Source organism: Salvia splendens, chromosome 12 (assembly GCF_004379255.2).
Source record: "Salvia splendens isolate huo1 chromosome 12, SspV2, whole genome shotgun sequence".
Taxonomy (NCBI): Eukaryota; Viridiplantae; Streptophyta; class Magnoliopsida; order Lamiales; family Lamiaceae; genus Salvia; species Salvia splendens.
Window position 1 is genome coordinate 29,402,830 of NC_056043.1, and position 71,855 is coordinate 29,474,684.

At 37.8% G+C, this 71,855-nt stretch overlaps 8 protein-coding genes and 1 long non-coding RNA gene across 9 annotated transcripts in view; 7 read left to right on the forward strand and 2 right to left on the reverse strand.

Annotated features, from left to right (window-relative positions):
• Window positions 1-18,742: 18,742 nt before the first annotated feature.
• LOC121759204 lies at window positions 18,743-19,783 on the reverse strand. The gene is made up of 2 exons (XR_006041608.1): window positions 19,388-19,783; window positions 18,743-19,022 (listed from the first exon to the last, which is right to left on the reverse strand). It is a non-coding gene; the product is annotated as an uncharacterized LOC121759204 (long non-coding RNA).
• A 2,741-nt stretch (window positions 19,784-22,524) lies between these two features.
• Window positions 22,525-23,140, forward strand: LOC121759203 (putative receptor like protein 25). Its single transcript, XM_042154704.1, has one exon. The coding sequence runs from the start codon at window positions 22,567-22,569 to the stop codon at window positions 23,086-23,088; it is 522 nt and encodes a 173-aa protein (XP_042010638.1). The 5' UTR covers window positions 22,525-22,566; the 3' UTR covers window positions 23,089-23,140.
• Window positions 23,141-25,355: 2,215 nt separating this feature from the next.
• Window positions 25,356-26,400, forward strand: LOC121757848 (cytosolic sulfotransferase 5-like). The gene is made up of 2 exons (XM_042153319.1): window positions 25,356-25,380; window positions 25,652-26,400. Exons 1-2 carry the CDS (start codon window positions 25,356-25,358, stop codon window positions 26,398-26,400), a joined length of 774 nt encoding a protein of 257 aa, XP_042009253.1.
• An 8,394-nt stretch (window positions 26,401-34,794) lies between these two features.
• Window positions 34,795-36,084, forward strand: LOC121757849 (zinc finger MYM-type protein 1-like). Its single transcript, XM_042153320.1, has one exon. The coding sequence runs from the start codon at window positions 34,795-34,797 to the stop codon at window positions 36,082-36,084; it is 1,290 nt and encodes a 429-aa protein (XP_042009254.1).
• A 129-nt stretch (window positions 36,085-36,213) lies between these two features.
• On the forward strand, window positions 36,214-37,167 carry LOC121757850. The gene has a single exon (XM_042153321.1). The coding sequence runs from the start codon at window positions 36,214-36,216 to the stop codon at window positions 37,165-37,167; it is 954 nt and encodes a 317-aa protein (XP_042009255.1).
• An 8,854-nt stretch (window positions 37,168-46,021) lies between these two features.
• On the forward strand, window positions 46,022-47,065 carry LOC121758063 (cytosolic sulfotransferase 5-like). The gene has a single exon (XM_042153502.1). It carries the CDS (start codon window positions 46,067-46,069, stop codon window positions 46,994-46,996), a length of 930 nt encoding a protein of 309 aa, XP_042009436.1. The 5' UTR covers window positions 46,022-46,066; the 3' UTR covers window positions 46,997-47,065.
• An 819-nt stretch (window positions 47,066-47,884) lies between these two features.
• LOC121757812 (cytochrome P450 71A8-like) lies at window positions 47,885-49,586 on the reverse strand. The gene is made up of 2 exons (XM_042153291.1): window positions 48,690-49,586; window positions 47,885-48,593 (listed from the first exon to the last, which is right to left on the reverse strand). The coding sequence occupies exons 1-2, from the start codon at window positions 49,584-49,586 to the stop codon at window positions 47,991-47,993; spliced, it is 1,500 nt and encodes a 499-aa protein (XP_042009225.1). The 3' UTR covers window positions 47,885-47,990.
• Window positions 49,587-65,313: 15,727 nt separating this feature from the next.
• On the forward strand, window positions 65,314-68,849 carry LOC121758732 (serine/threonine-protein kinase AFC2-like). The gene is made up of 11 exons (XM_042154120.1): window positions 65,314-65,506; window positions 66,169-66,358; window positions 66,677-66,703; window positions 66,783-66,936; window positions 67,029-67,077; window positions 67,171-67,285; window positions 67,451-67,542; window positions 67,660-67,819; window positions 67,925-67,989; window positions 68,078-68,175; window positions 68,259-68,849. Exons 1-11 carry the CDS (start codon window positions 65,414-65,416, stop codon window positions 68,509-68,511), a joined length of 1,296 nt encoding a protein of 431 aa, XP_042010054.1. The 5' UTR covers window positions 65,314-65,413; the 3' UTR covers window positions 68,512-68,849.
• Window positions 68,850-70,764: 1,915 nt separating this feature from the next.
• Window positions 70,765-71,855, forward strand: part of LOC121758132 (manganese-dependent ADP-ribose/CDP-alcohol diphosphatase-like) — a 2,204-nt gene continuing 1,113 nt past the window's right edge. The window contains exons 1-2 of the mRNA XM_042153561.1: window positions 70,765-70,987; window positions 71,749-71,855. The exon at window positions 71,749-71,855 is cut by the window's right edge and continues 1,113 nt beyond it. Coding sequence (XP_042009495.1) covers window positions 71,769-71,855 — 87 coding nt within the window. The 5' untranslated portion in view covers window positions 70,765-70,987; window positions 71,749-71,768. The remainder of the gene's footprint in view (window positions 70,988-71,748) is intronic.

The window sequence follows — 71,855 nt, forward strand, 5'->3', positions numbered from 1 at the left end:
TTGATGGCAGGCCTGGGCTAACCAATAACCCAGATGAACTCGTACTCCTGTAGCCATGCACCACGTAAAATATAGGTCGGCGGTCGTCAGGGCGTTGTTGGCAGTGCCCATCAAGTTGTAGCTGACAAAAGTTTGGGCGAATCGCAGGACCCGATTCTCTATATGGTGTGCCTTCGAAAAACTTGTTTTAAATTGACCCACTCTTGAGTGAGTCAAGAACTCCCACGCGCCTTGTGCCTGAAATCCTGGCGTCAACTACGGCGGACCAACCATTCTGTCGTTCCACAGGCCCTCATCATCTTCTGTTCTCGTTAGCAAGCCCATCCGCAAGGTCCACTCCCGGATACTCATCCTATGTTTTTCATTAAAAAGCCTGAAAGTTATGGATTCCGTATCCAAGTCGGCAGTGGATTTGAACCGGAATGTGGAAAAGAATTCACGGGCCGCGTCGACTGGAACTTCGAAAGTGCTGTGCTTTAGTAACCAATCAAAACCGATTGCATCTATAAACCCCCTGAACTCATCGTTAGAGCTAATATGTTTGAGCTCCGCCGGGTGGTACATCTTACTGGACTTCGCAACCTTTCCCTCACTCTTTTCCTTGTATACGGCCACACGTTTTGGATCGTCAAATTTTCTCATATCGTCTAGCAGCTCCCTTGTAACCCAAATTTCCGTCGGCTCAAAGTTCAGAACATCTTCTTCTTGCTCCTCCTCTGAATCACTGGACCTGGCAGGACTCTCGGGCTCTGTGGCGTATGGTACCTTGGCGGGTGGAGGAAGTGGAGATTCAGTAGATTTCCCCCTCGCCTTCTTGGTCGAGGAGAAAGCAATTTGTTTCCCTTTCCTCTTCTTAGCCGTCGCGCGGCGCCCTTCCTCTTCACTCTCCCTACCACTCGGTCTGGGAGAGTCTTCCTGCTCAGACACGGCTGTCGCTAGGTCCAGCGTTTCCTTATCCTTTTGTTGTGCGGATTCGTCAATGTCATCAAGTATACTTCGACGTGTCCGTCTCCTTGTTCCCCTTAGATTTAGCTGCGAATCGGCCTCCTCAGGGACCTCAGTTAGATCCACTATCATGTTGAGTCCTGCATCAACAGTTTCTTGAGCATCCTCAGAATCGAGTGCTCCACCTTCCTCTGCTAATAATGGGGTTGCCCCCGCGATATAAACAGGGGTTTCCAACCCCTTAAGATTTCCTTCAGGTTGGGCATCAGTGCCCACAGACTTGTCGGGAGTCCTTCCCGCAACAACATCTTCCTCAGCAATTTGGGCTTCATCGCCCTCAACTACTTCTAGGGTTTCCCCTTCCACATCCTTCTCAGAAATTAGGGCGGCTTCGCCCACTTGAACATCATCACCATCAACAACGGCATCTTTCTCAACAGACGCCTCCAGAACAGGGGTTCCCCCCTCAACATCCTTACTAACAGTGATAGCGGTGTCCTCAACTACCGCCACAAGAACATTTACCCCCTCAACAACACTCTCCACTAAGCCCACAGCAGAAATATCATCACCTCCATCCTTTAAAAAGGGGATTTCCCTCTGAGAAGCAGAAACTAACCTGGGTTCACTTACGGCCAATAAATTCAGTCCCGCGGCCAGATCTGTCTCTACTTCGCGAATTTCCGCAATGGAAGGTTCTGGAACGGCGGGTACTGTAATGTCCTCCGGCCTGGTGGTGGTTTCTGGGACTGTGTCCTGTGCAGAGGTGGTTTCTTCTGGAATAATGGTAGCAGCCTCCGGTGCGGTTTCTTGTACAGCAGTGGGCGGTGTCTCGACAGCTTCCGGTTGTGTCACGGTGGTTGTTGGACCGGCTGGCATGGTTTGTCCCATTGCGAACATCGCGAACGCCTGCATCGCTTTATCGGCCCCTCCGAACTTCTGAAATAGTTCATTCATAAACTCCGCCGCACTCTTCTCGGCGGATCCAGAGGCGCTGCTAGCTTCTTGTTTGTTATCCATGGTATTCTGCAGAAATTTTTGAAAAGAAATTTGTGCGAAAATTGCAGATTAGGGTTAGAAAGAGAGAGAGCGAAATTTGGGGTTTTTTGATTTGAGAGAGAGAATATTTGGAGAGAGAATGAGTAAAGAGAAGATAAGAATGCCAAAACCGATTATAGTGTAGGCATGGGAGAGGACATCTTTCTTTTGCAGGCGGTGGCAGGTGGTGACGCTAGCGACCGTACGCCTCCCCATAAAGTGCCATGTGAAATCCGAACCGGTGCCAATTCCCTCCAAAACTCCTTTACCCCACAATTCCTTGCTCAAGTAAATCCCTACTGCCAAAACACACTAAAAGAAAACATCAAACTAAAAAGAATGAAACGCCAAACTCCCCGGGCCTAGGATATGACAGCATCAAAATCATTCCCGATGGGTCTGGTGTTTCGAAAATATTTTTGAAAATTTTTTTTTTTTTAAAAGAAAGCAATTAAATATTTACAAAATTTGTTTTTAAGTGTTCTCAAAATTTTCTGGATCAGGGTATGGTCAAACTTTTAAGTGCTAGACCCAGGAGATATTCTAAGAACACTTCCTTCCTAGACTGGTTAGGTGATATCAAAGAGTGCGCGTAGTGGCACTTCGTCCACTACACACAACTCCGAGCTATCCCTAAAGACCTTTATCCTATGTCCATTGACAAGAAAGGGTATGGAATTTGGTGCACTTCCCTGGATTTCAACTGCTCCGTTTGCTCGAAGTCCCACGATGATGTAAGGCCCAATCCATTTAGACTTTAACTTTCCAGGCATCAACTTGAGCTTGGATTGAAACAAAAGGACTTTCTGTCCTACCCTGAGTTCCTTGCCCCGGAGATTTTTATCATGCCAAAGCTTAGTTTTTTCCTTATACCACATGGCAGATTCATAAGACTCAAGCCGTAACTCTTCCAGTTCCTGGAGCTGCATCTTTCTCTCTTCTTCACAAGCCTGCGGGTTCATGTTGATCTCTTTGACCGCCCAGTATGCTCTGTGTTCGATTCCCACGGGCAAGTGGCACATTTTTCCGAATACCAACCTATATGGTGACATACCAATAGGTGTCTTATAAGCTGTCCTATAAGCCCATAATGCATCATCCAGTCTCTTACTCCAATCCTTCCTAGACGGGTTCACCGTTTTTTCGAGAATGGCCTTTATCTCCCTATTTGATATTTCTGCCTGGCCGTTGGACTGAGGATGATAAGGTGTAGACAACCTATGGTGGACTCCGTATTTCTTCATGAGAGCCTCTATTGTACGGTTCTTAAAATGGGTTCCTTGGTCTGAGATGACAGCCCTAGGGATTCCGTACCTGTTGAAAATGTTAGATCGCAGAAATTTGGCTACTTCTACAGCTTCGCAGGAGGTCGTAGCTTTTGCCTCTATCCATTTCGAAACGTAGTCCACCGCCACAAGTATGTATGTATTCCCATATGAAGATGGAAATGGACCCATAAAGTCCATACCCCAAACATCGAAAATCTCACAAACAATCACCGGGACTTGTGGCATTTCGTCCCTTCTAGAAATTCCTCCGGTCTGCTGACACCTTTCGCAATTCTGGCAGAATTCGAATGCATCCTTGTGTAATGTCGGCCAGTAGAAACCACTGTCTAAAACCTTCCTTGCAGTCTTCCTAGGTCCAAAGTGACCCCCACAAGCTAGAGCATGGCAATGATTCAGCACATCCCTTTGCTCCCACTCCGGAATGCATCTCCTAATTACCTGGTCAGCTCCCATTTTCCACAAATACGGATCGTCCCAAAAGTAGTATTTGGCTTCACTTTTTAATTTCATCTTCTGGGCCCGGGAAATTTCGTCGGAGCTGGGCACTTCTTTAGTGACCAAGTAATTTGCTAGGTCAGCGAACCATGGTTCTGCATTCGTCTGGCATTTCCCTTTTTCAGCACCTCCTGGACCTGTCGCTGCCATTACTTCTTCAAAATCGATAGGTCTAGGAGAATCGTTAAGATAATAAAGATGTTCTTCCGGGAACGCATCAGGTATTGCTTCATCCGTCTCACCTTGGTGAATGCGACTCAAGTGATCAGCCACCTTGTTCTCCGTTCCCTTCTTGTCTCTGACTTTCCCGTTAAACTCCTGTAACAGTAACACCCAACGGATCAACCTTGGCTTAGACTCCTTCTTTGCCAGTAAGTACTTTATCGCAGCGTGATCTGTGAAGACTATCACCCTTGACCCGAGCAGATATGGTCGGAATTTTTCAAAAGAGTACACGACTGCCAACATTTCCTTCTACGTGGTGTCATAATTTTTCTGGGCTTAATTTAGCGTTTTTGACGCATAGAAAATCACGTAACTTTTTCCGTCAACTCTTTGACCTAGCACCGCCCCTACTGCATAGTCACTCGCATCGCACATGATTTCAAACGGCAAACCCCAATCAGGTGCTCTGATGATGGGGGCAGATACTAATCTGTCCTTCAGCAGCTGAAAAGCCTTAATGCACTCCTCATTAAAAACAAACTCAACATCGTTGTGCAACAGATGAGTGAGTGGCTGAGCAATTTTGGCAAAATCCTTTATGAATCTCCTGTAGAATCCTGCGTGACCTAGGAATCCTCTTACCTCCTTTTGATTTGTCGGGTGGGGCAGTTTTGATATCACGTCCACTTTTGCTTGGTCCACCTGTATGCCCTTTTCCGATACTACATGCCCTAGGACAATTCCTTCAGGGACCATGAAGTGGCATTTCTCGAAATTCAAGACCAAGTGCTTCTCTTGACATCTTTTCAGTACTACATCCAAGCTCGCCAGACATGAATCAAATGAATCCCCGTATACAGTGAAGTCATCCATAAAGATTTCAATGCAATCTTCCAGCAGGTCTGAGAAAATACTCATCATACACCGTTGAAAAGTGCCTGGTGCATTGCAAAGGCCAAACGGCATTCTCCGATATGCATACGTTCCGAACGGACACGTGAAAGTTGTCTTCTCCTGGTCCTCGGGGTCCACGTAAATTTGGAAATACCCACTGTATCCGTCCAAGAAACAGAAATATTACTTGCCTGCTAATCTCTCCAGCATCTGGTCGATGAACGGAAGGGGAAAATGGTCTTTCTTGGTTGCCTCGTTCAATTTTCTGTAGTCAATGCACATCCTCCAACCGGTGACTAGCCTGGTCGGTACCAACTCATTCTTGTCATTCCTAACAACCTGGATTCCCGACTTTTTGGGTACCATATGTACTGGCTAACCCATTCACTGTCTGGTATGGAATAAATGATTCCTAGGGATAGCAGCTTCAATACTTCCTTCAATACCTCTTCCCTCATATTGGGATTCAATTTGCGTTGAGGGTCTCTGCAGGGTTTCGCTCCTTCATTTAGTCGAATGTGATGCATGCACAGATCAGGGCTAATCCCCACCAAGTCAGAAAGTGTCCAACCAATAGCGTTCTTGTTCCTTCGGATGACTTTCAGCAGCTCCTCTTCCTGTTCCTTGATCAAGTTGCTGTTGATAATCACCGGAAAAGTCTCATTCGCCTCAAGGTAAGCATACTTTAGGCCTGGCGGAAGTGTTTTCAACTCCTTCTTGGGAACATCTTTTTCCTGAGGCAAGGGGTTCTTTTCTGCTGCTCCAGTCGTCGTCCCCTTAGTCGATCCAGGAAGATCTTCCTTGCTTGCCCCATAAAGTGTCTCCCTCGATCTGGTTAGCTCGGGCTTGGTGCAAAACTCCAGAATTGCTTCTGCTAGCTCTTCATCCGACAACTTGCTCGTATTCATTGCTTGGCACCAACTGGCCACTTCCCTATCAACAGCATGACTCATCTCTGAGTTCTCAATCTGTCCCTGCATTAATTCAGTCTCGAGGTATTCCTGGACCAAGGGGTTAATGACATCTACGGAATGCAAATTTTCAACATCAAGTGGCTTCTTCATTGCCTCATCTATGCTGAATGTATATTTATCCCCATTGTAATCGAGACAGATAGTACCATCAAAGACATCAATGATAGTCTTAGCGGTTCGCAAGAAAGGTCTCCCCAATAATACTCCGCCAGACTCTTCAGACTCATTATCGCTCATCTTAATCACATGGAAGTCAGCCGGGTACAGGAAGTCGTGTACCTTGACTATTACGTTCTCGAGCACTCATTCAGGGCAGATGCATGACCTGTCCGCCAATTGGATCACAACCTTCGTATCCACCATACCTACTCCCACTAACCTCTTGTATATGGACAGGGGTAACACATTTATGGATGCTCCCAAGTCACACATAGCATGCTCAATTTTTACATCGCCGATAGAAATGGGCAAAGTGAACATACCCGGGTCATTGCACTTCGAGGGCATCCTCCGCTTCTGAATCACCGCGGACACATTCTCGCATATCAAGATTTTTCCACTAGGTCGAGCCTTCCCAGCTATAAACTCCTTGATGAATTTGCTGAAAATTGGCATTTTCAAAGCATGTAAGAAGGGTAGATTTATCTCCAGTTTCCCGAAAATATCCATAAGATCCACTGGCTCATCCCTCTTTTTCTTTGCCTCTCCTCGGTTCGGGAAAGGTTTTGGTCGTTTCCCGGTTCCGGAACATTCACCTGCTGAAGATTTATCAACTCCTCTGTTCTCTACCAATTCCGGCTCTGGATCTAGGAAAAAGGGTTCGATTGTCCTGGGCAACTGTTTCTCTAAATCTCCTGCCCGAAGTTCATCTCTAACCGCAGGGTTGCTCTCAACCGAGTCCCTTGATTCAGTGGTTGTATCCTCTATTCCCTTATCCTTAATGGGGGTCGTGACCTCTCTGTACCTCATGACCGGCCCTTCGTACTCCTTCCCAGATCTTAGTGTGATCTGGCTAATATTGGCTCTGTCAGGTGGTCTTACTGATGCAGGAATCTTGCCCTCGTTTCTCCGCATATCACTCAAGGAAGTAGCTATTTGAGACAACTGTTTGGCCAACATATCCATTGCTGCCTTCTGTTCTTGCTGCGCATCCTGAAGCTTGTGGACCACATCATTGTTCGACTGTAAATTGTTCTGAATGTGCTGCTGGGAACTGACGAGGTCGTGAACCATCTCATCAAGGTTCCTTGGTCTAGAGCTTGGCTGACTGGGACCTGGCCCTATATTCTGGATTGTTCCACTTCCTTGGCCTGGGCGAATGTGCCCTTGACCTCCTGGATTGTTGTTGAAATTACTTCCTTGACCTGGATAAGGTGCTTTGGCATTCCTTTGATGTGGTGGTACATAAGAGTTCCCTTGATAATTCTGATTCTTGTCTCCCCAGGTCGAGTGATCTCCTTGGTTACGGTTATTCCAATTTCCTTGCCCCTCATGATTTCTCCAGTTACCCTGCCTCTCGGGCTGCGGTGCGGACTGTATACTCAATTGGGGTGCTGGCTGGCTTTGCTCATTTTCAGACCATCTAAAGTTCGGGTGATTTCTCCAGGGTGCATCTCTTTGTCTTCCTTGGTTCCAACTTCCATCAGGATTCCAACTTCCCATCGCGTTCGCCTGGGCCTGGTAACCACCTTCCTGAGGTCCGTAATATTGCTGGAGTTGATTATCTCCTGGACCTAACATCTTAGCCGTTTCCTTTAGTGCGGCTGTATTAGTCCTTTCGATAGCATTCAGCAAGGCTTTCTCCAGCCTATCAATCCTTGCTTCAACTTTGTCATCCTCCAGCTCCCTCAATGCATTCGCAGAGCCTCTTCTCACAGCATTCCTCGTGCTGTCATACGCCTTCTTGGCGTCGATTAATCTTCCCAAAATCTCTCTTGCCTCGCTTCCTCTCTTCCTTGTAAAATTCCCCCCGCTCGAGGAGTTCATCAAATCCTTAGACTCGGGAGTTGCCCCTTCATAAAACAGAGAGTATGTCTCCGCCTCTATCATCCGATGATTCGGGCACGCGTCCAGCAATCCCTTGAACCTTGACCAGTATTGGCTCAATGACTCATCGTAATCCTGCTTGCATTCCACTATCTCCTTCTTCAGAGCGTTCGTCTTGTTGGATGGAAAGAAGTAATCTAGGAATTCCAATTTAAAGTCCCTCCAGGTGCGGATAGAATCAGGGGGTAATCTCAACAACCATGTATTTGCCTCCCCCTTTAGAGTGAAAGGAATCGCGCGCAAGCGATAGTCCTCCTCTGTCGCATCATTAGGCCTCTTTTGAATGCCACACAACTTGCTAAACTCGTTCAAAAACTCGTACGGGCATTCACTCCTTCGCCCAGAAAATGTTGGCAAGACGCCTAACACATTCGTTTTGATCTCAATAGATTTCTGACGTGGGTTCATCACTATTGCATGCGCTGGCTCTCCATCGAGATGAGCCGTTAGTGACCCTATTTCTGGATCTGGGTCTGCTACGTGCGCCATCTCAACTTCCTCTTCCTCCCCTGTTTCCGACTCTGTTTCTGATTCTGGTGGGGACTCCGGATCCTTTCGTCCTGAAGATTCCCAGGATTCGTCACTCAAAAACTCAGTCGGGAACGGATCTCCCGTCGTGAACCCTGATCTGGTAGTTACGGTGGAGGCTGTATCCTTGATCTTCCAAACGGACTGACCGTGTTTCCAACCAGACGAGTTACTCCGGTAGAAGCTCCTGCTCATGCACTACAAAGAAAACGAAAAAAAAAACAGTAAATTAAAATTATTCGTACCAACTACTCTAAGCACTAACACAAAGTACGCCATCCATCCCCGGCAACGGCGCCATTTGAAAGCGTATGAAAGTAACAGAGATGCTCTTTCGTACGTATGCACAGAAATTGATCAATGCAAGCGCTCGGTCAAGACACCATGCTTCTTAAGTCCACTGGAGCACAGGGTCCAGGAACTCAAGAGAACATACAGTGCTTCAGTCGTTGGGCACTCTCAACTCCCCTTTCAAAAAATAATATAAATCCCTCAACCCGAATACTATGAATTAGTATAGGGAAGTGGGGTCGATCCCACAGAGATGGACTCGCAAAGTAGTGCTCAGAGGCTTTGGACAAACAAATGGCTGCTGCCACGCAAAAGGGTTGAGAATTTTAAACTAACTCTAGACCTAAGCAGGAAATGTAAATGCTAGACCTAGGACATATTAAACTTGTAAATTCAGACTTCAACAGCAAGAAACATAACCACTTCCTAGACAGTGTAAACAACTACCTAATCTAGCTAAACAGAAGATAACTGAAAGTGGGGACCATAATTCCAAAAGTGGCAAGTACGGAAAAAAAACTGCAGATAACAAACTCTGACGCTAGCTCGCAGCGAAATGTATCCTCTCAACCGAATTAAACTTGCAGATGAACAAAACAGAGCACAAAGCGAGATTCGAACAGAATATAGAAATTTGGTCGTCGGAAACTTGCCACAAAACGGAAACACATCAGATCTGCGTACACTAGACGGAATGAAAGAAAAACTCGTAAACTAAGCATGAAAATCAGATCGAAACTACTCAGATTCACGTCAGAATACTTGATCCACTCCGGATCCAAGACATCCGAACCCAACAACCAACAAATCCAGCAAATCCAACCAAAGTTCTTCCACAATCCAACTCCAACTTCCCAGATCTGACCATTAACCTATAATAACTCAGAAAACAGCTGCGAAACGCATCCAACTCAGACAATTTTAAACACCAAAATCTCAATAAACGAAGCAATCAAACTAGAAATCAACACAATCACCATAACGGAAAATCAAACTTGCATTTAAACCAGAAACTATTTGGTGAAAACAGAGAACCGAGCTTCGAACAACGAAGCTCGGCAGAGTAAGTAAAATACGGAAAGCGGAAAATAAATTGTTTCTTCGCTCCTAACAAGAGCGGTGTTACACCATATCGGAAGCTAAGATGAAACCCGAACGTGTGAACTGAGATCTCCTCAAACTAGTATCAAGTGTGTGTGTGGGAAAGTGAACTAGGCAACAAGCTGTGGTGAGGTTTCCACCGAGAAGATCCCTCCAGCTTGCATGCTTCTGCCTTTTATAGATGCGGACATAGCCCTTGAGTCTTCGTAGAAATCCCTATTCTACCCTTCAACTCTAGAGCTTCCTCCGTCGAGCAATTCTCTTCATAATCGTTCACTAAATCGCCAGTTCCTCGACCTTGTGATTTTTTGGTCTTCTTTCTTGGACCTGGCGAATTCCTTTACACACCTGGCTTAAAACGTGGGTTAGCCCCAGTAAAATCACGAATTAAATCCCTAGACCCATGCATGAAATTAGCCTTATCAAACTGCTCACACTTAAACCATGCTTGTCCTCAAGTATGAAAGACAAGAAAAAGAAATAAGGCGAATTTCAATGCACGGTCCCCCCAAGTACTATTCCACAAACAAAACAGGCTCCTAGACCTAGACAACTACAACACGAAACACATAAAAATCACAAAAGAAAAGAAAACACATAAGCGCATAAACTGGTATTTTCCTAGCAGCCATCCCCACAAGTTTAAGGTCAATCCAAGCGTTTACAGCCTCAGATTCCTCCCCCTCCCTTCTTCTGTCTAGTCAAGTTGTCAGTTCGTCAAGATAGCCTTTTGACTTCCCAATTGTTAGAATCACTCGATCACTCATTCCTCACCAGGGATGTTAAAAAATATGAAATTTAATCAAACTCAAACATATTCAATAAAAAACTGCAACAATTAAACTCCATGCAAGCACATAACGTTCAACGATATTTGTTTGGAACTAATTTAACTAAAATCTTATATTTGTTTGAAACTAATTTATTCAACGATATCAAGTTTTCCTAATTGAGTTTATTTGATTTTATATTTACATGATTACCCGACAACTATAATGAGGCAAGCTTTGATTTCTACATGTAAATATTTATTTGTTTGGTAAAAGTATGAATTTACTTGATATAATTTGGCATATATTGATATCGGTATATACCGAAAATTATGGTATATATCATATTTTCGGTATATACCTAAAATTACGGTATATACCGTATTTTCGGTATACCCCGGTATACCTCGGTATATGAAAATTCATACCGTTACCGTACCGAAATAAATCGGTAAGGTATGATACCTTATCGAAAATTGCGGTATACCGAAAATCCGGTATTTTCGGTATTTTTTCGATACGATAAGTGCGGTATTTTGGTATTTCGGTATTTTTACCCAGTCCTAGATACGATTATGTGCAAACTTGTGGATAATGGGATGTCCAATAGCTTAGCTTTGTACGTGAAACATATGTTAGTGTCAATGCCATCATCCTCCAATATAAGTAGTACATGCAATGGTTGCATTTGATCATCATAGTTTCTCCACTTCTTAGATGGACCAACTCAAAAAATTCAAATTGATCACACATTTTTCATAGCGTGGACCACTTGTCCTTGTATTGACCACATAGTTTCTCCACTTCTTACATGCATTCATGTGGGATGTGGGATGTGGGATGTAAGCAATAAACTCACAAAATTTTGATTGTATAACTTATTATTCCAACATCCAATTAAAACCAGATGTCCATCTCTAACCATTTACACCAAACTCAAATCCATTTTTGAGTATATGTCACACCAAAAATTAGTTTTACTCCAACCATTTACACCAAATTCAAAATTTACACCATTTTTGAATTTTTTTTTTTCACAAAATTTTTGCATTAACACCATATTTAGTGTTGTTTCACAAAAAATATCAAAAATGGGTTTGAGTTTGGTGTATGGTTGAAAAAAATTTCTACACCAAAACTCAATTTTGGAATATGGCTGGAGATAGTCTAAGTATTCCAAACAGCCTTATGTGGAACTTTAATTCAATAAAGCTCTTTGCAAGGTGTTTTTATACAATGTTTATGTAAAATTATATTCGTAAAATTATGTTGTTACGGATATAAAATTTTATGAGTGAATAAAGATAAATGTATATAAAAATTATACATGTACATAGTACCTCTAAATTTAAAATTTAATTGTATTATATTACAAATAAGTTTTGTTATTAGTAATATTATTGGAAAAATAGTGATATGGAAATTTTATAACAAAATTTTATACGATTTCGAGGGAGTATATTTGATGATACTATCTCCATGTTCATCCACCAATATAAGTAGTGCATACAATGGTTGCAAAAATACATCGATAAGTTATTGCAAAAATATTGATGATAATATTTTGTTTCACAACAAAAAGTTATTGAAATCGTGATGCACATTATTATTGGTTGGGATACGATTATGTGCAAACTTGTGGATAATGGGATGTCCCATAGCTTAGCTTTGTACGTGAAACAAAAGTTAGTGTCGATGCCATCATCCTCCAATATAAGTAGTACATGCAAAGGCTGCATTTGATCATCATAGTTTCTCCACTTCTTACATGGACCAACTCAAAAAATTCAAATTGATCACACTTTTTTCCTACATGGACCACTTGTCCTTGTATAGACCACATAGTTTCTCCACTTCTTACATGCATTCGATGTGGGATGTGGGATGTAAGCAATAAACTCACAAAAACTTGATTGTATAACTTATTATTCCAGCATCTATATTATCACCAACCATTTACACCAAACTCAAATCCATTTTTTAGTATACGTCACACTAAAAAGTTGTTTTACTCCAACCATTTACACAAAATTCAAAATTTACACCATTTTTTAGTTTTTGTTTCACAAAATTTTTGTAGTAACACCATATTTGGTGTTGTTTCACAAAAAAAATAAAAATGGGTTTAAGTTTGGTGTATGGTTGGAGAAGATTTCTACACCAAAACTCATTTTTGGAGTATGGTTGAAGATAGTCTAAGTATTCCAAAAAGTCTTATGTGGAACTTGAATTCAATAAAGCTTTTTGCAAGGTGTTTTTATACGATGTTTATGTAAAATTATAATATTTGTAAAATTTTGTTGTTACGGATATTAAATTTTATTTGAGTGAATAAAGATAAATGTATATAAATTATACATATACGTATTACCTCTAAATTTAAAATTTAATTATATTATATTACAAATAAGTTTTGTTATTAGTAATATTATTGGAAAAATAGTGATATGGAAATTTTATAACAAATTTTTATACGATTTCGAGGGAGTGTATATGATGATACTATCTCCATGTTCATCCACCAATATAAATAGTGCATACAATAGTTGCAAAAATACATCATCATCAATCAACCTCTCTAATTCTCTCTTTCTAATCGTTTGTTCTCCTTTCATGGATTCAAACATGGATTTATCATCTCTCCCAAGAGAAAAATGGATGGGAGATGATTATCTCGTCCAAATTGGAGGCTTTTGGTTTTTACCTCAATTCGTGAAAAAAAACGAAAGAGTGATTAATAATTATAATCCACTTCCTAATGATGTGATCTTGGTTACATATCCTAAATCAGGCACCACATGGCTCAAATCTCTCCTCTACTCCATCCTAAACCGATCATCCAGACATAAGTTGGCTGTCGAACATCCCCACGACCTCGTTCCCTTCTTGGAGGCACAACTGTTTGCAGAGGTTGATGAACCGCCAGCTCTAGCAGCCCCATCGGATGGCCCTCGATTATTTGCCACACACTTACCTTATCAATACCTTACCAAAACCCTTGATTCCAGTCAATGTAAGGTTATTTACTTGACACGGAACCCCAAGGATCTCCTCGTCTCTTTTTGGCATTTTGTGAATAAGTGGAACATGGAGAAACCAGATCAGTCGTGGTCTCTCGATGAGGCAACCGACAAGTTTTGTGATGGGGTTATCCCCAATGGACCTTACTATGATCATGTGCTTGGTTATAGAGAGTTGAGTTTGAAAAGGCCAAAGAAACGTGATGTTTGTGACATTCGAGGGGATGTCAGAAGATCCTCATGGCTATGTCAAAAAATTGGGTGATTTCTTAGGATGTCCATTTGAGGAGGAGGAAGAAGTTGATGATATTGTGAAGAATTGCAGCTTTGAGATGCTAAGCAGTTATGATGTCAATAAGTCTAAGGAATCTACAACATGGTTTCCAACGCCGTACAATTCATTCTTCAGAAAAGGGAAAGTTGGAGATTATGAAAACTATCTTAGTAATGAGTCTATTCAACGTATCGACACTCTTACAAAAGAGAGATTCCATTCATTAGGGTTCATGTATGGGATTTAGGCATTTAGCAACCTCTTGCTTTTATTGTATTCCTATGAAAGTTCATATTTCTGAATATGTAATTTGTTGTCATAGTTATTGCATTCTATATATAACACTTATCTTCTTGATTACGTAATTTGTCCATTCATTCTTTGAGATCATTTTGCAAACAACTTATCATCGTTATACATTTCGAAAAAATTATTAATTTGATTAAACATATAGGAAAATGTTTAATAGTTAAATAAATAATATAATATACTCGAAATAGACTATGTGTCAAATAACTTGGGATGAATGGAATAGTTTTTATTATCGTAAGAGATAACTTAAGTATCGTGGTACAACTCAAAATAGACTATGTGTCAAATAACTTGAGATGCAGAGAATATGAAATTGTCGTATTGTCTATATTAGATATATACTATGTAGTTATAAATAATAATAAATAAAATAAATATATTCTGTTCCGATCATATTAAACGGGTTGTTATGGCAGAGTTAAAGAGCAGAAAATATTCAAATAGATTGAACACATTTCTATATGTTCCTGTACAATGAATGATAATGCCAATTGCCACAGGCTTTTAAATAATAACGGCTCTTGCTAGGCCACCTCTCATACTTCGAAATTATCGCATTGACTAATTTGAGTATACTTGTATATAGATTATTAAATAATTTGATAACTACTTATTAAATAGATTAAAAATCGATAGTCAAAGGCTGATACTGTGGCCACGAAGAAAATCCAAATTAAGTATAATTAAACTGCACAAAGTCGCACGACCAGTCCACGAGAATCACGTACTGTATGGAACTTCATGTGACACCATACAATGACGGATCCAAGAACTAAATATTATGGGGTTGAACCTATAGGAAATATTTAATATAATTATTTATATAAAAATATATTTTAATTTAAATACTGTAACTCATACTAGTATCGATATTCTAAGACAAATATTCACCCTATCACATAAAAATAGACTATTTTGCCAGAGTTCGCTCTATAAATAGACACTTCTATTTTTTTTAACTATTTTTCTCTTTTTTGAGGTAGGCCTTATTTTCCACAAACAATATTTAAATCACTTTTTATTTTTATATCTCTTCTATTTTACTAATTGTGCATTAAAAATCTCATGCCATCCCAAAATGTGTTAATGGGACGAAGAGTGTATAATTTATTCGTAACATCCCCAATTTTGAAATTTCAAAACTAATTTTAATATGAATAATAAGGTTGAAAACTTAATTACTCCTTCCGTCCTAAAAGAATATAAACTTTGGGTTCGACACGGATTTTAATGCAAAATTGGTAAAGTAAGAGAGCAGAGAGAAAATGTAATTAAAATATTATTAGTGGAAAATGAGTCTCACCTCATTAGAGAGAAAAAGTTTTCAAAATTGGAAGTGCATATTCTTGTGGGACATATTAAAAGGAAATAATGCATATTCTTATAGGACGGGGAGAATATAAACTAAAATTAGATGAAATTGAGAAATATTTATTTTATATTATATTTATTAAAGTATTATGTGCTTATTTTAAATAAGTTGATTTTTAGATATATAAGAAAATATACTAGTACTCGTATTTAACATTAATTGAAATTTTAGATTTGAATATATATTTAAATGACTTTCGAGAACTAATACTCCCTCCGTCCCGCACTACTCGCACTTATTTCCTTTTTGGGCGTCCCAAGTTACTTGCACTCTTTCTATTTTTAGTAAAAAATTTCACCTACAGCCGTCATTTTTTACTTTCCTATACACTCATTCCTTAATCTCCGAACCGAAAAGGAAATGAGCGAGTAGCCCGGGACGGAGGGAGTACTAATTAAGAAAGAAAGAAAAGTTGAATGCCCATTCTACAATTAGATAACTCAATTTAATCTAACATCTTTCTTGATGCCTTTTAATTTATTTAAATATAGGGAAGATAATACAGAAAACTTTTCAAATTTTAGTTTTCTCTCTTCGCCCAATGCGCCACTAACCCATTTCCATCTCCCTCTCTTCTCAATTTACTCCATCTCTTCTTTCTCGACTACATCCTCCTGCCGCATCCGTTTTCCGGACGTCGTCCTCCCTCATTTTCTTCCTTTCTCTCTGCTCAGTCTCATCATCTCACACTGGGTCGGAGATGCGAATGTTGTAGGGTCGGAGGCCGATGAAAGGAGCTTCCCGACCCCACCTGGATCCACCACTGACACCACAAATTGTTCCTATAAAATTAGTGAAGGAATTAGGACAAAATAATTTAGGTTCCAATCAATAAAATTGTCTTCATCTTAATAAATAATGCCATATAAAATTGAAGAACAATATCTTTTCCGATATCACCAATATCTCCATTTGTCACATATAGATATATCATATAGATTGAGGAGATTGATCGTCACCAATGTTCCACCAAAAATGTCAAAATCAAAGATTTAAATTAGTTTGATATAATAAAAATTTGACTTTAAAACTAATTTTACAAATTTAACACGATAATTAATGATAATATTTATTTGCAAAATCAAAATTTAGTTAGGAAAGAAAAACAATGAATAAAACAAAAAAAAATGTATAGGGATGAATGACTAGAGAGAGAATACTCCCACGGTATTAAATTAAACTATTAATAGTGTTATCGTTATAGATTTGGAGCAAAGATCTCTATTTTAGATTCACACTTTGAGTCACACTTCTTGTCGAATCCATTAGATCGACCAGTCTAAATATCTAATCTAGCCACAAAAGGATTATTAATATGACACATAATATTGTTTCATGGCCGAAAAAATCTTCACTAGAAAATTAATGTAATTCATTAAAGGTTATGATATTATCAACTAATTTTTAAGTTTGAAAAAAAATCAGAAATGGCATGATCTAACCTAGCTGATTTAGACTAGGACCGGTTCAGAAATTAGAAACTGTAAATTGAACTTGCGTACCACAACCAAATTGGAGTTGGTAGTCGAAATGGCATGTAATGTTGATTCATGGTTGAAAACACATGTCATAGAAAATTAACACATGTATTAAAGGTTTTATGATTTTATCAATTAAAGTTTATGGAAATAATTAGAAATAACATGATCAAATCAAGTCGATTTAGGACTAGGATTGGTAAAAAAAATAGAGACTAAATACCACCATCAAACTGGGTTGATAGTTGAAATCCAGATTTTTCCTTGGGTCCATTGGGCCAACCCCAAGGTTGGTGTGGGCTCTAACATAGAAGCCCAAACAAGCATTGAAGTACTTTTTATTTTGTAAAATGTGAAGTTTAGACTTTAGATGGCTACTTTTTTAGAATTTTTTTTAATAATCTTACATGAACTTTTATTTTTCTGAGCATTATAATTTAATTTATGTAAGTATTTATGATTAATTAAAAATTACCTATAAATCCACTTCCATTTGTTAGTTGGACGACTACTTGAGCTAGTTTAATTGATGAGTTATACTAAGGAAAATAAAAATCAAATAAAATTATTTAATATTACATTTTTCATATATAGTTCTCTGGGGTTCTTCAACGCTCAAAGAGCTCTGATTTCCACAAAATTAATTGCTTTGGAAATTCGTATGCGAGATTAGAGGACTACTCCGTTCTTTCACATTGTTTTATTTTTCCACACTCATTTTCATTCAAAGAAATATTTTCCATATTCTTCAGTGAAAACATTTAACTCTTCCGAATCTTTCCTTTTCATTGAGCATCAAATCATAATTAGCTAATATTCAATTTCGGTAGAATTACTAATTCAATGGGTGATACTACACGTCGTATGTATAACTATATAATTTAACACTACAAAAAAACAAGAAAATTACCAACGGAAAAATCCGTGGGTAAAATAATTTATCCGTTGGAAAATGGTATTACCAAGGGATAGTATACCTAGGTAAAGCCTCGACGCAAATAGGGCTGGCAATTTTTGACACGACACGAACCGGCACGAAAATAATGGGTTTGGGTCAGAGCTTATTGGGTTCGTGTCCTTATCGGGTCGACCCGTTAAGGACACGAAAATTTCGTGTCGTGTTCGTGTCGTGTTCGTGTCGTGTTCGTGTCGTATTCGTGTTATCCGTTAACAATACGTATTCGTGTCGTGTTCGTGTTATCCGTTAACAAATAATATTTTAATATTATTAATTATTATTATTTTCATTTTTAATAGGTTTAACCGTTATCAGGTCGTGTTGTTATCGAGTCGTTATCGTGTCATCTCGTGTACGTGTTGTTATCGTGTCGTGTTGACCCGAATTGGTTCGTGTCGTTAATGGGTTCGTGTCGTGTTCGTGTCGTGTTCGTGTCTGAGGATTTCGTGTCGTGTTCGTGTTCGTGTTTGAGGTTTTCTTAACGGGTCGTGTTCGTGTTTGCTGTTATCGTGTTCGTGTAGTTATCGTGTCGACACGATAACGACCCGACACGCACGATTTGCCACCCCTAGACGCAAATATTTTTACCAAGGGATATTAGCCGTGGGTAAATTTCCCAACGGCAAATCCGTTGGTAATTGTCTTTGAGGGTTTTGGGTATTTTCCGACGGCATTTCTCCGTCTGTTAATCATTCAAAATCTGTATTAGCACCATTTTATATTTTTTTCTCTGAACCTGTATAAACAATATCATGTTCTAGCTACACCATAAAATCAATAACAAATAAATAATGACCAAAGTGAAAATCATCATTGATAAACCTCAAAAGTATTAATCAAAATATACAATCCAACATACGAAGCCAAAATAAACATAAAGTGTCTGAGTTTTCAAAATGAGTTCATGAGATATATCAACTCTCATCGTCATAATCAGGATTGTGACTTGATTGTTGGGTTGCTTGGACATCATAAACTACTTCATTATTTCTTCCATCTCCCGTTTTTGGTCGCGTAGTTCTTGATGCATTTCGCGCCACAATTCTTGGCGGAGTTCATCTCGTATTCAAAGCTGCAAGTCAACAGATTTGTGAAAGTTAAGCTCCTTTGAAATATTTCATGCTAATTGGCAAAAACAATAAGTCAAATAAAGAATAGTTACCAAAACAACACTCATATCTCCTGAAGTAGATTCTATATTTAATTGCCAACTTCTAAAAATGATGATGAAATTATCAAATGAGTAATAATTCCTGATTTATTTGGCAGTTTTCTTTGAACTAAAACCAAAATATGTATGACTTAAATCTCAAAATAAACAACATTATACTAATGTATAAATAATTACCATCATACGTGATTTCAATTTCTTATCTCTCTTTGTATATTGGAGCAAGGGAATGTCATAAAAAATATCATACCAAAGTTACAACTTACAGTCTGAGAGAAAAGGGACAGACTTGTTCAGCATAAAACTTGCGACGGCTTCTCAACCTGCATAACACCATATTAATATTTTTTTACATAACAGAAGATAAATCAGAAAACAAATTAAGAGGTAGTTTCACTATCTCTTTTATGAACAAATCGTACAGAACACTAATTTTTCCCAATAATTCTTGAACGTACATAGCATATATTGTAATTCTTGAACACATATCAACTAATAGTTCGGATTGCCTTTTTATTCTTTCAACTCAAATTAGAATAAGTAAGAAAGAAGAATGATCACTTAGCGTTTGACAAATCAACCAATAATCAGGTACATTTGACAAACATCACTAAAATCTCAAGTTATGACAAATAGGAAATAGACCAGGTATATGTATTAGATTCTACCTATTCTAGCAGCTTTGCAAAGAACCCCTCAAAATCTGCCATAACAAAAAAATATCAAAATGAGTAGACTCACGTTCATGGAGATCATGACATAACCAATCCAAATAAACACTTGCAAAGATTGATCATGATACAGGGTCTAAAGATGGAGGATCAAATTAAAAACAATTAAAATTTTCTCACTCACCATTTGACTGTTTAGGCAACAAGCATTTACCCGGAGTCTAATCTGGAACACCAAAATCAAAAGAACTCAAAGAATTGACCATCTCTGTTTGATCAAGCAGCTGTCATTTTCTCCTCATTCATTCTTCGCTGCATCAAAGAGTTCAAATAAAAGCAAGCATTAGCCAACTTATAAGTCCAATTTAAGTAATTTAATTATTTAATTTGTCAACTTAAACAAATGATCAATGTTGCTTTCTTCGCAATCACATCCACTTGAAGATCAGCTTTCCCAGCCATACATTATGGCAATCAAGACATGGTCAAACTCCGAATTATTTATTGTTGCTTACTTATGCTATTGTTGTAGGAGTATGATTTTATTAGCATTCAGACAACAAAGATTATTTTAAAACATGAACAATACACAAAGATAGAGCAGCTGTAGAAAATTTTTTGGAAGTCAAAACTATGATGTCAAATATACACATTATAAAACAAAAAAAAAAGTCAGCAAAGCACTATACCTGCAGCATGTAGGTGACAGTCTCAAATCCTATAATACCATTAAAACAAAGATAAATCACAACCAATCACCATAATAAAAAAAACAATTATCAAAGAAAAAGGGGAAAATGATGAACAAACTTTTATGTGGGTGATCAGGAAATCCAAGAGGAGCAAAAACATCAATCCTATTTCAATAAATCACAACACCAAATCAAACCAAACTCATTCAAGAATTAAAAAAATCAGATGAAGAAAAACAGAGACAATAACCACACCTGAGAACTAGTCCAGAACAAGAAAATGGTCAAAGTATTTCAGCTCAACAATAAAAAAACAATTGCCTAATAACGAAGGGAAAAAAAAGATAACTTTGATGAGTTGAGTTTACAGTTAGTTTGGAGCCTACATATGAGATACACACTAAGATTGTGTAATATAATATATGATGACCAAAACTTTGATTTTAAGCAACCAAACAGAAATCATAGTGTATGAGGCAAAGTAACAGATTGCAAGAATATTGGTCATTTAAAGCATTAAAGCTTATAATTGCTTTAACTTTCAGTCTCTGATTCTGATATTCAACCAAAAAGATTGAAAGAATATCTGCCAACATAACTGAAGTAAATGATTAGCAACAATAAAATAATCAATAGTACAGAATGAGTTTATTTATCAAAGCATGAAACTAGAAACATCAATACGAATCTTTTGTTTCTCTCAGAACATATGTTAAGTTATTTACCGAGTACAGACAAAACAATATATACACAAATAAATTTAATATGTGTACAAACAAGTAATTAGAGACACATTCCTATAGATTGTCAATGAGGAAGAGGTTTGTAGGACTCTAGTTTATTGTTAGTTTGTAGGACTATAGTTCTGATTCGGCTGGGGTTTCAAGACATGTTTCTCTGAGAATGAATGCAAACACCACAATTTCTAAGACCTAGCCAAAGCAATGCTACATACAGAGATCTTTAGAACATGAAGGTCATACAAATATGGCTCTTTTGCTTCCCACTGAGAAGTTTCTCCGCCATCCACAAATCAAAGGATGAGACATATAGCCAAATGAGAGTCACATCCACGTGAAATAATTTCCATAGCCTCTTCTATTAGTTTGACCACCACCTTAAATTGCAACTTTCTTCCATATTTTAAACGTCCATGTATCTTCACCAACCTAATAGTGATGATTCTCAGGACCAAATATAGTTTAACCCTTAATCAACACTAATTTTGAACTACAAAAACAAATGCAACAAACTATATGGTACATGTATAGTTGCATATACAGAATAGGCAAATGCATACCAACACTAAAATGTGGAGAATTCTGATTTCTAAATGCAAACCGCAGAAAAGAAGAGAGAGATTACCTAGGCAAGCGATAGCGCGACGGAACGAAATCAGTATGGGAAAAAACGACCCTCTCTCTCCTTCCTCGCAGTTGAAGGCTGTCACTTGTGGCTTGCATAAGAGATAGAATGGAACAATTTTCACAGATTGAGGGAGATAGAACGTTCAATTTCATATAACGGAGGAGATAGAGCGGAAAACGAATCAATTTTCACAGATTGGAGGAGAACAAATACCGGCAAATCCAACCGGAGTTTGCATTAGCCAGCAGCCTGAGGTCTCTGAATATCAACAACAATCTCTTGGAAGGGAAACTGCCGCGGTCATTAGAAAACTGCAAAATGCCCGAGGTGTTGGATCTTGGGAAAACCATGATCACAGATGTGTTTCCCTTCTGGCTAGAGAAGCTTCCCAACTTGAGAGTTCTGGTCTTGAGGAACAACAATCTCCACGGTCAAATACAACTTCCAAGGAGAAACTTCTCTCTCCCAAAACTGGGGATAATCGACCTATCCTCAAACCAGTTCACTGGAGATTTTCCAGGAGAATTCCTCAGCAGCCTGGATGAGATGCTGATGAACACAGAAATCAAGTCTGCAAACCTGAAAACGATAGGGCAATAGGAGTACTATCAAGATTCAGTGACAATCATGAGTAAAGGAAATGAGATGGTGCTTGTGCGGATACTGACCATTTTCGTATCTCTTGATTTGTCCAACAACAGGTTCCATGGCAAGATGGCCGGTGAGATTGGGAACCTGAAATCACTGGTTGTCCTCAACTTGTCAAGAAATGGTTTTGATGGAAGAATCCCTTCATCGCTTGGGGACTTGGTCGAGCTTGAATCCTTAGACCTCTCAACCAATAAACTCTCCGGAGTAATTCCTCAGCAGCTTACCAGCCTAACTTTCCTCTCCTTTCTTAATGTATCAAACAACAATTTGACAGGGCTTATACCAAAAGGATACCAGTTCAATACCTACACAAATGACTCCTATCTTGGGAACCCTGGATTGTGTGGAGAGCCACTGTCAAGAAGTTGCTCGGAGCCTACTGGATCTACACTGCAACCTCCATCACAGGGTGACGACTCAAGCAAAGAGAGCTTATTCGATTGGAGATTTGCAGGATCAGGTTATGCAAGTGGAATAGTTGTTGGACTTGCACTGGGTTATGCATTTTTACCAGATTTCCAATATCATGAAGGTCGTTTGCAACTCAAAAAGAAGATCAGAAGACGAGGAAGATCATCAACTTAAGATGAACCTTGTCTTGATCCAAAGGCAAGCAAGAATGGTATCACCCTGGTGGCTGCATATTTAGGAATATACCTTTATATAGAATTGATCTTTAAAGATGCATAATAATTTTATTGGTTACTAGTACCAGTTGATGCATCAAGCATCCATTAAAAATATAGTTCTCTTTTCTTTTGAAACGATTACAAGCAATAGATATTATTCAGTAATCTACTTAATGCCATGATTTTAGCAGAAATATTTAGTCCAAAAACCTCACTACAATGGTCTTTTCAGTACTGCACTTAATCATTTCCTCAGCTTCTACTTGGGGCTTAATCACCTTATAACATTATATATATAAATACTCAATGCAAATTAATTATTATTATTATAACATGAATACACAAGAATTATATGCCATTTTCCCCATTTTCCAAAAACATAATTCTCAAGTTAATCGAATAAAGACTACAGTTCCAAAAACAAATACCCAAATTCTATCTCTGTAGAAATTGTCACTGGATTGTGATTGTAATGTAAATTCGTACTTGAATCATGTCAAATTACATCAAACTTTAATTCAAGTAATTAAACCAAGGTCTCAACCTGTAGCTTTCACATTCTCAAGCAACTAAACAAATCAAACAAAACGATTCGATTTAAGCAATCAGGCAAAACCCATTAAATTCAAGAGGGGAGGAATTTTCAGTGCTTTTAATTCCTCTAGTTAGCGTTGAAATTTATTCAATCCAATCTAAATTCCAGCCTAAGAAGCGTAACAATCGAAGATGTAATCGAATTCATACCTTCATTTCGAACAGATTCGAATTTATTAGGCTTACAAGCTTAAAATTTCCACTCCCAAAGTGAATCGAACGAGGGAGGATAAATAGAAGGGACGTGTGAATGACAACAAAGGAGACGCTCGCGTCGCCGGAAACTTGGACGACAGCGTCGGCGGGCTTCTCATCGGACAGAGGTTTTTCCGGCAGCAAAGAATTTATTGAGCTCACTCGTCCGTTAAAAGTATTTATGAAATAATGTTCATTAAAGTATAACGAGCGTGTAGTTACTCGATAATTTAAACATTAAAACTTAATTATACCAGAATTAACTAGCACTGCACTTATTCTATAATGGAGTACTCTCTCGTCACGTTACACTTTTATTTTTAGTTTTTCTACAAAAGATGTCACATTTCTCTTTTTGAAAAAAATTCTCTCTCACATTAATATAAATATACTATTATTTTCTCTTTCCATCTAACACACAAAACAACGTCTCATAATATCTCATGTCATTCTTCAACTATATATATGTCATCTACAATGGGACGGACTGAGGGAGTACTTTATTTTGTACAGTAACTTGCAAGTGTCTTCAAAATCACAAGTCGACGGTAAGTGGAACTCTACTAAAACTAGCAAATTAACGACGAGACTAATAGCGTGCACTCCTTGTGCTCATTAATTAATCGGTAATTCGATTTTAGCAAACCAGTCATCAATGAATTAATATCGGTTACAAAATTACAAATTTATGTGTAGGAATTAAGTAGCTATATATGAAAGCTATGCGATTTAGTTTGCTGTTGTTGGGTGACTCATTAGATATTTAGATTTTACCGCACTCATATATACAGTGCAAATTTTATTATAGATACCTGCATAAATAATGTAGTAATATACATTTGAAATAAGATGATAATGAAAAAAGCGGGGAAGCTAAAAGAAAATTAATATTGATATACATATGTAACTAACCATATCATGTTATATACTCCATTCGTCCTCAAAAAATATGCATTTTGGGTTCAATATGAATTTTAATGCAAAATTGGTGAAGTAAGAGAGATGTAAAGGGAAATATTAATTAAAGTATTATTAGTAGAAAATGGGTCTCAACTCATTAGAGAGAAAGAGTTTCCAAAATTGAAAAGTGCATATTCTCGTGGGACAAACTAAAAATGAAAGAGTGCATATTCTTGTGGACAGAGGGAGTATATATGGTATAATATGGTTAACTTATTCATGTGGAATGCTATATATTGAGACCTTAAAGCCAGTTGTAGGCCATGCATGAGTAGGTGAGATCATTTAGTGTATAAGTGGTTTAACCAATATATTATTTTTAAACAGTAATAGAACAATAATTGGTGCAATAATTTTTTTTTTATTATATTATGATTGAGATATTTCGGTTATCATCATCACAAATGATAAATGATTGAAATCGTGATACACATTATAGTGGTTGAGATACGATTATGTGCAAACTTGTAGATAATGGGGATGTCTACATGGAGCATATGTTAGTGCCAATGCCATCCTCCAATATAAGTAGTACATACAATAGCTGCATTTGATCATCATCCACCCTCTCTAATTCTCTCTTTCTAAACATATATTCTCTTTCCATGGATTTATCATCTCTCCCAAAAGAAAAATGGTTGGGAGATGATTATCTCGTCCAACTTGGAGGCTTTTGGGTATTACCTCAATTCGTTAACTCAATCAAAAGAGTGATCAACCATTACAATCCTCTTCCTAGCGACGTGGTTTTGGTTACTTTCCTAAAACAGGCACCACATGGCTCAAATCTCTCATTTACTCCATCCTCAATCGACCATCCAAAAATAAGTTGGTTGTCGAACACCCCCACGAACTTGTTCCCTTCTTGGAGATACAAGTGTTTGCAGAGGCTGATGAGCCGCCAGTTCTCGCGGCCCCATCAGATGGGCCTCGATTATTCGCCACACACATACCTTATCAGCTCCTGTCAAAAACCCTACATTCTAGTCCATGTAAAGTTGTTTACTTGACGCGGAACCCCAAGGACACCCTTGTCTCCTTGTGGCATTTTGTGAATAAGTGGAACAAGGAGAATCCACATCAGTCATGGTCTCTCGATGAGGCAACGGACAGGTTTTGTCGTGGGGTTAGTCTATATGGGCCTTACTATGACCATGTGATTGGGTATAAAGAGCTGAGTCTGAAAAGGCCAGAGAACGTGATGTTCGTGACATTCGAAGAGATGCTAAAAGATCCTCATGATTATGTCAAAAAATTGGGTGATTTCTTAGGATGTCCATTTAAAGAAGAAGATGAAGTGAATGAGGTTGTGAAGAATTGCAGCATCGAGGTACTAAGTAGTCATGATGTCAATAAGTCTGAAGAATCTCCAGCATGGTTTTCATTGCCATATAATTCATTCTTTAGAAAAGGAAAAATTGGAGATTATAAAAATTATCTCAATGATGAGTCTATTCAGCGTATTGACACACTTACGAAAGAGAGATTTCATTCATTAGGCTTCATGTATGGGGTTTAGCACCCTCATGCACTTGTTATTTGCCTGTGGAATTTCAAACTTTCTAAATACTTCTGTAATTTTCACTGTTATTGGCTTATTGTATTCTATATTATATACTTCTGTCTTCTTGGTTATTGATGAGTCCGCGAATTTCTGATGTTTGTGAAATGCTAGTAGAGAATGAAAATGCAGATCACGACACAGAGATTTACGTGGTTCGATTTACTGAAGTAAATCTACGTCCACGGGAAGAAGGGAGGGCAAGATTGTATTGCTTGATCTGGGATTACAGCTTACAATACAGACTTGCTATATGGTTTTTTCTATATAGAGAGATTCTAACCCTTTGTCTATCTGATCTTAGTTCTATTTATACATTGAACTAAGATCGTGGCTTACATCATCACTCTAGGTCGTGGATGTAGTGTAGGTCATGGCCTAAGATCGTGGCCTGAGTTGACACCACTAAATAGATCGTGGGTGCATTGGAAGTTGTGGAGGCCTTTCACGAGTCCACTAACTCCTAGTTCGGTCGAATACTGAGACCGAACTGCTTTGGTCTCAGATCAGCTTTTACCGATCTGAGAGTAGAGCTTGATGCCGACCTGAGGGCAGAGCTTGATTGGTCGGCTTTTACCGAGCTGCAGGCTGAGGCCGAACTCTTTGGTTGTGCCGAACTGAACTCTTGGCCGAACTCTTTGGTTGTGCCGAACTGAACTCTTTCTTGGGCTAGCTGAGCTGTCACTGCTTTTGGGCTTGTTTAGTACGTACCCCATCACTACCCCCCCCGAAAAGCGAAGTGAATCACTTCGGCGAAGCGAGTCACTTCGGCATTCCGGATAAGGGTACGGGGGAGGCTGAAGTCAGGGGACGTGCCTTGCGCGTGACTGCATTAAATGCGGCATTAAATGCGACAGTAAAATCCGGCCGTCGAATCCTGAAAAGGTGGGATATGAAACGGTGCGATGATTTGAAATCTTTTCCAAATCTGATAAATACCGCCTTTCTTCATCGTTTGAACACCTTTGTTATTGGCTTCTTCTGCACTCTCCATCTTTTGCGTGAAAGATTTTCTTCCGCTTTCAAAAATTTCCTCAGATTTTGCAAAGAGTAAGGACCATGTCTGCTTCTTCTTCGTCTGAGTCTGGTAGCGGTGGTGAAGGGGGTAAGGGGTCTTCTAGCCGGAAAGAATCCGGGGAGAAGACCGTAGAGTATTTTCACAGTATCTTGAGTAAGGATACTGTGATATCCCTTCACGAAAAATACTCTTTTCCTGGGGGGAAGGTTGCGATTCCCGACGACCTTTATAGGGCGGACTCGCCGCCGGAAGGTTACGCCACCGTCTACGAAGCCAGCTTAGAATGCGGGCTTCGTTTCCCTCTTCCCCTTGCCTTTGTAGAGTTGCTAGATTTTTTTCAACTCCCTTTAGGTCAGGTGACTCCGAACTCTTGGAGGCACTTATCGGCTTTTGCTGCCGAACTGCGTAGGCTAGATAAGGATCTGTCTCTGAGGGCAATCCTTAATTTTTTCCAGTTTAAAAGGAAGGGATCTTGGTTTTACTTGGTCCCTTTACAGCCTTTTAGGGCCTTTTGTAAAACCAAATGGCCGAAATGGCAAAATCGCTTCTTTTTTTATGATAGGACTGCGGCTCCTAGTTTTCCCTGGAGAGGGCCGAAGTCCGTTATCCGTCATCCTCGGCCTGAACCGTTGGACGAGCTCGATGGCGAGCTCAATAAGATTCCCATAGTTAGGAAACAATACACGGAGTCTGAGCTCGTCAAGGGCGACGTCGTGTTCGACATCTCGTCTTCGGACGAAGAGGCCGAGGGTGAGGATTTCTCTTTATCTTTATGCTCTACTGCTTTAACGAAGAAAACTAACCTTGCTTTCTTGCTTTTTGGCAGTGTACATGCTGAACAAGGCTACCCGAAAATCTTCGGAGTCCAAGGAGCCGGAGAGAGAGAAGGCTACCAGCTCGGCGCCTGATGCCGAGAAGAATCCGAAGAGGCAAAAGACCTCTTCGGGTCCAAAGAAGCCGGAGTCGACTTCGGCAAGTAGGAAGGGGAAGACCCAGAAGCCCCCGAGAGCGCCAGAGAAAGACGTGGTCTTGGCGCCTCCTTCGGAGCATATCTGTGAGCCATTTTTATGGCCCACGGACTTCGCCGAGGTGAATTGTCTTCTTGATTCTTTGGCTTGGCTTCTGTCCTGTATTTTTGGTGCCCTCTGTTGACTTTTTTCCTTATCCATTTTCAGAGGAACGATATGCTCTCCAAGCTCGTCGCCGTCGAACTCTCCAAAGCGTCCAACGACTATGCTGAGATGCAGAGGAAATTGGCGGCTGCTTGTCACCGGGCCGAGCAGGCTGAGGCAAACTTTGAGAAAGCCAGAGCTGCTAGGATTTCGGCCCAGGATGAAGCTCAGTTTGCCAAAAACCAGCTCGTCATCCAGCGAGAGCAGACGAAACGGAGTGATGCTGCCGCCGTAGTTGCCCAGGGGGAGGCTCTCCGTGTTTACACGGAGAAACTCTTTTTTGAGCAGCCAGTTCTCGGCTTTTGTCGGTAGTCTGGTAAGGCTAATTGCCGATAAGGGCGAGCAGGGGGCCGACGTCGTGCTGCCTCTGTACAGCCGAGAGATAGCAGCTCGGCTTCAGAATCTGCCGCTCCTTGAGGAGCTCGCTTCGTCCTCGGTCCTGCTTTCTGCAGACCGAGTCCGGAGTTGTCGAGCTGATCGGGACGAGAACCTGGAGGCTATCTTTGCCTCCGTGGGACCCGTTTCACCCGCTTCGACTTACAACGGAGAGGGTGAGGCCGAGCCGCTGGAGCAGGAGGTCGGCGATAAGCAGGCCGATCAGGAGGCGCAGCAGATCGGCTACTGTGGCGCCGAGCAGGCTGGGGAGAGCAAGGAGGCAGAGGCTGAAGCTGAAGCAGATAAGGAGAAGGAAGCTGAACCTCACCGAGAAGGCGGAGACGAAGCTAGCGAAGTATGATTTCGTCTCCTTTCTCTTAGTTTAGTTTCTTCCTTTATGTAAAATGGCCTTGAAGCCCTCCTTGTATAGAAAAAAAAAAAAAAAAATTTTCTTATGAATGAAAAAATTCTTCTTTCTGCTCTTGTGTCTTCGTTTAGCCTTTCGTACTCTCTTACTCCTGCTGTGGTTTACTACCTGCTCGGTAAGCTGAAATGCCGAACTGACGTAGCTGCTTTGTATTCTTAACTCTCAAGGAGCTGGAGATACTTCACTGGAAACGGCTGTACTCTTCGGCTTTAGACGAAGCTGAGAAAAGAGCTATAGCCGATCAGACGAAGAATGACGAGCTTCTGGCTCGTTTAGTGAAGCTGGATGCCGATAATAAGGACTTAGAGTCCGATAAGAATGATCTGGAGGCCGAGCTGAATACGACCATTGCTGAGAGGACAGCGTACGAGGATTACATCCGTGTGCGCGGGGGAATGACCATATCAGATGTTCAGAGTCGAGTTGACGAACTGTGGGAGGAATATAATGTACTCCGGAGGAACAATGCGCTGGAGAGCTCGGCTTGCCAACAAGTCGTGACATCATTGCGGCGCTGGGCCTCTCGGTACGACATAGTTCTTGCCCGGCGTCCCTCAATTGAGAGATTCCTCCGGCATTTCCCGCCAACAGATGCTAGTACTCCAGCTCAAACCTCTGATTCACTTGCTCAAAACCCTACTCCAAGTCAGCAACGAACTCAGGGACAACCGGAGACGTCAAGTCGAGGACGGACTGAAGTTCGCAGAGGAGCTGTGGTTATGAGTGAGCGAGATCGGCAAATGCTTCGTGAAGAGACTCTTCGCCGCCGAGGTGCTAGGGCTTCCCGGGCTCAGAGAAGAGGTGGCAGGTCGATTAGAGCATCTCGTCGACCTGCTTATTCTGCGGCTGCCTGGAACGCCCGAACTCAGCTTCACGAGGATTTTGTGAATAGATGGCTCAACTTTAGCAACCCTGGACAGTAGAATAGTCCTTTGTAATAGCGTAACGCCATCTCGTAGGGTAGCGGAGTTGTGTGCCGAACAAGATTTGAAAAATGAAATTTTGTTTTCGCTTCTAACACTGTATTTACAGCTTAGCGAAAAATTTCATCGTACTTGTCCTCGGTCTTATGAAGTAAACTTCTTTGACCGGACTTGGTCCCTGGTCTGATGAAATAAACATCTTTGACCGGACTCGTCTTTGGTCTGATGAAATAAACATCTTTGACCGGACTCGTCTTTGGTTTGATGAAATAAACATCTTTGACCGGACTCGTCTTGGGCCTGATGAAATAAACATCTTTGACCGGACTCGTCTTTGGTCTGATGAAATAAACATCTTTGACCGGACTCGTCTTTGGTCTGATGAAATAAACATCTTTGACCGGACTCGTCTTTGGTCTGATGAAATAAAAATCTTTGACCGGACTCGTCTTTGGTCTGATGAAATAAACATCTTTGACCGGACTCGTTTTTGGTCTGATAAAATAAATATCTTTGACCGGACTCGTCTTTGGTCTGATGAAATAAACATCTTTGACCGGGCTCGTCTTTGGTCTGATGAAATAAACATCTTTGACCGGACTTGGTTTGTGTTCTAATTTGGCGATTTTTGTCGCCGGGATCGAACTTTCCCTTGTCCTAATTCGGCGAGTTTTATCGCGTGGATCGGACTTTCCCAGTTAACCGAAGTGGTCTTATGCAGTAAACCTCTTTGACTAGACATGGTCGTCCTCGGTCTTATGAGGTAAACTGCTTTGACCGAACTTGGTCGTCCTAATTCGGCGAGTTTTATCGCGTGGATTGGACTTTCCCTTGTCCTAATTCAGGCAAGTTTTATCGCGAGAATCGGACTTTTGTTGCAGTTCGTTTCAGACGAAGTGCTTGATTCTTAAGCAGAATTGTGGTCTTGTATCCTCTTTAGAAGCTTGGACTTCACAATCGTTGGCTTATTGCAGCTCGTTTCAGACGAACTGCTTGTTTAAGCTGAATTGTGGTCTTGTATCTTCTGTAGAAGCTTTGACTCGCAATCGTTGGCTTGTTGCAGCTCGTTTCAGACGAACTGCTTGTTTAAGCTGAATTGAGGTCTTGTATCTTCTTTAGAAGCTTTGAGACACAATCGTTGGCTTGTATGTTCTAAAAAGGGGATTAGCCTTTGAAGAACGAGATACCTCAGTTATATTTGTAAGAGACGACACTCACATAGACAGACACAACGCACGTAGAGACAAGAACAAGTAAAAAACAAAGAAAACACATAAGACTGACTGAACTGTCTCTTACAAATGGAACTTTTTGAGGTTGGAAATATGCCATGCTCGGGGCGTTTATTCTCCTGACTTGAGAGTCAATTTATAAGACCCTTTGCCGAGGACTTCTGACACCCGATATGGAAATTTTTGATGGTGGGTTAGAGTTCGCCCAGCTTTTCTGCTCGGCTTACTTCGTTGTTTCTCAAGACGAGATCTCCCACTTGAAATTGCAGCTTTTTCACCCTTTGGTTATAATACCGGGCTACTTGCTCCTTGTACTTGGCTGCTTTTATGCAGGCCGATTCTCTTCTTTCTTCGGCAAGATCTAGTTCGGCTCTCAGTCCGTCACCATTCATTTCTGAGGAGAAATTGAGTTCGGGGACTGGGTATGCCGATCTAAACCGGAATCACGGCTTCAGTGCCGTACACCATCGAGTTCGGCTCCGGTGTGACTTCGGTCATTTCGCCGGCCTCTGACTCCGGCTGCTGTGATTGCTATGCTTGATGGTGCCGAACTGATTGCTCGGCACTTTTAAGCGCAATCTGCGAACACACTTGCTCTTTTTCGATCACCTCGGATGACCGCTATCCCTCCTTTGGTGGGGAAGGTGTTCGGCGAGGAAGCCTCTGATCGCTATGATCGGGCTTCTTTTCGTCTCCTCTAGATGAGCTGTCTAAAGACCGTTTTCGACGGTCTGCCTCATCGGCTCGGGAGAACTGGTCCGCAATGTCCCACATCTCTTGAGCTGTTTGCGGACTGCATTCCACGAGCTTTCTGTAGAGAGCTCCGGGCAGGATTCCATTTTGGAATGCCGAAATGACAAGTAGATCATTGAGATCTACTTGTAGGCATTCCTTGTGGAATCTCGTCATGAAGTCGCTGATCTTTTCGTCGCGACCTTGACGTATAGAAAGCAGCTGAGCCGAAGTGATCCGGGCTTCCGCTTTCTGAAAGAACCCCCTTCTCGCGTTCCCGATAAGCAGCTCGGGGAACAGCTTGCACATGTGGACCTCGTTGAGACCCTGGTTCGCCATGTTATATTGATAGCGTCCCAAGAAGTCATGAGGATCCACGAGTCCGTCATAGGTTATCGACGGAGTTCGGTAGTTCTGTGGTAGGGGAGTTCGGGTAATATCGTCCGAGAACGGAGTCCTCAATGCTCCGTACATGGCGAACCCGACATTTCTTCGGTATGGAGGAGATGGAGTTCTCCTGTGATTCCGGTACCGAGGATTCTTTCTCCTGGAAGACATGACACTACTGCGGTAGTGACTGTCTCGTATGGAGGGAGAGGGAGAATCCGCCGTTTTCGTCTCCGGCTCTTGGCTCTTTTGCAGGAAGGCTAAGAACTCATCCTGCTTCTCAGCCAAGAACAGCTTGACAGCCTCATTCAAATCAGGCTGCTGGGAAGACTCGGTGTGTGGACCTTTTGAGCGGCTTGTTCCTTCATCGTGAAAACTGGAAGTAGGTGTCTCCCGAGGCTGTTTTCCGGACCTGCGGGCTGGACTAGCTTCCTCATGGTTTTCACGAACGGTATTACGGGTAGTGTGTGATCTGGTATGCATTTTTTTTTGGGGTGGAAAAAGGGTCAAAAATTCGCTTTATCACAAATTTGGTTCTCTGTTTCCCACAGACGGCGCCAGTGATGAGTCCGCGAATTTCTGATGTTTGTGAAATGCTAGTAGAGAATGAAAATGCAGATCACGACACAGAGATTTACGTGGTTCGATTTACTGAAGTAAATCTACGTCCACGGGAAGAAGGGAGGGCAAGATTGTATTGCTTGATCTGGGATTACAGCTTACAATACAGACTTGCTATATGGTTTTTTCTATATAGAGAGATTCTAACCCTTTGTCTATCTGATCTTAGTTCTATTTATACATTGAACTAAGATCGTGGCTTACATCATCACTCTAGGTCGTGGATGTAGTGTAGGTCATGGCCTAAGATCGTGGCCTGAGTTGACACCACTAAATAGATCGTGGGTGCATTGGAAGTTGTGGAGGCCTTTCACGAGTCCACTAACTCCTAGTTCGGTCGAATACTGAGACCGAACTGCTTTGGTCTCAGATCAGCTTTTACCGATCTGAGAGTAGAGCTTGATGCCGACCTGAGGGCAGAGCTTGATTGGTCGGCTTTTACCGAGCTGCAGGCTGAGGCCGAACTCTTTGGTTGTGCCGAACTGAACTCTTGGCCGAACTCTTTGGTTGTGCCGAACTGAACTCTTTCTTGGGCTAGCTGAGCTGTCACTGCTTTTGGGCTTGTTTAGTACGTACCCCATCAGTTATGTAATTCTTTAAGTTCATTTTGCAAATAACTTATCATCGTTATTCATTTTGTGAAAAAAGGTTAGCTTAATTAAGTTGCAAGCAGTTGGCTCATAATTTACTGATCAATGTACGAAATGTGATCAGAATAATATTTACTATTCCACAAGAAAATGGATCTTTCGACAACATATTCAAAGGTAATCCATTACCATATATAATAGTCAGGGACGAAGGGACAATAGGGCCTAGGGGGCCCAGGGGCACCTCAATAATTATGAAAAATCACAGGGGTATTTTAGTAGTTTCATAATTATTAATTTAAATTAATAAAAATATCTATTTTAATTAATTCCTAGTCCATATGGACAATTGAAGAGGCCCAGCAACAAAAAAAAATCAGGCCCTAACACTATTCTGCAGGCCGAAAAAATCAGGCCCAACCACTATTCCGCTGCTATCTATTTACCTACGTGAGTAATGGCGACTCACCACAACACCAAGAGGCTGTATTTCGCAGGTAAATTTCGAGCTTGAATGTTTTCCTTTCTAGTATGATAATTAATTTTGGAATACTTATTTTAGGAATTCTCCTTTACATTGCATATTCTGTCGACAAATCAGCTCTTACGAGTCTGTAGCTATATTGCAATGAAGAGATTTATGGATTGATGATGAAGTGTGGATAATTTCTTATCTGCGGTTACCTTCAATAATCCACGTGTTTATAGTGATCGAGTCTCAATAATTTTATTAATTCCGAAATTTATCGTCAAAAGCTTTGGTTAGTTCATACATTTGCAAATTAATTTCCCTAATTTTAAGTTTACTCCATAATATAGATGTATTTGCTTATCGTCAAAAGCTTTTGAATGCAGGTATTTGTTGAAAATTGAAAATGGATCGATATTTTAAGAAACTTTCTCCTAGTGTTGATGTTTCATCTTCGTCTGTTAATGGACCTACACTTCTTCAACCTCAAGAGTCATTGAATGAAGATAAACTTGAAGCTGATCCAGAAAATATTCCAAGTGATCCAGGGAAACGACCTGATATAATGAGATATCCGTCAAACTCAATAGAACGGGTGCGTAGAGCTTACTTACTTAAAGGTCCATGTCAACCGCGCGAACATGAATTTCCTCCAAGAACTGATGGAAAGCGACAACGTAAATTTGTCGCGCATTGGTTTGATGAATTCAAAGATTGGTTGGAGTATAGTATTAAAAAGGATGCAGCATATTGTTTATATTGTTATCTCTTCTCTAGACTCCATGGAAATGGACATGAAGCTTTTGTATCTGGAGGATTTACAGCCTGGCGCAAGAAAGAAAGGTTGAGAGATCATGTCGGGGATCATACAAGTGATCATAATAAGTGTAGATTAGCATGTCGAGATTTGATGAATCAAGCCCAACACATCGAAGTGTGTATATCTAAACAATCAACAAAATCTAAGCTTGAGTACCGTCGCAGATTAGGTGCAACTGTTTTGTGTCTTCGCTATCTTATCAAGCAAGGATTACCCTTTCAAGGAAATGATGAGTACGACGAATCCTTGAATCAAGGTAACTTTCTTGAGCTTTTGAAAGTTGTTGCTTCTTGCAGTGAAGAGATAGATAATGTTGTACTGAAAAATGCTCCTGCAAACCTCAAACTGACATCAGCGGATATTCAGAAAGACATCATTAATGCAGCTTCTGTTGAGACAACAAAACTTATTGTAGATGATATAGGAGACAACTCTTTCTCCATATTAGTCGATGAGTGCCGAGATGTGTCCGTCAAAGAACAAATGGGTGTTGCGGTACGATATGTGGATAAGAATGGATGTCTCAATGAACGTCTTCTTGGTATTGTGCATGTCAGTGATACGGTTGCAACCACACTTGAGAAGGCACTTGATTCTTTGTTATCGACTCATGGTTTAAGTGTATCAAGTTTGAGAGGTCAAGGATATGATGGTGCAAGCAACATGAGAGGAGAATTCAATGGGTTGAAAAGTTTGATTCTTAAGAGAAATCCTAGTGCTTATTATGTGCATTGTTTTGCACATCAGCTTCAACTCACAATTATTGCCGTTGCTAAAAAACATACAAGTATTGGGTCTTTTTTTAATTCTGTCACCCGTTTGTGTAATATTGTTGGAAGTTCATGTAAGCACAGAGATCTGCTACGAGAGAGTTAAAGAGCGAAGGTTGTTGAAGGGATTGCAAGTGATGAAATTAATACCGGAAGAGGATTAAATCAAGAGAAGTCATTGACACGACCCGGAGATACTCGTTGGAGTTCGCATTACGGTACTCTCATCAACTTGATGAATTTATTTTCTTCTATTAATGATGTTCTTGAGTATGTTGGGGAGAATGGTTATGAGGATGCACATAGGGCTGAAGCTTTGGATGTGCAAGAAATTCTAAATCATTTTGAGTTTATCTTTGTGTTACATCTTATGAGTAAACTCTTGGGAATCACACATGATCTCTCTCAAGTTCTACAAAAGAAGGATCAAGACATTGTTAATGCTATGAATCTTGTCAAAGTAGCAAAAACACGTTTACAAGTAATGAGGAAAAAAGGTTGGAAGGTGTTGCTTACTGAAGTTACAAAGTTTTGTAAAACAAATGAGATTGATGTGCTTGATATGGAAGATGAGTGTGTAGTTAGAGGAAGAGGAAGGCGTAAAATTGAGAAAATAAAAAATCTCCACCATTATCGAGTTGAGTTATTTTATTCAGTCATTGATATGCAAACTCAAGAGTTGAATCACCGTTTTAATGAAGTCAACACAGATTTACTTCTGTGTATGACATGTTTTGATCATAGAGACTCATTTTCTACATTTGATTCAGAGAAGCTGCTTCGTCTTGCCAAGTATTATCCATCTGAATTTTCTGAAGTTACTTTGTATGAGCTTGAAAGTCAGCTTGATAACTTTATTTTTGATGTGCGCACAGATGAAAGGTTTTCAAAAGTATCGGGAATTACAGGTCTTGCTCAGAATATGGTTTCTACAAGGAAACATGAGAATTTTCCGTTGGTTTATTTGTTAATTAAGTTGTCATTGCTCTTACCCGTTGCCACTGCTTCAGTAGAAAGAGCTTTTTCAGCAATGAAGCTCGTTAAGACTTCTCTGCGGAATCGTATGGGAGACCAGCTATTGAATGATTGCTTAGTTCCTTATATTGAGAAGGATGTGTTTGTTAATGTAACTAATGAAGCTATTATGCAGCGGTTTCAGAAGATGAAAAGTAGAAGAGGAGTGTTATAATATCATTGTATGGAACTATGTTTTTACAACATTATATTTATATTATGTAATATTATTTATGTTTCATTTTATTATTTGAATTTTTTATTTGGACCCCCCAACCGTAAAATTCTGGCTTCGTCACTGATAATAGTGTTGTGTGTAATGCTTTTGAGATGTCAATGTAATTTTGTCATAGTTCAGTGGATGCAAGTTATTTGAATAATCTTGGCTAGAAAACTTCGTCAACCATACTGCAAACTCAAACTCAATTTCGTGTTGTTTCACAAAACAACAATATCAAGTATGGGTCTACTACAAAAATTTTGAGAGACATATATTAAAAAATGATGTAAATCTTGAATTTGGTATAAAATGGAATGGTTGGCATAAAATTATTTTGATATGACTATACTCAAAACAATTTGGTGTAAATTGCTAGAGTTTGCTAGAATTTGGTGTAAATTATTTTGATATGACTATACTTTTGGTGTAAATTGCTAGAGTTTGACATACCAAAATAAATGCAAGTAGATTGAACACATTTCCACGTTTCTACAATTAATGATGATGCCAATTCCATAGAGCTTATAAATAATTACGGCTCCAAAAGACCAAAACCTACTTGTTAGCCGCCACCTCTCATATACTCTGAAATTATAGTTGACTACAGTAGAAATATCGCGTGCCATTACAAATTTTGTCATGGAATATAGCTAGTAATATTATGATGGTAGTAGGTTTACTTCTAGTAATAGATATTGGTCATAAAGTGGTCGTTCATAAATTATTTTGACTTAATTTCACAAGGGAGTGTATCTGATGACACTATCTCCATGTTCATCCACCAATATAAGTAGTGCATACAATGGTTGCAAAAATACATCATCATCAAACACCCTCTCTAATTCTCTCTTTCTAATCGTTTGTTCTCCTTTCATGGATTCAAACATGGATTTATCATCTCTCCCAAGAGAAAAATGGTTGGGAGATGATTATCTCGTCCAACTTGGAGGCTTTTGGTTTTTACCTCAATTCTTGAAACAAAACAAAAGAGTGATTTATAATTATAATCCAGTTCCTAATGATGTGATCTTGGTTACTTTTCCTAAATCAGGCACCACATGGCTCAAATCTCTCCTCTACTCCATCTTAAACCGATCATCCAGACGTAAGTTGGTTGTCGAACATCCCCACGACCTCGTTCCCTTCTTGGAGGCAGTGTTTGCAGAGTCTGATGAACCGCCAGCTCTAGCAGCCCCATCGGATGGCCCTCGATTATTTGCCACACACTTACCTTATCAACACCTGACCAAAACCCTTGATTCTAGTCAAATGTAAGGTTATTTACTTGACACGGAACCCCAAGGATCTCCTCGTCTCTATTTGGCATTTTGTGAATAAGTGGAACATGGAGAAACCAGATCAGTCGTGGTCTCTCGATGAGGCAACCGACAAGTTTTGTGTTAGAAGTATCAAGATTGAAGAGATGCATGAGGTTGAAGATGTGCATAAAGAACATGGCAATGCTAGTGCTGACATGGTTTCATGCACAGCTGGAAAGAAGAGTCCACGAGTTGGAGTTCAAGGTGTGAGCACTGGATCAGTGCCACTGCCAGCTGCAGCTCATAGCTCAAGGGACCACCTTCGTACGTTCAAAGAGGTGTTGATGCAAGGATTAAAGTAGACAGCAGTTTGTTAGCATTAGTCTTCTTAATGGTTGTTTAGTTTAGTAATCATATCAGAATATGGATATGGGCTAGAAGGCAAGGAACTCAGCCCCTTTATGCACAACTGCCCCCAATTTCAGTGAAGTTGACTGATGCAAACTTCCTGATGTGGCAACAGCAAGTGAATGTCACTGCCTATGGATATGGGCTAGAAGGCTACCTAAATGGTGAGAAGAAGCCTCCACCTCAGACAATTTTCATTGCAGAAGGAGGAGGAGGATCTATTACTACAAATGAAGACTTCATATCATGGCAGAGGCTGGATAAGAGAGTAGTTGCTTGGCTGCGCTCTTCTCTCTCAGAAGGAGCTCTAGGTCTGGTTGTAGGGCTGAGGTCTGCAAGGGACATCTGGAGTGCCCTTGAAACCAATTTTGCCAGCAGATCTATGGAGCGGCTAGATTTGGATGTGTGTTTTAAGAGCTCTTTTTTTAATGCAAATTCTTAGGTCCAGAGGATTCGCTAGAGCACAGGGTCTAGGAGATCGTGAACTTTCATAATGCAGTCGTTGTCACAGCAAATCCCGCTTCAAAACCTCAACCCTCTACACTATTGACTAGTATAGGGAAGTCGGGATTGAATCCACGAGGATGGAAGCGTTAGAATGCATTGAGAGAACTTTTGGATGGTTGGCTGCTGCCACGCAACACGAGGATTGAGTTTTAACTACTAGGCCTGAGAATAGAAATCTAGTCTATTCTAAATATCAGATCTGGAGAACTGAAAGTACGTAAAACATAAATACATGCATGTTTCGTATCCAAAAGCAACTCGAGAGTATTCACCAAATTCCAGGGTCAAGTAAAAGAGTTTCCTAAAACAGTTAGACACACAACACGCAAAGTAAACGACAAGATCAGATTTCTCTATTTAGCTACTGACAGAAAGCTGCAATTAACAAACTAAAGCGTCTCGACTATAACTACCGATCAACTTCATCTTCTCCAACAAGCAAGCACGAAAATAAACATAACAAAACATGAAAACAGAGCATACTTCAGATGGAACGATAAACACTTCAATTAAACTACCAGCTATCAGATCTAATCTACTAGACTAAGTAAATAAGCAGCAACAGAGTTTTCCATGCAGATCCAAACTCACGTACTTCAGATTCGAACAATTAACAGAAATCAAAGCTGGATTCACCAGAATCATCACCAAACAAACCAGATCCACAACCTTCAACATCATTCCAACTCCGATTCAATCTCAATTCAGTAGATCAACTCCGACCAACACCGATCTCAACTCCGATCAACAAATCAATTACGAAAAGTATCCAACACAGTAAATCAGAGCAGTAAGCATCAGAATCAAACAAAAACTGAAAATGAAACTAGATTAACCATAAACTGTAAACGAGTCACAAACAATCGCCAAATTTTCGGCAAGGAAATCGGCGAGATAAGAGTACGTGCAGAAAAAATAAATTGTTTCTTCACTCCTTCTCGGAGTGGTGTTACACCTTCCAAATGAACAAAACAAAAAACATCAACTAACTACCCCATATCTCCCATTGAACCAAGTGCGTGAGCTAAGTGAGTGAATTTCGAGAGTGGACCGAAATAACCAAGGAAAATTTCTAACTAAGTGCTCTTAGCTAAGTGAGTGAATTTCGAGAGTGAACCGAAATAACCAAGGAAAATTTATAACTAAGTGCCTTTTTTCTTTACACAATCTTCCTGATATTTATAGGCGTGGCTCGGATCCCTAGGGCAACGGTCTTCTTGATTTGACGATTGTGCCCTCGAGGATTTCGCTCATTTTTCTTCACTTTTTCTCTTCTATTCCTCTGCCCTAGTAACTGTTCTTTGTTCTTGGGTCTGACAGATAAATTACTCACCTGGACTTATAAATGCATGGTAGCACCATAGAAAATACAGAATTTATATATAAAATAGATGCATGAAACGAGCCTTATCAATCTGCTGCAAAGATAATGCAGTATAGGCAACAGATGCAAAATCTAAAGAAAGACTCACTAACTATGAGTGAGCATGTTGGAAAAATGAGAAACTATTTTGATCTACTAGGATCAGTGGGTTACAGAGTATCAGAAGATGAGCAAGTCATGCACATTCTTGGAGGACTTGGACAAGAGTATGATCCTGCAGTGTGTGCTATAAGCTCAAGGTCAGATTCATGGAGTTTGGGAGATGCTACTGCTTGTCTACTCACTTTTGAATCAAGAATGGAGACTATGAGGTCCCATTCCTCCAGTCCAGAAGGCTCACAGCATGTGCTGAACTTGATGCAGCAGCCAAATCAGAAAAGAGATTTCAACCCATACAACTCTAGATTTGATCCAGGAAATGGAAGAGGAGGATCGAGAAATCAGAGATGAGGAAGAGGTGGAAGAGGCTTTGGCAGAGGAAACAACAAAGTGGTGTGCCTATTGTGTGATAAGCCAGGACATACTGCAACCAAATGTTGGCACAGATTTGAGCAGAACTATGCTCATCCACAACCACAGCCTCAGTTCAGAGGGAGTGCTCCAAATCAGCATCAAGGATTCTTTAATCCCTCAGCACACCTTGTCCACATAGCTACAGCAAGACCTCCTTCATCTCCAAATTCTGCTCCAACCTCAGATTTTGGTTTTGAATCGAGTGCATCAACTAGCTGGTATCCAAACTCTGTGGCCACTCATCATGTCTCTGGCGATTTGAGCACTCTCAACACTAGCTCAGAATACATTGGAGGTAAGAGTTTCTTACTTGGAAATGGTTCTGCAATAGTTATTTCCAATATTGGAGAATCAGAATTGAAACCTCACTCTAGTTATTTCAGAAATCTTACATTAAAGAACCTCCTACATGTACCTAGCATAACTAAAAACCTTCTCAGTGTATCAAAGTTTGCTAGAGATAACTCTGTCTTCTTTGAGTTTCATCCTGACTTTTGTTTTGTCAAGGATCTGGGAACCCGGGAAATCGTGCTCAAGGGATCTTTTGACAAGGGATTGTACCGCTTCCTAGTAGACCATTCACCAATCAAGAGAAGCTCTAGCTCCACCATCTCCTTTCCTGTTCCATTCAATCAAGGCAGCCCAGCCATACACTCTGTTAGCTCAGCCATTCCAGCAGCTAGTGCTAGTTCAAGCCATGATGTTAGTCTTGATTTAGCCTTATGGCATAATAGACTAGGACACCCTACTCTAGACATTGTCAAAAGTGTTCTCAAGAGCTGTAACATCTCTTTTAATTCAATGAATGATTCTCAACTTTGTCACTCTTGTTGCATATCTAAAGCTCATACACTGCCATATAATGCCTTTGAATCTGGGGTCCATCTCCAGTTGTTTCAAGAAATGGTTACAGATATTATGTCTCCTTTGTGGATCATTTTACAAGGTTTACATGGATATATTTGTTAAAGAACAAGAGTGATGTTGCTGAGGTTTTTAAGCTTTTCAAATCATTATCAGAGAATCTTTTACAAACAAAGATTAAGTGCTTTCAGTCTGACTGGGGAGGGGAGTTTCAAAGCTTAACTTCATTTCTCAAGGAGAATGGTATATCTCACAGGATCTCCTGTCCATATACTCCTCAACAAAATGGTTTAGCAGAAAGGAAACATAGGCATATAGTAGAGACTGGACTTACTCTCTTAGCTTAATCTTCACTTCCAAATCAATTCAGGGATGATGCTTTTTGTTTCTGCTGTGTTTCTGATCAATAGGATGCCATCCAAGATCATTGATAATGTCTCTCCATTTCAGAAATTGTATTCCAAGAGACCTGATTACTCAGCCTTGAGAGTTTTTGGATGCTTGTGTTATCCTCTGATCAGACCATACAATAAGCATAAGTTGGAAAGCAGGTCTGTGAAGTCAGTATTTTTGGGATACAGTGGATCTCATAAGGGATACAAGGCTCTTCTTCCAGATGGAAGAGTAATAGTATCTACAGATGTTTTTGATGAGCAAGTCTTTCCTTATCCATCACTTTTCCCTTCTGATATCACAGACAACTCCATTTTTTCTCCAACAGTTTTAATTCCATCAGCTCAAACTGATGTATTCACTGTCATTCATCCATCTCCACATGCTCCTGTTGCTCACTCTGATGATTTTTCTCAGTATTCTCCTCCTCATAATTCATTCCCTAACAGAAATACTCAACACTCACCCTCTGCCTCTGACCCAGTTTCTACTGCTCAATCTTCTATTGATATTCCTAAAGCTTCTTTTGATGATGATCATGCTTCTAGTAGACATCATATGACCACAAGGTCCAAATCAAGGATTTTTAAGCCCAAACTTTATAATCTCTTTCTTTCTTCACACTCAACTCCTAAATCTGCTCTTGAAGCACTGCTCATATCAGCTTGGAAGGCAGCTATGCATGCTGAATTTGTTGCTCTCCTTAAGAATAAGACTTGGATCTTGACTACTCTGCCTCCTGGCAAATATCTTGTGGGATGCACCTGGATATTCAAGCTGAAGCTCCATCTATCTGGGGAAATTGCTAGACATAAAGCTAGACTTGTTGCACAAGGTTTTTCATAGCAGCCTAGTTTTGACTTCAGTGAGACTCTTAGTCCGGTAGTAAAGCCTGCAACTATCAGATTAATCCTCACCATTGCTGTGACTTTTGTGATGGGATTATCCCGTATGAGCCTTACTATGATCATGTGCTTGGTTATAGAGAGTTGAGTTTGAAAAGGCCGAAGAACGTGATGTTCGTGACTTTCGAGGGGATGTTAGAAGATCCTCATGGCTATGTCAAAAAATTGGGTGATTTCTTAGGATGTCCATTTGAGGAGGAGGAGGAAGAAGTTGATGATATTGTGAAGAATTGCAGCTTTGAGGTGCTAAGTAGTTATGATGTCAATAAGTCTAAGGAATCTACAACATGGTTTTCCAACGCCGTACAATTCATTCTTCAGAAAAGGGAAAGTTGGAGATTATGAAAACTATCTTAGTAATGAGTATGTTCAATGTATCGACACTCTTACAAAAGAGAGATTCCATTCATTAGGGTTCATGTATGGGATTAAGGCATTTAGCAACCTCTTGCTTTTATTGTATTCCTATGAAAGTTCATATGTCTGAATATGTAATTTGTTGTCGTAGTTATTGCATTCTATATATAACACTTATCTTCTTGATTACGTAATTTGTCCATTCATTCTTTGAGATCATTTTGCAAACAACTTATCATCGTTATACATTTCGAAAAAATTATTAATTTGATTAAGTTGCAAGTATTTGATGTTGTATCATCTATTTAAGAATTTTTTACGCATTATTCACATAAACAAGTTAACTCATTATTAAAGGGTTTGATCCAAACCCATTAACTTTGTGAAATACGTGTAGATTTTTGTGTACTGTAAAAATTGTCTAACCCTAGATTGGGTTTAAATAGTTCGGCTTAATAGCTTGTAGCTTAAATCACTTTATAGTTAGGTTTAATAGTTATAGCTTAAATCACTCTGAGTTTGGGCTTAATAGCTTATAGCTTAACTCAGTCTATAGTTGCCCAATACTATAAATAGCCCAATCAATAAATAAGGATGGATAAGCCCCCACTCTCTATCTCGAATTAACTGTGTTCCTAATTTACAGTTAACATTTAACACATGATCAAAATGATAACTATTACTGTATTTATTTTTTACTGATTTTCTATGCTAATTTAATCTTAATACTTATAATTTCGGCTTGTTAGAAAGTGACATCTTTTTATTTAAAAGTGATTATTATAAAAGTAACTGTTAATTTTTTAGAAATGACTGCTTTTTTAGAAAGAGAAAAAAATGAATTGTCGGGGTACGATCCGCCCGCAGAGGCTAGATTTTGTAATGTATAAATTGACTGACTATATCTCCATTCAATATTTATTTCCTCTGAATTCAGAGAAATAATAATTATAGCAATTACAATTACCTTCTAAATAATTATGGCTCCAAAATCTAACTTGTTAGGCCACTTTTTATATACTACTACTATTCTACCCACCCCAAGTTATTTGAGTAGTTTATATGTCCAGAGGATATAGGAAAATGTTTAGTAGTTAATTAAATAATATAATATAATAGAGAATAAATAAGGTAGAAGAGAGAAGAGAAAGTAAAGTATGAACGGAATAATTTTTATTATCGTAAGAAATAACTTAAATATTGTGGTCCAACTCGAAATAGACTATGTGTCAAGTAACTTGGGATGCAGAGAAGAAGAAATTATCATATTGTCTATATTAGAAATATACTATATTTTGTGTAGTTATAAATTAAAATAATAAATAAAATAAATATATTCTGTTTCGATTATATTAAACAGTTGTTGTGGCAGAGTTAAACAGCAGAATAAATTCAAATAGATTGAACACAATTCTATGTTCCTATACAATTAATGATAATGCCAATTGCCATAGGCTTTTAAATAATAACGGCTCTTGCTAGGCCACCTCTCATACTTCGAAATTATCGCATTGACTATAGTAGAAATATATATTGTGTACCATTATAAATTACAATAATCACAAAATAAACATAATTTCTCAAATTTGTCATAAAACACCTTGATGTATTTGATTTCGTTGTAAATAATGGTGGTTTGAATTCCATTTTCTTTAAAAACTCATGTCATTAAACATAACTAGTCTTGTGGTGCTAGCTGTACTTCTCGTACATGCATATAAAAGGACGACAAAAAACATTTTTTAATACAACTAAATATGCTAATTTGTATTTTTAACTATGTCATAGACGCATCAAAAAAAGTGGTCATCATTCTTAGTGTTCTAATTAAAATTAGGGAATGCATGTTGAAGCATCTAAAAGCAAAAGATTAAGATAATTTATCATTAACTTAGTGGCGGTTTAACTTGCATCCTAAATTGTGGATACTTTTTCAAATTTTCCATCGCAAGTAATTGTGCATCTATATTTATATTTGTCCTAAACTGTGGATATTTTTTAAAATTTCCAACGCAAATAATTGCATATCTATTTTTATATTTTTAAAAGAGTAAATTTTATGTAATGATATAATGTCATAAACCGATCATTTATAGTACTTAATATTATTTTGACTTAATTTTGGAGAAGGGAGTGGTTTGCTGACCATAGCTCAGTGCTCATCCACCAATATAAGTAGAGCATATGATGACTGCATTTGATCATCATCGTCATTATCATCCACCCTCTCTAATTCTCTCTTTCTAAACCTTCATTCTTCTTTCATGGATTCCAACATGGATTTATCATCCCTCCCAAGAGAAAAATGGTGGGGGGATGAATATCTTGTCCACCTTGAAGGATTTTGGTTTGGACCTCAACGCGTAAAGCCAATCAAAAGAGTGATCAATCATTACAATCCTTTTCCTAGTGATGTGATCTTGGTTACTTTTCCTAAAACAGGAACCACATGGCTCAAATCTCTCCTCTACTCCATCCTCAATCGATCATCCAAACATAAGTTGGTTGCCGAACACCCCCACGAACTCATTCCCTTCTTGGAGTTGCAAGTGTTTGCAGAGGCTGATGAGCCGTTGGTTCTAGCTGCCCCATCGAATGAGCCACGATTATTTGCCACACACATACCTTATCAGCTCCTAACCAAAACCCTAGAGTCTAGTGATTGTAAGGTTGTTTACTTGACGCGTAACCCCAAGGACACCCTAGTGTCTTTTTGGCATTTTGTGAATAAGTGGAACAAGGAGAATCCACATCAGTCATGGTCTCTCGATGAGGCAACGGACAGGTTTTGTCGTGGGGTTACCCCATACGGGCCCTACTATGATCATGTGCTTGGGTATAAAGAGTTGAGTCTTAAAAAGCCGGAGAACGTGATGTTTGTGACTTACGAGGAGATACAAGAAGATCCTCATGGCTATGTCAAAAAATTGGGTGATTTCTTAGGATGTCCATTCGGAAAAGAAGATGAAGTGGATGAGATTGTGAAGAATTGTAGCATCGAGGTGCTAAGTAGTCTTGATGTCAACAAGTCTGAGAAATCTCCAACATGGTTTCCATCATCACCGTACAATTCATTCTTTAGAAAAGGAAAAATCGGAGATTATAAAAACTATCTTAGTGATGAGTCTATTCAACGTATTGACACACTTACGAAAGACAGATTTTATTCATTAGGGTTCATGTATGGGATTTAGAACCATTCTGCTCTTGTTATTTATACATTGGAAGTTCATACTTTATGAATAAATAATACTATGTTTTCATTGTGATTGTATTATGTAATTAAGTATATCCATTATTTGAGTTCATTTTGCAAAACGATTAACTTAATTAATTAAGTTGTCAACAGTTGAATAAGTCGATAACTGTACGAACTACGAACCCCACCGTATATATGTTCACGGCGTTCCACCAACCTCACATTATTGATCATTTATAGTCTATATATAAAATATACTACTAGTATACAATATTTTAACTTGTCATATCATGTTAAGCAAACTAAACAAGGGTTTTTTAATAATCTGTTGTAATTAATATAATCATTTTTATTTCTTAATCAAGCTTATTTAGTTCGAAAACATCATAAGTTTCATGCATCATCTCATTTAGAGCTTCAATATATGCGTTAAGTTCTAAACAAGCCATCACATCAAAATATGATCCTCGAAAATTTTGAACATGCTTAATTTTTCACCAATATTTAAAGACGGCGTTGTATTGTTTGAGTTTGAAATTAGTAATCCTTTTGTTCCATGTTAATAGAGTTATTTTACTATTTTTGGAAGTTCGAAATTAATTGAGTCATTTTTATTTGGCAAAAAGTAACTTCCTCTTTTACTTTATTCTTTCTTTATTTCTCTTATTTTATTCTCTTTTACTTTATTTACTATTCATTTAACACACTATTTTTAAACTCTGTGTCAAAAAGAAATCCCTATCATTGGAAATCTCTGGTCCAAAAGGTTTGGTTTTTAGTTAAAATAAGCCCTATATTAAACATGCATTTTTAGTTAAAATAAGCCCGGTATAGTACTCCTATTAAACATGCATGAAGGGAAAAAAAGTTTACAAGTAGCATATTTAGTCAACTTATCTGTAGCATTGCAATACTTATTTTCATTTAAGGCGAAACCCATAGTCTAAACTTGTAGTAATGTACAAATTCTTCGCAAACAGTGCACCAAATTATGAGCATTCATTAGCAACTGCAAGAAGAGGAACAGCTTTATGGAGTGTAGCAGCAGGAGATTCAGCCATGTCCACACTCTTCCCTCCATCAGGCACCTCCCAATCAAACTTCCACACAAGATTTGCTAACACAAACTCAACATTAGCAGCAGAAAACCCAATTCCCGGGCATCCCCTTCTCCCTGCCCCAAACGGGATAAACTCAAAATCGAGGCCATTATAGTCTACCGAAGAGTTCAAGAATCTGGCTGGCTCAAATTTGTCTGGTTCATCCCAAGATGTAGGGTCCCTGCCTATTGCCCAAGCATTAGTCATTAGCACTGTTCCTGCCGGAACGTTGTATCCATTTATCTTCACATCGCTGCTTGCTACTCTAGGTATTAGTAATGGGACCGGAGGGTGGCACCGCAATGCTTCTTTTATCACAGCTCTCAGATAATGCATTTTTACCAAGTCATTATCTGATATGTCTTGCTTGTCATTGACAACTTCTCTCACTTCTAATTGTAGCTTTTGCATCACTATAGGGTGTTGTAGAAGCTCAGCCATTGTCCATATTAGTAGTGTGGTTAAGGTATCCGTCCCAGCTCCAAGTAGATCCTGCATAACAAGTAAAATTAGAATTATAGGTTGTCCAAATCAAGATAAATAATGTCATAGAAGATTCATAATGAATAACATGAGTTAAGTAGTTACCACAAGTAATGCTTTGATGCTCTCTCTGTCAATGAAGACATCACCATCTTTTTCATTTTGAAGATCAAGCAATATACCAACAAAGCTTTCTCCATTTCCACCCTTTCTCTTTGAAGACTCCATGTGTTCTACAATCACACCCTCCAAAAACTCATCCATCTCTTTCGAAACCTTATCAACCTTCTTGTCAAAACCATTCACTCCACTAACCCAACCAAGCCACGGAACAAAATCTCCAACACAAACAGTTCCCAACACCTCCATAGCTTCTCTCAGCAACACCACAAACTTCTTCCCATTCTCCGAGTCACTATATTTCCTTCCAAAACATGACCTACAAATCACATCGTTGGTGAACTCCGCAAACATCTTACTCAAATCAACAACCCCCGAAGAAGACTCTCTAACCCTCTTCATAAAAAAAGCAGTTTCTTCTTCCCTTATAAACCGGAAAGACTGAACCCTTTTGCTGCTCAGCAGGTGGTGGACAGAAATGCCCCTCATCCGCCTCCAGTATTCGCCATAAGGGGCAAACCCTACGTTCCTTCCATCGCGAATGAATTTCTTCACAGCCCTAAAATGCTGAGGCCTGCTTGAGAAAGTTAGATCATGAGTTTTGAGGACAGCATGGGCTGCTTCTGCGGTGGAGACTATCAAGACGGGGATAGAGCCAAAGTGAAGAAGCATGAGGGGGGCGTGTTTAGTAGCTAGTGAGTGGAGATTCCGGTGGGGAAGTAAGCCCACCTGATGTAGGTTTCCGAGTATTGGCAGCTTTCGCGGCGATGGTGGGAGGTTTTGGGTAGCAGAAGATTGATAGAGGCGTTTTGTAAGGAGCCATAGAAGAGGTAATGATATGAGAATGGTGAGTATGAAGGGATGCAACTTAGTTTCATCCATTTCTTAGGTATAGTTTTCAGTTGAATAGTCCCATTTATGGATCAATTGTGGTTTAGTAATGGTAATTAAATTATCTACCTAACTAAGTTATGAGTTGCTGACTAATGCCCATTCTATATATGTAGTTAGCTAGCTATCTCTCCCAATACCATGAGATGTTGAGAAAGATTATTTGTGTGAATTGTGATAACGTGTAATGAGTGTAGTTCACAATTTTAATTTATAAATTGGTAATATAAGATGTGAAAAGAAAAAATTATTAGAGTATGTATATAGACAAGTGGATTAATTTTATCAGACAGACCAAGATGATAAAAGCCATTATTTTTATGGGACGGATGGAGTATAAATTAACGGCAAAACACATCTAAAACTCTTTGTACTAAGTATATTTTGTTTCATTGGGTCTTTTTATAAATTTTTGTTTCATTAGGCCATTTTATAATTTTTTGTTTTATTAGATCTTTACATTAATACATTCGGTTTAAGAGGTTTTTTGGTTAGATCTTAACTTAACGGACATCAGAATTTAATTAAATTTTCTTATGCTAATTAAATTTATTTATTTTTGTTTTTTTATTATTTATTTTGAAATTATTTCCGTTGTAATATCAACTCAACATCATTGAAAAAATTGAATAAATTATAAGTTGATTATGAGAAATATTAAAAAAATTTATTTTTCAGGTGATTCTCGAGTTGATATTGCAGCTAAATTAATTTTAAAATAAATATAGAAGCAAGAATGAAAATTAAATAAATTTAATTAACATGAGAAAGTTAATTAAATTCTAAAATCCGTTGCATAAATATTTAATTAAATTTAAAATAAAAATATAAAAAAGTCTTAAATCAAAATGTATTAGTATAAGCAGTATATAAAATAAAATAAAAATGTAAAAGGATCTAATGAAATAAAGCAATACTACAAGACATTTTAGTTAAAGATGTATCGAGGATTCGCATGATTACCATGAAGGAAACGAGCATTTACTATAAAACATAGTACTAAGGACAATATCATTAACAGAGTTATAGATAGTAGATTAAAGATACTAAATAAATATTTAAAGTTAATTTTAAGGTTTAATTTGTTTATTTTAATTTCCCTTATGTAATAACTTATACCTACTATCAATACTCAATACCATAGACTTTCTACTTCTAGCTCAATAGTTGTTTTTCATTTCAACTCAGTTTTAAATATTATTGGTCGTAAAGGTGCATATGCATAGTAATTATCCATATAAATGAATTTACATTTTTGCACTCCTCTGCTTATCAGGACAACTATTACAACTAGGCATGCACAAGGGTCGTAAACCGCCGGTTCCGGACCCGAACCGGCGGTTCAAGGGTCGAGAAAATGCCGAACCTGAACCGGCCCTCCTAGCTCCCGGCGGTTCCGGTTCAGGTTCAAAAAACCGGCGGGTTACGCGGCGGTTCAAAACCGCCGGTTTTCGGCTTGAACCGCCGGTTCCGGGCCGGTTCGGTGGTTCGACGAATTTTTATTTTATTATTTTTTTTTTGCATTTTTCAACTTTTCAATTTTAATCAAATTAATTTACACTTTTCAAGTTTGTTTTTGTATGCAATGTGAGTAAATAAAATTGAAAAAAATACGGCTAAAGTTGCAATTTTATTGAAATTGCATGTTTACAAATTACACGTGACAAGTTACAACAATTACAAATTGAAAACATATGGCGGTCTTGAAGTCTTAAACAAAATTTAAATACAAATGAGACTACTAGTGAAGAACTAATTACAAATGATAAGAAATGACGTTGAAGTTCTTAAACGTATAAGTGTATTATATATATACTCTTAACCGGCGAAGAAGAACTTTCTACATAACTAAATTAAGGACACCTTTAGCAATTCAACTTTAAATGTTGAGTTTCGTCTAACAATCAACAATTATAGTAGAATTGTCAAAAGTTTCCCTCATTTAGCCGTATAGAGAAATATACTTCATCGACTAGAGTATATACAAATACAATTATGTAATTGTATTTGCATATTTTTAAAGTAGGAATTAATGGGAAAAAAAAGAAATAAAAGAAAAAGGACTTGAGCTCAACTTAAATTAAAAAATTTAAGTTGAGGTGCCTACGTATCCCAATTGCTCATTTGCATTAGGGAATCAAAGTCCACGTAGTTCTCTTACCTTACTTACCTATTTGGCTTGGCCGGCGGCGGTTGATGGTTGGCCTAATCTTCATCCCCGGTGAATTCATCTTGTGATCCCTCTTGACGATCATTCCAATCATTTTCTTGTTCTCGGACGTCAGCTTTGGCCCAATCATCAAGTAACATCACGGCTTCCATATTTTTCGCCGAGAGCTTACTTCGTGATTCATCCAAAACGCGCGAGCCAACACTAAAAGCGGACTCGACGGCGACGGTGGAAGCCGGAACAGAAAAAATCTCCTTGGCCATTGAAGCAAGGATGGGAAAATCTTTGTCGTGGGTTCCCCACCAATCGAGGACGTCGATTTGGGCGGGAGGAGTAGGACCTTCATCACCAAAGAAAAAGAGTGATTCAAAATATAAATCTAATTCACTGACCATACCTGAGGACCTTCCGCCGGTGCTATAGTTGTATAGGTCGGCTAGTTGGGATTGCGCGTCGGGGTCATCATAATCGGCTTGAAATGCAAAGCCATAGTTATGTTGTGGAGGAGGTGGTCTTCTGACTTGGTGAGTGGTGTTATACTTGGTTTCATATTCGGTGTAGAGAGAGCGCAAGTTATACTCGAGGTTTTGTTGCACAACTGACCGGTCCGGGAGGTTTATTTGAAAGGTTTCTGAGAGGTCGACTCCAAATTCGTCACTGGTATCCGATTGGATTGCTTGAAGGGGACCAAGATCAATTGAACTCAAATTGTTATAATAAAAATCTAAAATTCTAGAGGTACCTGCTAATTTCCATTTTGGATCCAATACCTTTGCAATCAAAAACACGTTAGGAATCTCACTGAAATACTTGAGCCATTTTTCAATCATATAATACAAAACGCACATTAACTCGGGAGAAGAGGAAGCATTTTTCATTGCAGTTTTAAAACCAAGGGATATGTACATGCAATGCTCCAAAACACGAACAGCAGTGCAATAATAAACACCCGACAATTCAACAGTAGCATTTTTGAAATATTTGAACAATTTAAATAAAGCCAAACTGTTATCCCAACAACTATGCGAAAGATATAAATCACGGTAGGGGTTAGTTCTATAAAAATCACATAAAGCATCTTTATGTGTCAAGGTAGAATTCAGACAATCATATGTCGAATTCCATCTATGAGACACATCCATAGTAAAATTCGTGTACCTGACATTCTTTTGATGGCAATATTTCTTCCATGCTTTGCCAATAGCTGGCTTTTGATGGATTAATCTAACTGCATTTCTAATATGAGAGACATGCTTTTGCCATAATTCAAGCGCATCCTGTACACATAAATTTAAAATATGGCAAATGCATCTTTGATGAAAATACTTACCTCCAATTACCGGTGTACAAGCCGCAATCAAATCGGCAATACTTGCGGTGTTGGCAGTTGCATTATCAAAACCAATAGAAAATATCTTGTTGCATAACTGAAACTCATTCAACACTTGTATAATCAAAGAAGCAATTTCGGGTGCAGTGTGTGGACTTTCAAATTCTCTAAAACCAATTAAACGCTTGTTCAAAGTCCAACTGTTGTCCACAAAGTGAACCGTAATACCCATGTATGAATGACGGTTAAAACAATCCGTCCAAACATCTGAGCAAATGTTCACCCTGTGGCCCATGTTAACTAAATAACGTGATAATTCTACCTTTTTCTCCAAGCACTGCCGAACGGTAGATCGTTGCACGGTCATTCGACCTATTCTTTTGATTGCTACATTCAACCCACTTTGCATAGTAACCTCAAAACTTTTGTCATCAAAAACATTAAAGGGCATATGCTTCATAGCCGCCCATCTAGTCATTGTATCATCAAAATTCTTTTTATCATATTTAAATAGAGGCGCACCTGACGAACCCGAGCCGGCGGGTTGGAAGTTTAGTTGGCTTTGGGTAGAGGCAGTGCCGCATTCTACCGGATGCTTTGCCACTAAATGGCGACGGAGGGTGCCATATCCACCACCGGCGGACCATTTGTACACTTTATCGCAATAGTTGCAGTAAACATGAAAGTCCGAAGTCTCTTCTTGAGAGTTCGGATCGTGAGAACTTGGAATCACCACCGCCACCTTCTTGTAGTGTTTGATAAAAATGTCCGATTTCAAAGCTTTTGCCGTGTTAGCGGGTGCAGGGGGAGGCATCTCCTCATTTCCGCCGGTGCTAGAAGGAATACGAGAATGCGATCTATCCTCGTTGTTGTCCGAGTCCGACGATATAGTAACGTCGAACTCCTCATCTTGTTGGGAACGACCTCCCCTACCCCCACCTTGTTGCATTTCAGCAAGTAGCATGGCGGTCCTATGATCTTCTTCCATCTACAAATATTATGTACGTAGAAGTTAAAAGTATGAACGCAAAAAAAAAAAATTAATGAAATTTTGTGCATGTGAATTGGAAAACAAATTTTTCATTACTTACTTGCATGCGTTCGGCTGCCAATCGGGAAACCTCTTCCATAACATCTCGACGACTAGGTCGTCGAGATTTTGAGGGACGCGTAGTGCTTTGATCTTGGGCTATTCCCTTGCCCCGATCACCACGTCCCGATCCACCACGAGAAGAAGACATATTGAATATATTGATAAATGAAAAGTAATATTGACTTGGAATGAAATATGTATAAAGTATAAAAGAAGTGGTAAATTATGAGCACAACAAATATAGTAGTGAGCAGAAAGTGTAGAATTAAACTTGCGCAATTAGAGAGAATGAGGAGAGAATAGAGAAATGGAGATTGAGAATGAAATCCTTGTTAACACAAGAATAGGGTAAGGAAATATGAAGGAGAAGTGGGGTATTTATAGAAATAAAAAAAAATTCAAATTTCAAATTTTCAAATTTTCGGCCGAACCGCCGGTTTACCGCCTGAACCGGCGGTTCAACCACAAAACCGGCGGTTTTTCCACAAAACCGGCGGGTTGGTCCACGGTTTTCCGACACAAACCGCCGGTTTCTGACCTCACCTAGCCCCTACGCCTGAAAAGCTTCCGGAACCGGCGGAAACCGGTCGGAACCGCCGGTTCAAACCGGCGGTTTTCGCCCAAAACCGGCGAACCGCCGGTTCATACCAATCCCTACTTTGAACCCCTACGAACCCTATGTCGTTCGACCCTTTGAACCGGCGGTTCGAACCGCCAAACCGCCGGTTCAGGTTCAATATATTGCCGAACCTGAACCGGCCCTTCCGACCCTGCAACCCTTCTGCCGGTTCAATCCGCCGGTTCCGGGCCCGGTTCCGGTTCATGAACCGGCGGTTCCGAACCGCCGGTTAACCGCCGGGCCGGGTCGGTTTGTGCATGCCTAATTACAACTAGTATTGGGTTTCTATGTGGTTGCCTTGTTTGGTAAGTAAGAACAACGTTAGAGAAAGAAGTTTAATTTCACATTAATTTATTCATATTTGCTTATCAGTCACTCGAAACGGATTTCTATGCATGCGACATAGATATTTGGGATCCTAAAAGTATATATATACTCCATTGCATTTGCATGATTGCATCTTAATAAATTGCACATTTATTTTATACTCACTCCGTCCAAAAAAATAGACTAGATTGTGAATGACACGGGTTTTAGACTATCTCCATCCGTGACACTCACCCAACCCAACCCCAATCAACTTTTTAATAAAATATTAATTTCTCTATCCTCCACATATACAACTCTCCCTCAATTCAACCCCCATCAACTTTTTTACTTCCATCAGTGACCCCAACCCAATTAAATATTTTCTTTTTCATATATTTTATATTAATATTTTAATCTATAGTTAATTTAGATATATTAAATAATGTCTAAAAATTATAATAAAAAAATATATGATTCAAATTTAAAACATAAAATATTAGATATTCAAATAATTAAAGCACAATATAATAACAAATTACACACATTAAAAAATACAAGGCGATAATAGAAATAAACAAATCAAAATACAAATGAAGAGTGAAAAAAAGCTAGCTTAAACAAGATAAACATTAGTACATATTTAATTGTTTGTGCCAAATTTAATCACAATGTAGTAGCAAATAATAAAAAATGAAGTAGTTCACATCATTTTTTGGAAGAGTGGTTCACATGATTTTTTTGAAAGAATAATGCACAAGATATTTGAAAAGATATATAGAGATAAATGTAATAATCATTGAATAAAATAAATTAATAATTAATAAAACAATCAAAATTTGATGTAGTGCAAAATTTTCGAGATTGAAAATGTGATGTAGAATTATATTGTTATTGTGCAAATTTATTACAACATACATGTACTCCAATAATCAAGTAATAAAATAAATCTATAATAAAAAGTGAAAAAATAAAAATAAAATATATTTCTATATTCAGCCAATTATAATAAGACATGTGGCATGTGACCCTCCCTTTTTCTAGTGGCTGCAGGGTGATACCGAGAGTGAGGGGCGGTTGGATTAAAATTATTTTAGGATTATTTTTATTTATGCTTTTTTTGTCTTTTATGTGTGACATTGGGTGGAATGTCAGTGATGGAGGTGGTCTTAATGTATAATTGTAAAGTAAGAGAGAGGGAGGTAAAAGGCAGTGGAATAAATGTTAGTGGATTACATTTAATGAGGGATTTTTCATTTTAATGACACGAATTTTTCATTTTTAAGCTTAGTCTAATTTTGGTGAACACCCCAAAATAGTAAAACTAGTCTATTTTTTGTGGAAGTATTACGTTTCAAGCCCTCATAATGAGGGATGTAATCCCTTTATTATCCGTATTCAGATTGGGCCTGTTTGGTTAGCTTATTGGCCCAATCAGCTTGGGCCAACTATGTAGCCTCGCTCGGATATGCAAAATGTCACACCCAGTTTTAAATCCTATTTGGCATATTATATAGTACTACTGTAGTTGCTACAAATTTAAACCAAATAAATAATATGCCAAATACGTAAAACACCTATACTTTTAAAAATCATATAGATATTAAAAATATTATGGATTGTAGTGAGATCCTCTTACTAGTCTGTATGTACTTTATATTTATGCACATGCAAAATAATAAAGAAAAAAAGGTTTTGTCAAATGTGCTAGCCGACAAACTTAGGTAAGTTGTAGCTTGTATTTTATTTCTGAAAAATATTAGTGTTTTATATGAACCGCACCTCAGTATATATAAATCGATGTCATTAATTTCGCTGCATACAAATATCAAACATATGTATATATTTCGTACGCCTCTATGCTTCTTTTTATTATTCTGAAACAAATCAAAACTGATATTTAGTTCTTTTCGTCGAATCTGAATGTCCCTATTTGCTTTTTATTCTTTAATTTGCATGTCTTTGTTTGTACTTTTTTTTTCTTTGACGTGAAGATATCTGTTTACATTTTCATTTGACTCAAAATTTCTTGTTTCAAACATAAAATACTCATGTCTCAATATTATACAAAACCTAGATTTATCCAGTAGATAGCCATTTAATTAAATACAAAGGATCAAGAATCATAAAATCAGCCAAATAAGCCAAGTATAAGAAAACATAAGAGATAAAACTATCAGAAATAGTACTCTACTATGTATTTACACCATAAAATACTATAGATAAGTTTAGCTACTAATGTGCAAATGTAAAAGTATAAAAACAATGTAATTAAAACAATATCTTAAAAATTTATCACGTATTTTATGTCTCCTGTGTAGTTGGTAAACATAGTTAAAATAAAAGAGTGTTTATAATTCGACCTACCAAATTATTGATCTTTACTGTTTATCCAATACGCAATGAAAGTAATAATTGCATATCTCCTAAATTAAATAATAGTACTACCAAATCAGCATCCATAATAGTAGACTAGTGTGCGGACTAGCCGCTAGTCCGCTATTGCGACCGGCTAGCGGTTGATGAACTAGCGCGACGGACGACCTCTCGTCCGTCGGATATGGCGCTAGTCCGCTATTGTGGGCTCCCGACGGACTAGCGCACGGACTAGCGATTTTTCGATTTTTTTTCAAAACTCTATATATATGGCTCATTGCATTTTATATAGAATTTGTGTCGAAATTTTAATTCCGTATTTGTGAATTTATGATTTTGTTTGTTGGGATGTCCTAGTGCTAGTCCATTATTGTGCAGTGGGATGTCCTAGTGATGTGACAGTGCAGTGGCTAGTCCTAATGACGTGACAGGAGATGTTTTTGGCTAGTCATAGTGCTGGTCCGCTGGCTAATCCGTTCTATCATGGATGCTCTAAATGTGTTCACGAGAAATTACATTTTACTATCAAAATACTAGTAGTATAACTGAAAATGAAAAGACAAAAATGGCCATGGATATTCCATACGAATATCCAAAACCAAAAGCCTCTGTGCAGTAATGACGTTGACCAAGTAAGTGGCCCATATCAATGAGCTCAAAATAATTTTATTTCTCGGGGACTGTTTGAGTTATTTTATTTTAGAAAGTTTATAAATTTAAATAAATTACACTGATAGTATTTGAAAAGTTTATAAGACGCCATGCTATATGAATTTATTAGTTAAGTATTAAATTATTTGAACAATAGTAGTACAATACAACTTATAAGTTGGGGTGAGAAATTATACCGAAATACCGTAATACCGGACTTACCGTACCGAAAAAATTCCGAAAATACCGATTTTTCGGTATACCGCAGTTTCCGGTACGGTATGATACCGTACCGCAGTGTTTCGGTACGGTAACGATATCATTTTTTCTATACATTGGTATACCGCGGTATACCGAATCCACGGTATTGGTATACCGAATCCACGGTATACCGGTATACCGTGGTATATCGGTATACCGATATATATATATATATATATATATATATATATATATATGGTTGTGATCATATGATAACCCCTACTTTATGATGAAAAAATATCATTTTATCATCCAAAAAATCTAAAACTATCATTATTAAACAAAAGTATCATTTTATCATTTGAAACTATCATTTTATCCCCTCAAACTATCATTTTATGATGCAAAAGTATCATTTCATCCAAAAAATCTAAACTATCATTATTAAACAAAAGTATCATTTTATCATTTGAAACTATCATTTTATCCCCTCAAACTATCATTTTATGATGCAAAAGTATCAATTATCATCCAAAAAATCTAAAACTATCATTATTAAATAAAAGTATCATTTTATCATTTGAAACTATCATTTTATCCCCTCAAACTATCATTTTATGATGCAAAAGTATCATTTTACCATCCAAAAAATCTAAAGCTATCATTATTAAACAAAAGTATCATTTTATCATTTGAAACTATCATTTTATCCCCTCAAACTATCATTTTATGATGCAAAAGTATCATTTTATCATCCAAAAAATCTAAAACTATCATTATTAAACAAAAGTATCATTTTATAATTTGAAACTATCATTTTATCCCCTCAAATTATCATTTTATGATGCAAAAGTATCATTTATCATCCAAAATATCTAAAACTATCATTATTAAATAAAAATATATGTAATCAAAATAATCCATAAATATATATTAAAAGATACCTAAAGATCAACATCATCGGCAACAACAAATATAATATGATACTTGATAACATGCCAACCAAAATATAAAATTAAATAGAATGATGGACGAATTACGGTATACCGTTACCGTTACCATACTGTTATTACGGTATACCGTACCGTACCGTGTTTCGGTATACCGTTAAAAATGGTATACCGAAACACGGTACGGTATACCGTAATAACGGTATGGTAACCGGTATCAAAAAATATCATACCGAATTTCCGGTATACCGGAATTTCGGTATACCGATAATTCGGTACGGTATCGGTATTGAATTTTTTCATACCGTACTTTCCGGTACGGTATGCGGTATGGCACGGTCGGTACGGTATACCGTACCGACCCACCCCTACTTATAAGTTCGGAAGAGAATTGTGATGTAGAGATATAGTAGTAATTTGGAATGACTAGTATATATTTAAAATAATAAAATATACTCCCTCCATTCCATAGTAATAGAGTCAATTTGCTATTTTAGTACGTTCCATAGTAATAGGGTTATTTCCTTTTTTAGTAAAAGTCAACATATTTTTCCACACCTACTTTACTCTCTCTTACATTTTCCTCCCTTCATCTCTCTACTTTTTCATTTTCCACTTTATTCTCCATTACTTAACTCACATAACACAATTTTTCTTAATCTCCCAGCCGAAAAGAAATGTCTCCATTACTATGGAACGGAGGGAGTATAAGAATTGAATTAACAAAATGAACATTACGAAAAATAAGTCGAAGATGATGAACTACTTCTTTTGGGAACTTATGAATGTTATAGTTTCCTCTTTGCATTTTATAAGCTACATAGCTACTTATCAGCTTATAAGTCTAACCAAATAATTTCCATTCTGCAATAAATATTGCACACAATATCATTTTAACTAGTAGAATGTAAAAATGGTAGTACATGCTAAGGGCTCATTTGGTAAGGAATGTGGGATATAAAAAGATATGTAAAGTAAGGTTAGAAATGCTCGAGATATGTGTAGATAAAATTTTTCTATAGTTATTTGTTATGCTATAAATAATCTTGATTTGTGTATTAGATAATAAATGAAATGAGTAATTGTCTTTATTTTGAAATGTGTGTATATTTTTTTTTAACTATTAGTGGTGCAAAGTCTTTAAATAAACTAATTTAATAACGCAATTAGCTATTATACCAGTCAAATCATGTACATTATTACCTCCATCAGAGAATAAAAAATTCCTTCATCGAAGAACAAATCAATCCTCCCCAAAAATTGACACTCCAGAATCATTTTAAGAATAACAAATAATATATCTTCCACCAATTCAAACAATTTATTTTTAGAAAATCAAATACACTCAAATAAACCACGATCATCACGGCCTTGAAGAGGCAAAGCGAAGGAAGAACCGATTGAACCATCTGAATTTGAAAAAATCAAAGAGAAAAAATATCTAACCACATGTTCATCTTTGTCATATTTTTCAATAGATTGAAAAAGAAAACACATTAGATTTTAGACGAATATTCATTTTAGCATATAGAAGAATCGGTCAACCACGATAGAAACCCAGCCATGAATCTACATCGATGCTCCGGTGGTTGTGATCCGACCGATGCCGCAGAGTGAAACACAATCCAAAATTTGAAGGCCAGCGAGATCATAAACAATATCGTCGGAGTTAATGTCGCCACTGGAGTATCTGGACGGTCGCCGTGATAGAGGAAATGGGTGGTCTTGTCGGTGGTATTTACTTAATCGGCAAGAAGAGGGACGAGGAAGGGGATTTTGGGGGAGAAAGAAAATCATTTGAGGGAGGTTAGCATCGGAAATCATGAGGGAACAGATACATATCCCACTAAATTTGTGGGTTACATAACTATGCAAAACAAGGTACTTTTGGCCTGGCCGAGGAGTGCCTCGGTCTTTTATTGGGCTTTAAGTTAAGCTTTTGTTTAATATCAAACAAATAGAAATGTATGATATAATTCTTTATCTTGGCATTACATGCTTATCAAACAGGCCCTAATAGTGTTAATTCATGCTATGTCATCCACCATTTAGTTGTGCAATCGGTCAACTTTTTCCTTTATTGTTCAATTTCTTAAAAATAGAAACAATATAGTATTTTCCTCTATTAGTATTTTATTCTTTCTCTAATTAACTTACAAAACAATGCTACATATAATCATGTGCTAAAAATCAAATTTTCATATTTAATGGGACAAAGAGAATATGTTTTATGGCAAACGCTGAAAGTGTGCACTTCCCATTCTCCTCCATCACTCTCACCGTCTTCCTCTACCTTCGCCTCCACTTTCGCCTCTCCAATTCCTCTAGTATTCTCACCATCCTCATCCACACCTACCTCATTCTCGCCATGTCACGGATACTGCCACCATATTGAAGAGGTGCATCCTACCTCCACTGTTTTGTTCTCCCTACTCTTCCTATAGACCATGTCATTCCCTTTCTCTCTAGTCGGGTCAAACTCGCACCTGGATTGACGCACATTATATGCGTGTGCAAGAGCTCTCCTTGTCTATTACTCCTTCCGTTCCCTCATAGTTGAGTTATTTTTCCATTTCAAGAAGTTCCCTCATAGTTGAGTGATTTCTATATATAGTTTTTTTTAAAATCAAAGACGCCCTTTGTGGGCGGGGGTTTAGGCAGACCCCCAACCCGTAAATAAGATCAAAATATAATGTTTCGACAGCATGATCTTAGCCCAAAAGTGACTAAGATCCAAAATAAGAACATGAAAATATAAACCAGAGGTCCCACAAGCTGAGATCCTCCATGCTATCAAGATGAAAAGAAGTGCCAAATAAACAAAAGGAAGCGATAAATATAAAGAAAGGTAAACCATCATGAGCTCAAGATCAATCCACATCTCTACGTCAGAAGCGGAAGTTAGGATATCCCAGCTAGTCCATCCTAACTAGTGCCTTCAGGTACCGAGGCGCAAAGATTGGATCAAAGTATGTAAGGGCAGGGGTCTGGACCCCCTACCTGCCAGAAAGTCGGCAGCCCGGTTCCCTTCCTTGTAGATGTGTGAGAAGCGAACGTGCCATTGAGATGTCATGCTCCGGATCAAAGCCATATGATGTCTAAAATCTGCGGAGCCAAGATGTCCAGCTGACAATAAACTAACCAGAGCCGCTGAGTCCAACTCTATCCAAATGTTAGTAGAAAGCTCCATAGCCATCCCTAAACCCCGAATCAGAGCCAAAAGCTCCGCTTCAAAGCTCGATGATGCAGCAACCGGAGAACAGAAGGCCCGTAGAAGACCTGCATCAGATCCACGAACCAATCCTCCCTCCACCGCCTTCTATATATACACTACTAGAATAATTGTCTTTCACTAAAGCATGGATAACCTCTCCAAGGTGATGATTTGGATTTTGAAATTTAAACTTTATAACATAGACAACTAGGGATGTCAATCGGGCCGGCCCATCGGGTTTCGGGCCGGCCCTACTCGGGTTGCGGGTCAATCGGGTGCGGGCTAATCGGGCTGTGAATTCTTTCGGGTTGTAAAGTTCAACCCTAACCCTAAAAGCTCGGGTTTCGGGTTAGCCCAGCGGGTTAATCGGGTTGCTACCGATAAGATTAACATGCAATCAATCCAATAAATAACGATGAAAATTAGTTATATTCATAAAATGTAAAATATTTAATTATGATACATTTGAGATATATGGTCAAACTCAATCATAAACATGATCAAATACTAATATTTGAGATATTTCGAGAAATTTTAATGCATGTTGTAGAAATTTAAATATTTTTTAAGTGAATTTGAAGTTTTTAATTTATTTATCAATTATTATATTAATAAAAATTCAATATATAATTTGTATATTTAATATTAAATTGAAAGTTGTTTTTTAGTTATCTATATTATAAAATTAATCAATAAAATGTCGAATTATGAGTAAAAAATAGAATAATAGAAATTTTATCGGGTTTTCGGGCCAACCTATCGGGTTTTCGGGTCTAGCCCTAACGGGTCGCGGGTTAATCGGGTTTTAATTTTATCGGGCTAGAAATTTCCAGCCCTAACCCTATAAATTTGGCGGGCTATTCGGGTCAGCCCACGGGTTGCGGGCTACATTGACATCCCTATAGACAAGTATAGATTTAATTTGCCACTGGTTTTACTAATTTTGGACATTGTATAAGTTTAGAATGATTTTTCAAATTGGTGTCAAAATTCTGGAAATTTCTGAATTTGAGCTGAAAAAATTGTTACTTGTATACTTAAGTAAATTGTTGTTGAGCTTATACTTGTGGCCAATCATTCTAATTTGTAGTGTTTCTAGTCTTGTATTTTCTATACTTTTCTTTGTTCATGATGGAAAATGCTATATTGGAGTTATAAATAGTTTGTTTATGCATTCACTACTTTTGTCGTTTTAATGTGTTTTTGATATTTCATATACGTAGCTAGAATTTGGGATTTGTATAAGTTAAGACAGTTGTTTTCTTTTTACATTTTTCTCTAGTGCTTTCTTAAAATTATGAAATTTCATTGTTACAGGCTGCAGATTGTTCACATGATAGAAGAAGCACAAGACAATCTATGTACCTACACATATACCATGCTCTTTTGGATGGATTAGAATATTATAATTTTAGTACTAATGATGTTTTATGTAATTGAAGTAGAACCAATGTACCTACAAATATGTTATGTTCTTTTGACATATTAAAATTTTGATATATATTCATTTTGACGTTTTATTCCGAAAGTGCTTTTAAAAATTTTGTTGGATGCTTATAAATTTTGTATATTGAAAAGGAACATGTAAATTTAAAGTATTTTAATGATACAACTGTAATTTATAAATATTCGAAGGATCAAAAAATAAATTATAGAAATATGTTGGTGGAAAACGTAAATTCCATAAAATACAGGGGGAATTGTAATTTTGAATATTTATAAAATTATTTAAATGATGAAACTGTAATTTATAAATATTTGAAGGAACAAAATATAAATTATAGAAATTTGGTGGTAGAAAATGTAAATTCCATAAAATGTAGGATGAAATTATAATTTTAAATATTTATAAGTGGCGTTTTGTAAATTTTTTATTCTAGACGTAGGTGTAGTTGTAAAACTCATATTGTGGTACTTTCTAATGCCACTACGCAAGGATTTTTCCTGACACTTTTAGGTGAATCAATAGAAGGTATATCCTGTCACTAAATTTATTAATATACATTACATTAATTCACTTTTATCAAGTGCCATAACAAGTAAAATGTCAAAAAAGTGCATTTATACTTGCACTTTTGAGTGCCATGAAAGACCTTTTTTTTAGTAGTGATAGTTGCAGGAGCGCTCCTTGTCTATTACTCCATCCGTTCCCTCATAGTTGAGTTATTTTTCCATTTCAGGAATTTCCCTCATAGTTGAGTCATTTCTATATATAGTAACTTTTTTCTCTTTCTTACTTTACTCTCTCTTACTTCATTCTCTCTACGTTATTCACTTTTTACATTATTATCTCTACCTTTTTTTCTCTTTCTTATTTTTTTAATCTATTTATTTAACACATTCAACATTTTTTTCTTAAACTTCGTATCGAAAAGTTTCACCTCAACTATAAGGGAACGAAGGGAGTACTTATTTGTTTTTTATTTTTCAAGATATCCTCCTTCGTGCATACACTTAAAGTACTAACTCTCATCCCAAACCCGCATCGGGATCGGGTTTGGTTTGACAGGACGCGTGTGTACGGGCGTTCCTTTAGTAGTAAATTTATTGATTTTTTTGGTAAATTTATTTTAATGCAGGTATTTTCCACATTGAATAATATAGCTTCACTGGGCCGTAAAACCGAACTTAATTTATTCAATACAGCCCATAAGATGTGGCCCAGATTTTGTATTTTTTTCTTTAAAGATAAGAGAGGAATCATCAGCAATAAAGCAGAAGCCGTGTGAGCGCGCCACGTGTACGGTCCGATTTCAATGAAATTGGCTCGGCACGCATTGTTAGGTCAATATTAGGTGGCATCTTCACGCATCTTTTTATTATCCGTCCAGTTTTCTCTCTCTTCAAACCCTAGACTTTTTTCTCTCAAAAATTATTCTCTTTCCAGAATTTCGTCTTGTTTTTGGTGATGGAAACGGAACGCGTGACTGAACTGACCATGGATCGCCGACCGAGAAAGAGGCCTCGTTTGGGCTGGGATGTTCTTCCTCAAGGTCCTCAGGTAATTATTTCGATCAGATCTGTGTATTCCTTTTCCTTTTGTCGCCGTTGTCTTGTTGATTTTTTTGTAGATCTGATGGAAAATTGTGATTTTTATGGGATCAGGTATGAATTGATTGTTTTATCTATAATTCGTGGTTCCCGGATGCATATTCTAGTATGTCAGTTAATTTGTTCATGAGTTTTCTGGTTTTTGTGATTTTTATGGGATCAGGTATGAATTGATTGTTTTTTTCTATAAATCGTGGTTCCTGGATGCATATTCTTGTATGTATGTTAATTTGGTCTCGAGTTTTGTGATTTATGCCAATTTTTTTCATTTCTATGATTTCGAATGGTTTAATTGTTTAATTAAATGTTTTAATCCAGATCGATTAATTTTCTTTGTCTGTTTTACGAGTTATAGTTATAAATCGAACTGCTGTCGATTTTAATGGCTATGTATAAAAGTCTGCCGATTTCCATTTTTTCACCAAGGTTTTTCATAATCTTATTGAATTTTTAATTTTAAGATGAATAACTCTTATAAATATATATCCTTCTTTTAGTTCTTGGTTTGTTGTGTGGGAGATTGTGTTGGTATGGTACTTGTGGTAAGGAAGAGGTAAACAAAATAAGTTATTTTTGATGATGAGGAAAATGTGAATGGATGGCTGTGTGTAGGCTCAGCTAGGATTATTTCCTGGACAAGAGATTGGAAACGTGACAAGCTATGCACCTTCAAGAGCCATCTGGGACCAATCCAGTTCTCTGTTTGTTAAGGGCTTGGCTCAAAATGGTTCTCCCCCGTTGCGAGAAGATGACAAAGATGGGCATTATATGTTTGCTATTGGAGAAAATCTAACTTCTCGCTGTAACTACCTTCACTACCATAAGAATATATTACTCGTCTTTGCTTTTGTTGTTTTCTTGTGCCTGTGTGGATTAATTGATGTTTGCCTTAACTTTAAAGTGTGGATTGGGATTTTATTTTGAATAGATGAAATTCCAATTTAGATTAGTGTTTGTATGTAAGCATAATTTAGTCTCAAAAGATGGGAATAATTTCTTTGTATTGATGAATTAAAAGATATTGTGATTTTTTTCAATTTTTATATAGCTGTTGCATCATGCACGTGCTTACATAATGCTTTATCTTTGTGCTGATGTTGTTTCATATCAATTTTTGCAGATAAGATTCACAGCAAGATGGGTGAAGGTAAGTTACTTCAATTCATTTATTGAGTTTCTATTCATGTTTTGCAGTTGCCTTTTCTAATTAATAATGTTCAATTCAGGTACCTTTGGCCAGGTTTTGGAATGCTGGGATAGGGAAAAAAAGGAAATGGTAGCTGTTAAAATTGTTCGTGGAATTAAGAAGTACCGTGAAGCAGCAATGATTGAGATTGACGTGCTTCAACAACTTGGTAGACAGGACAAAGGTGGCAACCGGTGAGTTATTATTTTGCACTTTATAATGACTTTGCCACTCTTTTGGCCTTTTGTGAATGATTGCAGAGGTTGAACAAGTTTATTCCTTGCAGTTGTGTTCAAATACGGAACTGGTTTGACTATCGTAACCATATCTGTATTGTAAGTATATAATTGATTTGGTGGATTCATTTCCCCAACCTAACAAATATTATGGGAGTTAAAGTTGTCCATGGGCTTAAATGGTTTCAACAGGTCTTTGAGAAGCTTGGACCAAGCTTATACGATTTCCTACGCAAAAACAATTATCGCTCATTTCCCATTGATCTTGTCCGTGAGATTGGAAGACAACTGTTGGATTGTGTAGCATGTGTGTAAATAGTTTCTCCCATTAGTAACACTTTAGTCTTACATATTTACTGCATGGATGAATCACCCTCTGCATTAGTTATGATTTTCTCACTTTATCATGATAGGTATAATCATTCTTATTTGGTGTTGTCCTTTTGTGTTGAATCTTTTTCTATCACCTCAGTTATGCATGATTTGCACCTCATCCACACGGACCTGAAGCCTGAAAATATTCTTCTAGTCTCACCAGATTACATAAAGGTTCCTGATTACAAGGTAGCGTGTGTGAGCTTTCATTGAGTATGCTTTGAAGTGGATATTTATTTGCTCTATTTGCTAGATTTAGTTTCCTCAATGATATTTTTTTCATTGTGTTTTAACTTCTGTAATCAGGGTCTGTCGAGGTCATCACCCAAGGACAGTTCATATTACAAGAGAATTCCAAAGTCTAGTGCTATCAAGGTAATAGATTTTGGTAGCACGACATATGACAGGCAGGACCAGTCATACATTGTTTCTACTCGACATTACCGAGCTCCTGAGGTTATCCTAGGTATTGGATTAAGTAAATAATCTCTTTATTTGGATTTCCTCATTTACTAATATTTTGCCTTTGTGCATTAGTTTCTGAACTCTTTTATTTGATTTTTGTCTGTAGGTTTGGGATGGTCTTACCCTTGTGATGTATGGAGTGTAGGATGTATCCTGGTGGAACTCTGCTCGGTATATGCTGTCATTATTTCATCCTACCAGCTTATGTTGCTATTAATTTTATGCAACTTCTTAACCGTTACCCTTTTACTGCTTGTAGGGTGAAGCATTGTTCCAAACCCATGAAAATTTGGAGCACCTTGCAATGATGGAAAGAGTTCTTGGACCACTGCCCCAGCATATGCTAAAGAAAGCAGAGTAAGCTCATGCATACTCCTCGTGGTGGTGATTAATATAAAAGCAAGTGTTGCTAATATCTTGTTTGGTAAATTGTTTTCCAGCCGACATACTGAGAAGTATGTTAGGAGGGGTAGGTTAGATTGGCCAGAGGGAGCAGCATCCAGAGAGAGTATCAAATCCGTATTGAAGTTGCCTAGGCTTCAGAATTTGATCATGCAACATGTAGATCACTCAGCTGGAGATCTAATTAACCTATTACAAGGGCTATTGAAGTATGAACCCTCCGAAAGATTGTCAGCCGAGGAGGCCCTACGGCACCCTTTCTTTACAAGGGACCATCTGAGGAGATACTAAAATTCTTGCATGAAATGGAAGAGGTGGGAGCTGATTGACGTGCGTCAGGTCAAGCCGTCAAGGTGAAGCACTATGCATGGATGGGATGTGGTGCTCTAATGATGACAGCACCCTTGTATATAGATCCACATTGGGGGGAGTGGTTAAGGCCTTGAATCTCCCCTTCCATCTCCCTTGTCTTGTAATAGGCTTTTGGCTGGTTGTGATTTTTTATTTTTTAATCTGACTCGCATGCGATGTTGAATTCTTTTAACTATAGAGATAGATTTAACTAACTGTCTGGCTATGGTCTATCTGTATCCCAATAAAAGAAGTTTACAAATCACGGTTTCAGTTAACAAGTTTTGTCTTGTGTGTTTTTATGTCAAGTGTTATGAACCATGAATCACGATTGATCTTTAGGTAAATAGTTTTAGTGAATCATGAATGTAACTTCTACCAGTTCACTGAAGTAAATGGATTAGATGCAATATAAAATGACTAATTTGATATTAAAGTGGTAGTAATTGTATCTTAATCATGTTGAGGCGCAATTCACATATATGCACCTAAAGGGACTTGAATCTGCAATTAACTCATATGCACCTAAAGGACTTGAATCAGCAAGTCACTCATATGCACCTAAAGTGACTTAAGAGTCTTGACCGGTTTGTAGGTTACTAATTTTTATATAAGTAATAGTTGTAAAGAATAGGATGCATTTAACTTCAAATCAATACTTAAAAAGTCGATTGGTTTCGAATAAGTTCAGTGAGATTTAAATGGTGTACTGAATCAACTTATGCTTAACTTGAGTCTCAAATTAAAATTTCACAACATTGGGTTTGGCTAGCGGTGAATATTCGGATTTTAGATTGGATTTTTGCTAGATCCGGCCCAAAATTCTGAAATTTTAAGAAAATAAATCCAATCCAATACGAATTGTCCAACCAAATTTTAATTATGAAATCTGATCCGATCCAAAAAAATCCAAAATTGTGTAAAAATATATTCTATAAAAAATCCGAAAAAATGAATATCCAAAACCAGATTTTGAAAATCTAATGTATCAAATACCATTATATTGTTCATTAAGATTTTACATTTGCTAGGTTTATAATTGTAATATATTTTTCTTATATATGTAATGAGGGGTGTGTTATATATGCTAACTCAATTGCTAACTACAATTAAATAATAGTCATTAGATATTCAAATCAAGAGCCTAGATCATCAGCTCCGTAATATTAATACGATAAAAAAATGTCAATAAGGGTATTAAGGTCAATTTACCACAAATTAGTTATAACTAACTTTTGAAAAATATCTCATAACTTTAAAACGCATATAACTTTCTTGATTTAAATTATGTTTTCGCACAATATATATCAAATTAAAGATAATTTCATAAGGATTCTAATGAGATCTCACTTGCATATGTTCCGATGTCAAAATTTGAAAAAATTCAAAAAATTTTAATTTTTTCGTACAGCAATAAATGTCAACATAGTATATAAAATATGTCAATATTGCATTGTGTTGACATTCTCAAATCATTGTGTTAATATTTTCGAAACACTATATTGACATTTTCATCCAAACTCCTAATTTTGTAGTTTTTTTTATCTTTTTCAATTTAATTAATAAAAACAAAAATTACATGTGCCAAATTTTAGACCACAATATTCCTAAAATTCTATGGTCTTAAATTAGTTGTAGTTAGCAATTAAATAATGAGTTAGCAATTGTGATATATAAATATATTTTGGATTTCATATTACTTTTGATTTTAAAATGTGATCCGAACATCCAAAATTTATAGTAGTAATTAATTAGATTCCAATCCGAACTAAAGGAATCGAATATTATATTTTGATTTGGTTCGACAGATTTCGAATTGTTTCCTCACCCATAAATTTAACTAAATTGAATCATTGTATCAAACGATTTAAAAAACAAATAATCAAGTTAATTTTTTTTTTTCTAGATTTTCAAATTTATCTAGTAAACTCCTCAACATAAAGCAGTTAAGCAGTCTACCCTTATTCGGCTCATTAGTGTATAATTTAATTAAACTAGATTGGATATATATAGCTCATGTCATGTTAATATATCCAATCAACAATAGCACTTAAAAAAAATGCTGAAATTGATATGGTAATACGCAAACAGAATAACTTTATATTTGCCTAAACTCGTGATACGCAATTTATTATGTAGCTTAATAAATGAAACCATATTGTTAGATCTAATGGGAGTTGGGCTCAACTCAAATTCATAAATATTATCCAAATCGTTTACTACTATAAATCTGTATATCATTCCATTGAAATCAAATGTAGGTAACCGACCACAGCACGCGGCATATATTGAGGGATCAACGTCGTTCGACGCCTTCACATATACATACATATATTATATATATTCCGACGCTGCCACCTTGTCTTCCCCCCCTCTCTTCAATCTCAGCAGTTCCAGCTTTGATTTCTGGAGAAGGGTGCGTTTTTTCCCCTTCGATTTGATTTTCATGCATTATTTCGGTTTTTTTATCTCTCCCTATTCTTGCCTGTTTTGTGTTTGGGACAATGCTGCTTTTGATTTTTTTTTTTCATGATGATTTCAAGCTTTTGGTGAAGGAATTTGATGAATTGTACATTGAATTTTTATGTTGTTGAGGGGAGGAATTAATGATGTGATATATTTGTTGGTTTATTAACAATTGTTTGTTTGTTTCTTTATTTATATTATTCCCCCTTTTGTGCCCTCATTTTCTAATATCTGTTGAATTGAAAACTGCTGCATTCAACATTATGAGCTCTAGAATCATAGATTGAGGAAAATAATGGTAATCAAATCAATATTAGCCAATTTTCTCTTCAAGCCTTACATTTTTGTTACATTGTTTTCGTTTTTCTTTTCTATTTTAGAATGTGGATCCAATCATAGGTACTTCTGTTCTGATGCAAAATAATCTATAATTATAGCAATGGTCCCCTTTTGGTTGGAAATTCTTATTGAATTAATATCATAATTGACTACTTCAAATGCTGTCTATTTTCCTGTGTATCTGATGAGATCAAGAATAGTTTGTGCCAAAGGTGTAGGGATTCTGTAGGAATACACTCTATGTAAAAATGTTCAAAATTTGAACATGTAATCATGCTTCCATCTCTATATGTATTACGTAGTTGTGAAGTTGAGTTTGTTGCTTATTTTCAAGATAACATCACCAAATCACTATATGTTTCATTTTTCAAGGCACTATTTTTTGCTGCTCAATGGGTTATGCAGAAGAGCTTATCACGTTAGAAGGAGAAGAGCCTCTGGCTTCCTTTGGGGTAATAACTGATGTTCAGTATGCTGAC

Excerpts from the sequence above, each read along its gene's own strand:
- LOC121758732 (XM_042154120.1), top strand. The coding sequence starts at position 65,414 with ATGGAAACGGAACGCGTGACTGAACTGACCATGGATCGCCGACCGAGA. Across the intron at positions 67,286-67,450 it reads ACTGTTGGATTGTGTAGCAT|TTATGCATGATTTGCACCTC; the intron begins GTGTGTAAATAG and ends CTATCACCTCAG. Across the intron at positions 68,176-68,258 it reads CATATGCTAAAGAAAGCAGA|CCGACATACTGAGAAGTATG; the intron begins GTAAGCTCATGC and ends ATTGTTTTCCAG.
- LOC121758063 (XM_042153502.1), top strand. The coding sequence starts at position 46,067 with ATGGATTCCAACATGGATTTATCATCCCTCCCAAGAGAAAAATGGTGG.
- LOC121757812 (XM_042153291.1), bottom strand. The coding sequence starts at position 49,586 with ATGGATGAAACTAAGTTGCATCCCTTCATACTCACCATTCTCATATCA. Across the intron at positions 48,594-48,689 it reads GCATCAAAGCATTACTTGTG|GATCTACTTGGAGCTGGGAC; the intron begins GTAACTACTTAA and ends CTTGTTATGCAG.
- LOC121757848 (XM_042153319.1), top strand. The coding sequence starts at position 25,356 with ATGGGGATGTCTACATGGAGCATAT. Across the intron at positions 25,381-25,651 it reads GATGTCTACATGGAGCATAT|GCACCACATGGCTCAAATCT; the intron begins GTTAGTGCCAAT and ends TTCCTAAAACAG.
- LOC121757849 (XM_042153320.1), top strand. The coding sequence starts at position 34,795 with ATGGATCGATATTTTAAGAAACTTTCTCCTAGTGTTGATGTTTCATCT.
- LOC121757850 (XM_042153321.1), top strand. The coding sequence starts at position 36,214 with ATGAATTTATTTTCTTCTATTAATGATGTTCTTGAGTATGTTGGGGAG.
- LOC121759203 (XM_042154704.1), top strand. The coding sequence starts at position 22,567 with ATGGCCGGTGAGATTGGGAACCTGAAATCACTGGTTGTCCTCAACTTG.